At 33.5% G+C, this 72,089-nt stretch overlaps 3 protein-coding genes and 1 pseudogene across 3 annotated transcripts; 3 read left to right on the forward strand and 1 right to left on the reverse strand.

The window, feature by feature from the left end:
• The first annotated feature begins 11,796 nt into the window (after positions 1-11,796).
• LOC124848316 (transcription factor VIP1-like) lies at positions 11,797-16,228 on the forward strand. Its single transcript, XM_088114577.1, has 4 exons — positions 11,797-12,658; positions 13,325-13,457; positions 15,340-15,424; positions 15,689-16,228. Exons 1-4 carry the CDS (start codon positions 12,126-12,128, stop codon positions 15,928-15,930), a joined length of 993 nt encoding a protein of 330 aa, XP_087970703.1. The 5' UTR covers positions 11,797-12,125; the 3' UTR covers positions 15,931-16,228.
• A 1,485-nt stretch (positions 16,229-17,713) lies between these two features.
• Positions 17,714-19,773, reverse strand: LOC148199461 (polygalacturonase-like). The gene is made up of 4 exons (XM_088113922.1): positions 19,638-19,773; positions 19,234-19,545; positions 18,619-19,137; positions 17,714-18,355 (listed from the first exon to the last, which is right to left on the reverse strand). Exons 1-4 carry the CDS (start codon positions 19,764-19,766, stop codon positions 18,125-18,127), a joined length of 1,191 nt encoding a protein of 396 aa, XP_087970048.1. The 5' UTR covers positions 19,767-19,773; the 3' UTR covers positions 17,714-18,124.
• Positions 19,774-24,347: 4,574 nt separating this feature from the next.
• LOC124848182 (abscisic acid 8'-hydroxylase 3-like) lies at positions 24,348-27,088 on the forward strand. Its single transcript, XM_047325830.2, has 9 exons — positions 24,348-24,732; positions 24,979-25,297; positions 25,395-25,547; positions 25,657-25,920; positions 26,002-26,088; positions 26,176-26,254; positions 26,369-26,475; positions 26,558-26,676; positions 26,798-27,088. The coding sequence occupies exons 1-9, from the start codon at positions 24,524-24,526 to the stop codon at positions 26,886-26,888; spliced, it is 1,428 nt and encodes a 475-aa protein (XP_047181786.1). The 5' UTR covers positions 24,348-24,523; the 3' UTR covers positions 26,889-27,088.
• A 15,120-nt stretch (positions 27,089-42,208) lies between these two features.
• LOC124848310 (receptor-like protein 18) lies at positions 42,209-44,979 on the forward strand (annotated as a pseudogene).
• Positions 44,980-72,089: the final 27,110 nt, after the last annotated feature.

A 72,089-nucleotide genomic window follows, 5' to 3' on the forward strand; every position in this document is an offset into this window, starting at 1 on the left:
GGAGATTACTATACCTTTGACCGAAGCACTGCAATACTTTCCTACTTATGCAAAGCACATGAAGCAATTCCTCACAAAACAGAGATATTTAGATGAGGAGACTATGGATGAAAAGGGAGGTTGCAGTGTTATTGTGAAGAAACCACTTCCTCCAAAAGTAAAAGATTCAGGAAGTTTTACTATTCCTTGCGTTATTGGGAAGGAGAATATAAGGAAGGCCTTAATTGATTTAGGGTCAAGCATTAATTTGATGCCCTTATCTATGCTCAAAAGGATTGGTGATCTTGAAGTCAAGCCAACAAAGGTGACTTTGCTTATGGCGGATGAGTCTTCAAAGAAACCCTATGGTGTAGCGGAAGATGTTGCGGTTTGTATAGACAAACTTAAAATTCCTGGTGGACTTTGTGGTGATGGAGATGGAGGAAGATGAGAAGATCCCAATTATTCTTGGAAGGTCGTTTGTGAAAACGGCAAAAATAATCATAAATGTGGATGATGGGATGATAGTGCTTCAAGACCGAGAGGAAAAGGTGATCTTTAATGTCTTCAAAGTTGAGCAGCAAATTCAAGAGAAGGAGACTATCCATAAAGCTGCAAAGTCGATCATCAAAGGTAAGAATTGTTTCTTGTCACAGGTTAGGGAAGAAGAAAAAGGTGACAAAGGAAGGATGGTTCATGATGACTTGATGGATGCACAATTCAAACTTGGGACACCGGTGAGATTCAAGAACAAGTCTTGGGTTGTGAAAGCTTTCAAAGAGAATGAAGTGATAGAAATTGAAGCTCCATATTCAAGAAGAGTGAAGAAGGTGGACCGGAAGCAATTGATGAGTTGGTGTGATGAAAGCAAAAAGAACACCAACACTAAAGGTGGAACTTGAGCTTTATTGGGTCAAGCTAATGATGTTAAAAGAGCGCTTACTGGGAGGCACCCCAGTGATTTGAGAACATTAATTTCTTTAATTCTGTTATTGTGGTGATGTAATTTAAAAACTTTGGAACATTGATTTATTTTGTTATGAGACTTCATGGTATAGCATCTACTGATGGATGCTAGGTGATTAAGTATCTACTGAAGGATACTATGCTATCAGACACTTACTGATGGGTGTTGATGAAAAGGATTTACATCTACTAATGGATGTTAGGTGGAGGAACACTTACTGATGGGTATTGGAAGATTTTGGGTCAGGCTCGTGACGTTAAACAAGCGCTACCTAGGAGGCAACCCACTTGATTGAATTTATTTGTGTGTTTGTTTTGGTTTTGTTCTAGTTGCATTATAGGGATTGATTGTTGAATGTTTGAGTGGTGTGAGAGACTCAGTGTATTGATTAAGTGAGAGTGTATGGAGTGAGTGGAAAATATATGAGATTTGAAAAAATTGAGAGTTGAAGTTAAGAGGCATTGGTGATGGATGCTTAGGGCAAGCTAGGAAGAAGGAGATTGGGTATCGCACCTGCCGCTCAACGCCAGCTACCGTTGTAGATTTTCTATTTGGGTTTTTAAAAATGTTGGGCTTAGTGGGGTTTGGCCCATTAGGTATTTTTCTAACCCTAGGGCGCGTCTAGGTCGCCACTTTCAGCCTCCATTCTTCCCAAGCACTCTCAAGTACTCTCCAAAGGATTCTCTCCACTTTTCCCTTCATCCCTCTTCACAAAAACCCTTTCTCCACTCATTTTTACATCAAGCTTCCATCCAAGTTTGGGGTTTTGTGAGAGCATTGCTATTAGGGGTTGATTTCCTCACATTCATAGAGCATTCTTCACTCATTAAGCATCTCCACCCAAGTAAGTACATGTATTTTACATTCTAGGGTTTTGAAAGCATGATTTTGAATGAATATGGTTGTCTAAGCATGATTCTTGAGGGATTTTGATGTTTTTGCATGATTGATTGAAATTGGATCGATTAAATTGCTTGCTCTGGAACTAGGAAAAATGCATGTGGGTGGAGATTAGAGGCCAGCTAGGGCAGTTATGAAGAAAAATACTGATTGGCGCTTAACGCCATTTATCGCTGAGCGCGATTTCTGCAAAATTTTGATTTTTGTGCTTGCTTGCTATTTCCTTGCACAGGTGACGTTGAGGGGTACTGGTTTGCCCTCAACGATGATAAAAGAGTGTTAGGAAGTTGCTTGTGGTTTACTAATGCTTAACAATAATTCTTGTGGTTTTGTGAATTATGTTTGATGTAGGGATGACCTCCTCATCGGACAAAAAAATCAAGACTGTAGGAAATAAAAGGAAGGAACCAGAGCGCCCCTATTCCAACAAGTTTCTTTCCCGTAGACATGAGAACCACTTCCTCACTGTCCAAGATAGAAGACTCTTGATGGAGCGGAAGGCGGGTTGGATACCAGACTTGGCTCCACAATTTGGTGAGGAACTAAAGAGCAGAAATTGGGAGAGAATAGTCACTTACCCTGCACTAGCCAACATAGCAGTGGTCAAGGAATTCTAATCCAATGCAAGACCATTTAGTGACTCTTACACAAAGGTCTACATGAGCTATGTTAGAGGAAAAATCATTCGGTATGATCCTGACTCTATTAACAGGTTTTTGCATACTGAATGGACTAATGTATAGTGTCAGTTTGCTCTGAACATGGAAGAGGAAGCAAAGTTTGATGATATGGAGAGTGTGTTGTGTGCCTGAAGGGAATTTTCAGAGGAATAGGAATGGTGTAGTCGTGCATATTAGGAGAGCTGATATGACTGCCATGGCCAAATACTGGATGGCGTTTTCTCATGCCAATATCCAGCCTTGTTCTTATGTCTCTGATATTACTATCAACAGGACCTTTTTTCTGTATTGCGTGCTTAGAGGCATGAACATGCAAGTGAGATTCAGACTTGTGCCAGTACTATTAAAAACAAAGCACCCTTGGGACATCCATCTCTGATCACACACCTTTGTGAGTTAGCTGGGGTTAACACTTCTACACTACCGTTGGAGCGGCCTAGGAAGGCGATTGATGAGGCCTACTATAGACAGTATTGTGGGGGAGATGAGGTAGCTTAGCCAATACCACCACGACGTCCTTCTAGAAGGAGAGGACCACCACAAGCACATGCACCGCCTTATGATGTAAAGCCTTTTCAGATGAGGGACATGTATATGTCTCTGATGGAGGATATGTTGCAGTCTATTCATAGAGGGCAAGTGGCTACTGTAGAGATGATCATAGGGATGTATGATACACCCCCTAGACGACGGTGGACTATGGATGAATTCAACACTGTGGTGGCATGGCCAAAGGAGCAAGCACAAGCCAGTGGAGCTGGAGCAGCTGAAGCTCCAGCTATGGAGGAAGATGATAAGGATGATGATGATTTTGAACATGCTGAAGAAGGAGAGGAGGAAGATTCTGACGATACCATGGGTTGATGAATGCGATCAACACTAGAGCATGACTTTTCTTATCTTTTGTTTTGTATTATTGAACTTATTTGCTTATGTTTTTAGAATAGGTTGGGATGTACTCAGTTTGAAACTTTATCTGATGTGATGGTTTGATATTGAATTATGCATGATGAGGATTCCTTGATAATGCTTGGATATTGATTGATGTGGAGATTGTGCACCATATGCTGATATACAGGTGGTTGTTCACAAGCTATGTGAACAGATGCATGATGTTGTGATTGTGATTATGATGTTAAGCAGGATGTGTATCTAGAATATATGGAATGTTAAATGAGCCTATATGTGAGGTTTTGAACTCCAGAGTTTTTGTGAATGATGGCTATTACTTTGAAAGATGAATGACTTTGCCCAGGTTTCTGTGATTGAATCAATTTCTTGCATGCGCCATATGATCAAGGCCATTTGTTGTTATCCCTTTTTAGCCAAATGCATGATTTTAGCCCAATAAAAGATAGCACAATGTGTTCTATCCTTTGACCCTTTAGCTTTAAACAGGATGTGAAAACCCTTTTTGGAAAACCTTTACCTTGAGTTAAGTTGAGAATATTTGTGGTATTGATAAGTTTGAGGTTGTTGGGACATTTGAAAAGGGAAAATAAATAAGCATTGAGCTAAGTGTTGAGCAAATGAAAAGTAAAAGAAAAAGAAAAACACAATGCAAGGGAAAGTTGAGAAGAAGTAAGAATGGTTGTGAATGAATCTCTTAACTCAAGGATTTTGTGATCCAGAAAAACCAATTTTTCTTCTTAGCCCAACCACATTATAAGCCATAGAAAAGTCCTTGTGATGATGCTTGCTTGTGAGTGTGTTTGATTGTGGTTAAATGAAAGCCAAAAATGGTTCATGTGACATTGTGATAGTAGAGTGAATAAGTGACCTCTATATACACTTATGTGATTGAGTGAAACACTTTGTTTGGTGAGGAATGATTCCATGAGCACATGATTACATCTATGCTTAGTTAATTGGTCATTCATGAGAATAACATCCGTTGGATATTATGTGAGTATGTGAACACTATAATGAGTTATTTTGAATCAAGGCATGTGTTCATCTTGACTGAATTCTATTTGATGAGCTGATTTGAGTAATTACTTGTCTTAAAAGAAAGAGTTTTTGAATGTGTTGAACCATTGTATTGATTGGTGGAAGACTGAGTTACATCTTGTTTGCTTGAGGACAAACAAAGTTCTAAGTTTGGGGTTGTGATAACGGTTGAAAAACCATTATTTTTATACTTAATTTTGACATCAAAAACACCCTTTATGACTTAAAAACTAGCTTGAAATCATGCTTTTGCTTAAGTTGTGGAAATAAGAGAGTTGGATGAGTTATATGCTTGTTTTTCCTTGTTTTAACAGGAATTAAATGAATTGGATGAAGAAGTTGAAGGAGTAAGGAGTTGGATTCAGGAAAGGAAGGAAAATTACACAAAAGAAGAATCGCAGCCACCGCTCAGCGCCATTTCACAGCTAAGGGCCACGCTTGCTGTTGAAGTTCTCTGTCTGCCGCTTACGCGCCATCGCTGAGGGCTAATCCAAGTATCGCAATCACCAGTGAGCGTCATTTCTACCGCTCAACGCCAGAGACTGCTATTAAGTGCACTGTTTCACACCAAGGCGCCGTCGTTGAGCGTCATTCTGAGTGTCCACCTACCACTGAGCGCAATTCCAACGCTGAGCGTTGTTAACTTGGGCTTGGGCCAATTTTCTGTATTTTTAATGAACTATATAAGGGTTTAGTCGACCTAGGGTTGATATCTTTGGACAAAAAGAGGCGAAATTACACTCCTTTCACCCCTTGGAGGCGGATTTTCGATGCGGAAGCTCCGATCTTCAACTTTTAGGGTTCTATCTTTCATTCTTTTCATTATTTTCATCTAGTTTCACCATGTCTATGGTGAACTAAACCTCCATTGTTGTTGGGGGAAACGATGTAATCCTTTGAAACTCTCATGTATTGAATTGATTCTTGATTATATATGCTTTACTTCATTAATTGTTAGGGTTTTCCTCTATACCCTATGCATGCTTTGTTTAACTTATTCAATTGCATGATTATTGATTTTGTCACTATGGACACATATGAGAAAATCTAGAACTGGGGAAATTCTCCCGGAAGCAATATTACCTAGACATAGGAATAGGAGGATCAGTTGCCTTTAAGCTTCTGTATGAATGTAATGCATGATTAATTGTTAGGAAGACAAGACATTGTGAACTAGTAATTAGGATTAGGCTTTCTTCACCGAGACATCGGGTTTAAGGTAAATTAGAAAGTGGCATTAACATTAATGAAGAAAGATGAATTCATAAATACATGAGAGTGGATAGGATAAGTCGGAAACCCCAACAACATAATCATTCCATATTTTACATAAATCACTTTTGCATCTTTCAATCCAATTGATCAACACTTGCATTCATGTTTACTTTTCCGTAATATAAACACAACAATTTCGTTTACAAGTCTTATTTAATCAAGAAATCACATAACTGTTTAGGCCTTAAGTCTCTTGGAAAACGATACTTGGTCTTACCATTTATTATTACTTGATACGATTCGGTACATTTGCCGAAGTGTTAACAACAGGTCTCTTTTATTAAGCATAGTCCTTGCAAGTTCTTCTAGAGCCCTGTTCTTTCTTTCAACAACATCATTCTGCTACGACGTTCTAGGTGCAGAAAAATTGTGTGAAATTCCGATCTCTACACAATAGTTATCAAACAACTTATTTTAAAATTCTCTGCCATGATCACTTCGAATGGACTTGATCTTTAGCTTCTTCTCATTTTGTATTATGGTTGTAAATTTCTTAAAAACCGTGAAAGTCTCATTTTTAGTAGCAATGAAAAAAGTCCAAGTAAAACGAGAATAGTCATCCACAATTACTAGACCATACAGATTACCTCCTAGACTTTTGACTCTTGAAGGGTCAAACAAATCCATATGCAACAATTCAAGAGGTCTAGTAGTAGACATTCTTCTTTTGTTTTTAAAGGACGTTCTTATTTGTTTGCCTTTCTGACAAGCGTCACAAAGTCTATCAGAAGTATATCGTATGTTTGGAAGACCAATAACAAGATCATTTGAGACAAGTTTATTCAGTTGTGCCATGTGTATGTGAGCAAGTATTTTGTGCCAAAGCCAAACATCATCTTCTTTAGATAACAGACAGACAACAAATTTAAAAGAGGTTTTCTTATAATCAATCATATAAATGTTATTGTACCTCTTCCCTATTAAGAAAAGTTCATCTGTGGTGCCATTACTAATAAGACAATGATTTGGTTCAAAAGTTATTTTTAAGCCTTTATCACATAATTGACTTATGCTAAGAAGATTATGTTTCAGCCCTTCAACAAGCATTACATTTTCAATAATGTATGAAGAGGGTGTTTGAATTTTACAAATTCCAATGATTTTACCCTTATTGTTGTCACCATACGTGACATGACCACTTGTCTTGTGCGAGAGGCTTTTAAACTTGTTCGAATCGCCTATCATGTGCCTCGAGCATCCATTGGCCAAATACCACATGACCTGTTTCTCTTCATGCTCTAAACTTGTTCTGGTACCGTTTGACTTTGCCATCATGTTGAGATCATTTTCTTGCAGGCTTTGATCCTTACTGATCTTTTGATTACTTTTGCAGTTTGTATTTGTCTTCTTTGTGTTCAAGAACCTGGTGAACTTTTTTGTCATCAAATCAACTTCCTTTTCTTTAGTCTTCAGGACATTTATACCGATTTTTCTTTCCTCTGCATACTTCTGAATAATCCTATTTTGAAAGACTCATGAAATCCATTAGTAACAGACATCTATTTTTCATTGCAAGTAACATGCACAAGATCATGTTCAGATTCACTTTTCCTTAGTGTTGAAGAAACAAACGCCATTTCAGGATCTTAAATCGATTATACAAAAAGGTTAATCGATTTGTTTTTCAAATAATTTTTGAAAACCAGCTCTGGTGCCAATTGTTAGAATTGATGAGCTTTGTTTCTCAACACCAAGAGCGGGGGCGGGGGGGGGGGGGGGGGGGGGGGGTTGAATTGGTGTTTTATAAAAATGTGCACTTTTGATTTTTTTTTGTAAATGATATTGTTCTTGAAAACTTTCTTGTATTTTAAGCAATGTGCGTGCAATGTAACAATATGCGTAATCAATTAATAACAGTATGTAATCGATTATGTAAAGAGATAGGGAGAAGAAAATCAAACTCAGTTTTTTATACTGGTTTGGCCTCAATGGCTAAATCTAGTGTCCTTTCAATCAACCTGAGATTGAAAGCCAATTGCACTATAAATATATGAGTTTTTACAACAAGGCTTTACAACGACCAATTTGTCAAAATGTAAACCACCTCTCTAACTCACTAATCTAATATAGCTAATAACAAGACCATGCAACAAGAACAATCTTCTCCTACAATCACCCCTTTGAGACTCCTCTCAAAATACAAAGAACTTCCCGCTCTTTCTTCCTGGCCACACGCACAGGGAACCACAAATCAAAGATTGCGAATCTTCTTCTCCTGATCACACAGAAAGCACCTCAGTTGTGCAGAACGATCAGTCTCTTCAATCTAGTCAAGTTTTCCATTCAAGAATTCTTAAAGATTTGTAAACCACTTTCTTTCTTGATTCTTGGAGCTTTTTGATCACTCTATAAAACTTCTCAAACAAATATCAATCAGATATGAAAGTGTAATTCTCAATTATCTTACAGAAAATCAATCGATGCGTCAATATATAGTTTTTGTCAATCCTGACGCTATGAAATCGATTAGTCAACTTACGTAATTGATTACATTAAACATGTATAATAGAATTATAATCAATTTGGCTCCTTAATTGAATACGCAATTAATACAATCGATTTCCATTAAATGCTGGTCAAACATATTGAAAAATACGACCGTTATAACAATTATGACCATATGAAATCAATTTTCAAATCTTAACAGACTTAATTGAATACACAATTCACATAATCGAATAAGCTTTAACACTTAGAAGATTTTTGAAAACTTTTCTTTCCAAAACACATCACAACACATTTTGCAAAAGATATATGCAAACACACGAGTTTTAATCGATTCACCAACTAATGTAATCGATTCAAAACTAGTTGTTTTACCACAATTTAAAACTCAAGCTTTCTGATGACTTTAATTGATTATCATTCCACTCTAATCGATTTAGTTATGCAGATATGCTTTTGTGGTTGCGGTTTTCGTATCACCAAAACATGTATTATGCATACACAGATATATTCCCTTCATAAACACAATAGTATGCATCAATCAATAGAATATGTTCAACAAATGTGACAAAGACAATACGTGCATATTACACAATAAGCATGTACACATTCAACATATATATCACATAGTACTCACACATGTGTTTTTATTAACAATGTGTTGTCATCATCAAAAACCAACATCACAAGGATTGAGTTTAGTTAACACTATGCTCCCCCTATCAACAGAGAGTATTAGAGTTGGGTGCCTAAGGGAAGTTCTCTAAGAGTGAAAAGGAATTTATGCCATTTGAGAATACAAAAATTTTCTTAGGAAGTTCTCAAGTGATAGTGTGCTCTTGTCAAGTCTTGTGAATAGGAGAAGCTCGCACTTAGTGTGTTTAAGGTCGGAGAGGTTATCTTCAAGTTAGCTGAGTAGTTTTCTTTTGGTTAGTTTTTCGAAGGAAGGTTCTTCATTCGTTTGTCGAAGGAAAATGTTTTTTGTTCTTACTCTTTATTCTATATTATTGTAATCTATGAAACAATATTTTAGTGAAAAAGTTAATCACTATTTATAGTGATTAACGACTGGACATATAATCTTTTGATTCGAAACAGGATAAAAATTTTGTGTTGATTTTCTCCTCCTACACTCTTTAAACTTTTAGCACACCATCTGTTTGATAAAAGTTCTCTAAGAAAATAAAATTTTTAAAACAGACCATTATATCTTGTTTATTGACCGCTACACACTTTCCGCTCTTTAAATCGCTTTTTACTTTGTTGCGCGACTCGCTAATACCTATAGGCTAGTGGCAAATTGTGTCTTGACAGATGATATCAAGGTATCAAAGCAATTGATAGAGTACAGGATAGATGGGTGAACCACTACCCTGTTGCATATGACAACATCGTCAGTTGAGTAGAAACTGACTTGAGTAATATATATGACAATATTCTTATTAGGGTCAGTGTTGTCGTCAACCCGATCTAGGGTGACGATCTTCCAGTTTTTAGAGAGTGAAGTATATATAATGCTGTAAATGAAGGGGTGCCTCGACGAGCTCCTCCTGCTATGAAGAAGGCATTAGTTGCTCCTCTAGTTTTAAAAATGTTAAGATAATAAACATGATAATTAATGAGCGTAATTAATATACCTTATAGAATATTTAATTTATAATAATGTTTATACCATTTTACTGTGTACTTTTTTTAATTTAAATTCATATGCTTCTCATAACCATTCATCATTTCTATTCCTATTATTCTCGACAAATTTTTAACAAATTTTTATGTAACAATAAACATGACAAGTATAATTAGAGAAAAACTTGCTATTTAGTTTGAATAAAATTTATAATGTTGCTATTATGACAAAGACCAATATATAGATCCATTACCCTCCATTCCTTACGGATATTGAGACAACAAAGTTTATAATAGATATCACCTCCACCTTTTTGCTAGACCCGCCATCATTGAATTCATGAACTATGCATTTTTAACCTTCTTTTTCCCATGTTTTCTTTGTACATCTTCATATTTTCTACATGAGATTTGTCCCTTCAAACATTCATTTCAATCAACGTTCGATAGGAATAAGATTTCTTCTATCCCTTCGTTCAACACCAACGATCATAGATGAGAAAAAACAAAGAAAAATTTTCCGTTTTTAGTCACCAAAGTTCTTCAGACTTTTTCTTATCAGACTTGGTTCACTACCAGTGTTGATGGTAGATTTCCTCATCCACCATTGGCACCTTGAAGTTTGTTGATGAAGTTTAATGGACTTGTTTCACCAACAGTCCCCAAAATCATAAAAAATATTCTTTATAGTTGAAAATTATATTTTTTTTATATAGTTAAGGAAAATAAAATTGTTAAGTATATACCAACTTTCTGCTGCATATCTCTTAAAATATTTTTTTTTTCTTAAACAATATAAAAATATATATTTTTCTTAGTAATGTTGATATGTTTTAGTTGAATGATAAACCCGTGTGGTAGGAACACCAGTGATTTAGAGGTCCAACACTACATGAATTCAATCCGTTTAATCCAGAAAAACCAAATTTATATGGCTCAAAAAAATTGTTCCTATTAACTTTTGTATTACTTATTTTCTTTATCTTTCTACCTTTTTTACAATCGATCAATGGAATGTTATATTATTTCTCCCTGATTGTGAAGCCATGACAAGATGTTTAGACAACGAATAAAAAAAGTCAACAATTAAGGAATTTTTTTTTAAAAGAACAAAATTGTATACCATTAATAGGCTATTTCTATTCATTAAATAATCTATTCTTAATTTTTATTTATTTAATAAATATACCATGTGTTATTTAGAGGTGAAAATTTGGTTATGTACAACACCGATTTCAGAAGTGTATCAATTTGTTTAAAATTTTACTAGAATAAATTTGTTCATTAATTAACATTTTACTAATCTTTTCTCAGAATAATCTGGATTTCTGCGTATGAAATTTTCTTTTGTAATTTTCAGAGTATAACTATTTTGCATAATTTTTATATCGATAAATGTAATGATATAAATCTATGTGTGATTTTGAAATCATTTCAAGAAAAAAAAAATCAATTGAAGATTATATGTAATTTTGGAAAGTTTTGAAAATTTGATAAGGTAAAGATAAGAAATCATATTGTAAATAAATAATTTCTATCTTAAGTAAGTAAAAATAGAAGATATTACTTAAATAGCTAAAAAAAAGTATATTAAAAGGAAAAGTCTCTCTGTTAAGCTTGTTTACTTTAAAAAAATATGTTTTTATTTTTATTTCTAATTTTTACATTTAATATCAAAATTATATAAAGGGTCACTCTTGATTAGTTAGTTCAGAAAAGACAAGGAATTCTTCCACTTAACTCTTTTAGCAAGCTAATTTCCACAAATTCATTATAGTGTTTCTTAATTTTATTATCAAAACTTTGAATACCAAACACTAATATGATTGATTGAAAATAAAGCAGTAATAATTTTTTTATCATTAATTTAATAATAATTGATTGAACACTAAACACTAATAATTAATAATTAAATAATAATTAATAAGGCTATTTAATGAATATATTCCACTACTAAATTGTTGTTTCCATTAAACTCCAAATTGAAAATGGTGTCAACTCTAGTTACGCCACCAATGAACATTGCCGTCAGATATCTCTAATCCCAACACTAATGATGCTCTTTGAGACCACTGCCTTCACACAACTTCCTCAACTTTTGCTCACTAAAGTCAATTTCTTGTCTGCTTCCACTTGTTCTTCAGCAAACTCACACACAACCACAACCCAACAACCACCTGAACAACCCTCTTCTTCTTTCTCTCTCTTCACCATCACCAACACCAACAAGAACAAAAACAAATAACAATCCAAGAAAGAAAAGGAAGAAGAGAAAGAAAGATTGGATTTTTATTCTTACTTCGATGGACCCGAAGTTCACCGGAAAGCCGCCGCTGACGGTGGACCTTGAACGCATGCCGGAGCGTGGGTCCCACCACCGCCGCTCCCACTCCGACACGTCCTTCCGCTTCGCCGCGAACTTCGATGACCTGCTCCTCTTCGACGCCTCCGACCTCGACATCTCCACGCTCCCCTCGCCGCTCCCTCTGCCTTCGCCGGGGGCCTCCGGCGCGGTGCCGATAGCGGTAGATTCCGACGAGTCCGGCGGAAGGCCGAGGCCTTCAGGGGCACCCGCCGGCGGGCACCTGAGGAGTCTGTCGGTGGGCTCCGATTTCTTTGACGGGATCGGATTCGGCGGCGGCGAGGAGAGGGGCGGCGGAGGGAGGGGCGGCGGCGAGCGGAGGGTGGGGCATCACCGGCACAGCAACTCCATGGACGGGTCCTCGACGACGTCGTTTGAGGCGGACTCGGCGATGATGATAGATGGCGTGAAGAAAGCTATGGCTCCTGATAAACTAGCTGAACTCGCTCTTATTGATCCCAAAAGAGCTAAGAGGTTCGTTTTCTTTTTCTTTTTTGTGTTCTTGGTGTTTTTATGGTAATAAATTTAAGCGCAATTTCATTTATATGTTATGTATTTCTTTTATTTGATAGTTTCACATAAGTTGTTTTTTGCTGAAAATAATATGGTTCCAAATTATGTGATGTTTTATTATATTTGGGGTGTTGCAAGAAGTGTCACCAATATCCTGCACTGATGATTCGTCTTATTTAAAGGATTGAAACTTGTGGACATATGAGGTCCTACTAAAGAGTCAGAGGCTTATGGTGGTTGTGAAAACCATGTTATTATTATCATAAAGGGGTGTTTTGGATTGTGAGGAAACTGATTAAGAAATCTTGGTTAGATGAACTGATTATGGTTTTGGGATGTTTTATGTGTTTGCAGAATTTTTATTAACACGCTATCTGATTGATGATGCACTGGTGTTGTCATATTTTTTATTAAGTTGTTATGCCTGCCTTTTATTTTGTAATGCACAATTTTCTGCTGGATAATTAGGTTGTTAGGAAATAGGAATTACAGCATTCTTTATCTTCTTTTTTTCTTACTACAGTAAGAAAAATTGTGTTAAGGGGTGTATGGATTGTGGAAAACTGGGAGAAAATGATTAGTTTGATGCACTGATGGTATGGATTTGGAATGTTGTTCTGTTTGCAGGATTCTTGCTAACAGACAATCTGCTGCTAGATCAAAGGAGAGGAAGATTCGTTACACCAGTGAATTGGAGAGGAAGGTGCAGACACTTCAGACTGAAGCAACCAACCTATCTGCACAGCTTACCATGCTTCAGGTATGTCCTTTCTTTTTTCGTGTTGATGAATAAGCATGAATTTGGTAACTTGTTCTTGTCAGTGTTTGATGGAGCCCCCCAACACACTAGCATCGATGTAGGTTTACTTTATGCTGATCTTGAGTTGTGTGGTCACAAACTCAACAGTTTATGGATCCCACACATAATCAAGGGCCCTTTTTTTAAATGCAAAGTTATTACTAAAATTTTGTTATATCTTCAAAGTTTTCCTTGGTTTGGATAAAATTACTATATATGTCATCACTTTCATGTTGTTCTTATTACAGAACATCCCTCATAGATTTTATAATTTACGTGTGACACAGTAAAATCCCTTTTGACAATTATACCATGCTCATCTAGATTTTATACTTTTTTTGTCATATGGAAAGAAATCAAAGACAATGCACGCTTCAATTTTCATTTACTTTCTACTTCAAGGGATGACTGTGGCAGTTTGAGGAAATTTACCGTTGCACTTTGCTCCTAATACATAAATATCTTAAATTAGAAGGACCAAATTACCAGAGAGCAGACCTCAGTGGATATATTGCTTGTTGGTCTTCAAATGTCTTCTGAAATCATTTACATTTTTATCTTATATTTCATCAAAAAATTAGTGTTTTATCAGAGGGACTAGTAAATCATTAAACTGTGGCTGCGGGTTATATGGCAACCAAAATATAGGCTTTATTTTGATTACAATAACACAAGCATGAAATGATTCTTGGTGCATACGTTCCAATCATATGGGAAGTCATAACTGATTATTCAATACTGGGGCTATACTTGTTTAAATTATTCCGTGATAAACAAAGTAAGTTGAAAGTAAAGAAGAATTTGGTAATGAAACATATGCATAGCTGTTAGAAAAAGAATAAAGAATTGTGATGAAAACTTTTGTATCTCATTTAGGTAAAGAATTTGGGTAAAAAATAAATTGAGAACTGCAAGGCTGATGATTATGATGTTCTGGTATTTTTTTGAAAGAGTTGTGGGAAATTTTTGTTGTAGAGTTATCCTCACAGCTACTGTGGAAATGCTATGCAACTTGCATGCACGCAACAATGTTTAAAATCTGATATATCTTGATGCATATATGTTATTCGCGAAGATGTGTCTATGGTAGAATGGATGCTCATAATATAATAGAATAACAGGGCATGCAGATCAATCAAGTGTTTTGAATCAAATAGAGAACATATCGAGCATCAAAATATTGAAGAATATATTTACTTAAAGTTGCTGTAGCTTTTTTAGGCTTATAGCAGATTATGATTGTAGAAGAGGGGACATTTTTTTTTCCAGTTAACAGCTGTGTAATAATCTGCTAGGGTGACCTTAAATTCATGAGCTCTGCCAATTGCAGTCTTCCTTCACCAAACATTAACCAGGATAAGCATAACCTAGTTAACATCCTTCTCTTTGGTTCAAGTTTTCTATTGTGCTAGGTTGTTATGAAAAATTGGTATTTGATACTGCCCCAAGGCATCAGTTGATCCATTTAGCCTACCTCAGGAGGCAGTTGGATAAGGCTTAATTGTTGTAGTTGTTGTTTGTTGGAATGATGGTTTAGATGTTTCCAAGCTACTTATTCTAGATTATAGATATGGTAAATATCTGACACCGCTAGGTTTCCCTGTTTTCTTTTGTCTCAAAACTTAAATTGGTGCCTTTGCATTTGACTTTTGGATGATGAATGGTCCCGTCCACTTGAACGAATCTGACACCCCCTTTGAAGCTTAGCAAAGTTTGTCTGAATTCAATCAAACTATTTTTTACTACATACCATTACTCTCTTAGTATTTCAGTTAAATTCTATTTCGTACACAAGGGAAAGTAGAAACAAGCAGAAAACTTATCAATTTCTCATATGATGCAGAGAGACACCACAGATTTAACTGCAGAGAATAAGGAACTCAAACTGCGTCTAGAGGCTTTAGAGCAAGAAGCACAGCTTAGAGAAGGTATGCATCACTTATGTTTATCATGCCGTCAAAAATGGACATGTGCTGTCCCTGTTCATCAGTTATTTCATACCAAATTGGATAAATATACGTGACTACATTGTTGTATTAACATTATCTCATGAATTTTTATGGGTTTATTTCACACCCTTTGTTCAAGTACAGGAACAAAATTCCTTGAAATATGTCAAGTTGTAGATTTTATATTTGTTTTTTTCAAATTTAAGAAATGAATACCAACATGGCTACACTGTGTAATTGCAGATCTGAATGACGCATTGAAGGAAGAACTGCAGCGCCTTAGGGCGCAGAGTACTCGTCTGGGTGCTATTGCAGGTAACCCTTCTTTTGGTGGGATATTCAACCAGTTGGCTTCCCAGTTAGCGATGCAACAGTTGAGTAATTCTGCACCACAGCAACCACAACACCAGGCACAGGTTGGCATGCCTCCTCCTCCCTCTGGACAGAACCACCCTAACTTCATGGATTTCAATCAGCAGAAGTAGCTCACAACAGCTGTAGCAGTAAATGATTTGTTCATCACAAGTAACATCTTGTGCACATACATGTATAACCGGTGAGACTTGTGAAGGGTATATTGTGCAGTTCAGTGTTTTTAGTTCTGTGTTGCTGTTTATCTTTAGTTCTAGGATAGAACCGTTATATGTACTTTCTGCAGTTGTAGGTTAGAAGCACAGGCTTTGAAACATGTGTTGTAGCTCTTGGTTGAATGAAGGTAACAAAATATGTTATTGATTGAATATTATACTATAGATGGTGAATGAAGGCTATATGTTAGAAGTATACATAAAAGTGATTCAATTATTTGCTTAGAAGCACCAATAGAGAAGTTATTTTGCGAATTGAATGCTGGTATTTGAGAAGAAAAGTACACTGAACCGAAATTTCTGGCTAATGGGACCGAGGTGACAACAGACAGTACCATTTAATTTGAAAAAATATCTATGTTCTTGACTATTAACTAAGGTTGGACTTTAGTGCAACTTCAGTTGAATCATTAACTTTTGAATTTGTGATTTAACCAGTTTCATGAGTGGTCTTGTTTTAAAAGCATTACTTTTTTCCTTTATAAAAAACTAAAATAAAAGTGATCATAGTGCATCAAAATTTTTGCACGAATGAGATCCAAGTTCCAAAATAACTTTTCCAACAATTTAGTCAACTTTTTGACATAAATAACAGTGTTTGCTAACTCTGTTTGAATTTTAAATCTATTTTGGGATGAAAGCAAAATAAAGTTGGAAACTTTTCTATCTTTCTAATTGATGACATAGGATAAGTATTGTTTTAAAATGAGACCTTTAAAGTTCTCTTAGGTTCATTAAGAAATATTTAACTAATACAAGTTTAATATAAAATGCCATTAAATTCTCGTACTTTTTGTTGTTTTTTGTTTTCTTTTTATCAGCTCATATACTTTTTTTGTTTTCTTTTTCAATGTGAACGATTTTAATTTAGCTATATGTAGAGTATTATTAAAAAGAAGTTTAAGAAACAATGTGAATATATTTTTTTTGTTAAATTTAACTGACTTTTTTTATTTAATGTTGGACTTAAAAGACTGTTGTTTTCAATACAGTACAATATTTAGTATAGCAACCAGAGATTCTCACTCCCTGTAAAAGAAAATCATGGGGTGCAAGAACTTTTAAAAATCAAATCTCTATCTAAACAAAATCTGATAAAATAGATTGGATTTGAAATTCATATCTATTTAATTGAATCAAATTGATTTAAATATTTTGAACGTATTTAAGTTTTTTATTTAAATAAGTTTAAATTCATATTCATTTAATTTAAATAAAATTGGTAATAAAATCAATGCTATTATATATATATATATATATATATATATATATATATTAAATGAAAATTCAATTTTATTTGAATAAATTACGTTATCATATATTTTATATTAAGATTAAATTGTTAATTTTGAGAGAGAATGATTATATAAGTGACTAATTGCATAATGATTCAACACAACGATTTATAAAAATATAATTATATTTAAATATTTAACTTTTTCTACACATAAATTATATTCAACAAAAGCTTTAGAGATTCAAAAAGATTCACTGGTATTATATCATTACTCATCAACAAAAATGACAATTTCTAGAAAGAAAAGGAGAATGTGTTCTCATTCCTAAGATGTGCAAGGTACATTTTCTTTTTCCTTTTTTTCTAATTTAGTTGCTTTTGTATTCATTATGACTAGATTACCTGTTTTACTTTTTTCCTTGTAAAAATATCAATGCTAATATAAAATTTATATGTTATCTCAATACATGTATTACATTTGAAGAGATCAGACAAAATGTATTAATGTTGAACCAATAACTCATTTTTTAAAGAAGTGATTTGAGGTTTAGCTTGTAGAAGTACTTCAAATTTCAGTGAACACATTTACAGAAAAGCTTAGAGAAAATACAATTCCATATCTTAAATTAAACATAAAGTAATTTAATTTGTATGTGCTGTTTTCTAGTCCAAAAGCAATTAAGTTCTGCAATAATTTGGTAAGACTGCATAAATTATAAAATTTTGAGTGCAAAGGATTAGATTGGAGAATCAGTATGTTTCAAAGGATTAGAATCAACAATCACATTGTTACAATTAACATTTATGAGAAACTATAGCTAGTTAGGAAGAAGATGACTTCTTGGTTATTACAATTTAACCTGTGGTCGTGGAATTTAGCACTAATGATTTTCCCTGAATTATGGGTTTGACATTGGAAAGTTTTGCAGAAGCAGGAGTTCCATTGAATTTTAAATCTATGTCAGCAAGCGTCACATCTTCACATGGTACACCACTGCTACAAAGCAAAACAGCTCCTTCTGGAGTTCCTGAAGTTCCAGTGATATTTTTGAATGAAACCTTGCTTATTTTAATTTTTGATGGATTCTGCAATCACAGAAGACAGAAATGAAAAAAAGGGAAGAAAACATTTATTAGCAGATTCTTTTAACAATGAATGATATACTGTTGTTTAGCTTTTCAAGTTAGTATTTTGTTCCAAATGCATGTTTTAATAAATGAATTTTAATCCTAACTGAATGTAATAAATTCAGGTAAGATTTTCATGCATTTATATATTTTAAATTCTTTTTATTTTTAGTGATTTTCAATATTAACTTGTCTTGAAAAGGGTGATTTTAATGAAGTACCTGTTTGGTGCATTGATTCCATGGACAATATTCTTGATCTATAATGATAGGGTTCCTGACATTAATCATTTTGATGTCTTCAAAATGCATATCAGTAACTGTAATAGTTCCCGGAGTATCAGGCCAAGTCTTGATCCTCACACCATTATCTGTGTTGTTTAATACGCAGTTTTTTACTGATAAACCTTGAACAGGTTCTTCTTCTTGATATTTTCCTAAGCTTCCAACACTAATACCATGTCCAGGTCCACATTTCACATTCAAGACATTGACTTCTCTGCTACCATCACCCAATGAGATGCAATCATCACCAGTGGCAATGTTAGTGTCAGTAATGTAGACACCAGTTGATCTTCCAATGTGAATTCCATCAGTGTTGGGACTATCTCCAGGTGCAATGGCTTTGAAGTTTGTAAATGTAATGTTGTTGCATCCCAAAACGTTCACATGGAAATTTTTGCTGTCCTTTGATGTTATGTCTCGAATGATGGTGTTGTTGAGGAAACCAAATCCAAAATTCTATGAAATAATAGAAGAAATAATTTGTGAGTTGAAAAAAAGAGGGTCAAATAGTTTGAACATATTGAAATATTAAAAAATGCAGACATTATTTACCATGGAAAGCTTCTTGCAGATCTTGGTTTCTGCACAATTATTGTGGTCCCAAGCAATTGCACCTTGACCATCAAAAGTTCCACCACCAGACAAGGTAAAGGAATTAATATAGGAAAATTTAATCCATTGAGCTTCTCCATCGAACTGGTTTGGGTCTTCTGGTGCTTGAATTGTTCCATCAACTTGAACCTCAATAGGGGCCAAGCAAGGCCCTTTCAATTCTATTTGTTTTAAGTGGTATGTGCCTGTAGGAATCACAATTTTACTAGGGTTTGTTGATGCACATGCATCTTTCCAAGCATTTGTCAAAGGCTATTAGGGTTAAAATTATGAAAACCAAAATTAGATATAATCATATTTATTTGTCCAATTTTGTATAAAAGACATATATATCAAAATCTTACTTGAGTTATATCTCCATTAGGGGCTCCTCCATATTTTGATATATCAAAGACTCCAGATTGAGCTCTCGCACAAGAAGAAACTTGCAATATCAATAAGGCAAATGCGATCATTTTCAATTGCAAATCCATTTCTGTGTTCTCTGCAATTTCCTCCACATGCTTGCTTAAGGAAATATGTGTATTTATAAATCAAGAAATATTATTTAGTATAACAATGCCAAAACTTGTATATACTATATAAAGATTTTTATCTAATTATAAACTCTGATTTCGTTGGAACAATCTTTTTTAAGGAGTTTACCAACTGGCGGTTAAGATTCTACAAAAAATATGCCTTATTGTGAGTCATGATTTGTAATTTTTTTAATAGTAAATTAGTTAATTGTACCTATATATTCTAACCTTAGGACGTTGTGTACAAACTAAAAAGTTTTACCTAATATATTCACTTCAATCAACAATGAATCACTTATTTCAATGATGCTTTGCAAGTTCAACCTCCTAAACAATCAAATATCTAAGAAAAGAACTACTTTTTATATTTATATACTTTCGTTATTTTTTAATTAATTTATTGATCATTCATACAAATAAAATTTTATGCCATATTTACATTTAAAATTTCAGAAATTATGTAAATTTCTTCAAAATACAATTAACGAAAAGAAGTAGTATTCTAAATCAATAGTCTACTAACTATAGTAAATCAATAACTAATAAAATTAATGAACTTTGAATTTCAATATTGACAAAGACTTAAATACATCTGCAATATTATTCTCCAAGTTTATTTTTGCGATATTTGTCTCGCAAAACACAATGACAACTCTCACGAAATATAGTCTAGCGTCTATGTTTAGTCCTCTCGTGATAAAATCTGATGATAAATTCGATGAATGACACTTTCACTATTGTAATGTATAGTCAAATACTAATGCGCAATGTGGAGCTTTGCTATCACCCCCTTCAATCACAATGCCTCTTTCACTGCCTCATGAGTGTGATATACTTAGCCTAGGTAGTAGATTCAGTATCTGTTGTTGGATATTTCATAGAATTCTGTAATTTCTTTTTTGAAATTTGCTTTTGACGAAGGAATGGTTTGTGATTTTGTTTTCTTAAATTTGTTTAATACCCATGTTTTCTTAAATTACGTTCAATAAATACTTCTCTTTCAGTCTTCATCTTGTTCTATAGCTAAAAGTTTATCGAAAAAGTCTTGCCAGAAATTCAAATCCAGTTGTTTTATTTATGAGATTATTCGTTGTATGAAATTTTTTAATTTATAATCCAATATTTCTATTAGTTGAAGGGACTCATATGTAGTGCTGTCAAAATGGGTTGAAAATCTACAAGTTAACCTGGCTCACCAGAGGTTTGAACCGGATTGGGTTTAAAAAAAGTGTAATTTTTTTTTGCGAGTTAGTTTTCAACCCGGCTCACATAAAATCCGGCTTACCGGGTTGAATCCGTGGTGAGCCGGGTTGGCTCACCAACCAATATAATTTAATTTAATTATTTATTGTTTTGTGTTTCAATATATTATTAGTTAGAATTTTTTTTATTATATTGTAGATGGTGATAAAGAAGAACATGTTAAGAGAGAAAAATATGATAGATTTATAAATTCAAGATTCTAATATTATAAATGGTATGGACAAGTGATACAAAAATTAACAGTATTAAAAACTTATTTGTTCGCCTTTTGTACATGTTTTTGGATTGTGCTTGGATTATATGATATTTTTTATTTATTTTGAATTGTCATTGGAGTTTAACATCATTTCAGTGTGACGTTTATTTAGATTTGAAATAAAAAATTGTAATTTTTTTATTTTAAAAAAAACTTATAATTAAATGAGGGGTGTTGCTCCCTCCACCCCCACACATCTCTTCCTCCACCTCCCCTTTACTATTTTGCCCCTTCCTCCACCTTTCCTTTACTATTTTGCCCCTCAGTAAAATTTTATTTTTAAAATTGTTGTTTTTTAATTTTATTCATTTATAACATATTTCACTGATAACCTACGTAGTTTCTTGTATGAGTAAAATATTTTTCTACAAAGCTTGGTGATCGTGAAAAGAATTATCAAACAATCTTCTTCTTGTTCTCGGTGCAGTACGTGGTGCAGTGCGTTTATGGTGTAGTGTCCTTGTCGTGGTTCCTCTCCAGGTACGTAGTCATAATCCTTCCAATAATCCTAAACCCTAAATCCTTCCCATACTTCCAATAATCCTTTTAATATCCAAGCCTATAATCCTTGCATGAGCCGCAAAACGTAGTAAAATAAAAACGAAACGTAAAAGGAACACTGCCTATGGACGGATGACATCCTTCAACGGATGTCAACATCCGTTTAAGGCAAAACGGATGTCGACATCCGTTTAAGGCAAAACGGATGTCGACATCCGTTTTGCCTTCAACGGATGTTGACATCCGTTGAAGGATGTCATCCGTCCAGAGGCAGTGTTCCTTTTACGTTTCGTTTTTATTTTATTTGTTTATTTTATTTACAGTAATTTATATTTAAATTTATAATTTTAAATGTTATATATGGTTAGTTTTTAAACGTAATAATTTTGTTAAAATATGAATTTGTTAAAATATGAATTTGTTATAGGTGGAGAAGAAGCTTAACGGAAGAGAGAAAGGTAAACGAAAATGGAAGAGAGGAAGAGGTGCAGAGGGAAGTAAATCAGAAGTTTTAAATAAATTAAAATATTAAAATAATAAAAATAAAAAATTTTAACTTTTGAGGATATAATTGTCATTTTAGAAGGATATAATTGGCATTTTAGAAAATTGGGGAGGTGGAGGAAGACACGTGTGGGGGTGGAGGGAGTAACACCCTTAAATGAGTCAATGAGCCAACCCGTTTAACCCACCAACCCATGGTGGGTTGGGCCGGATTCAAATTTTTTTAGTTTGCTAATAAGTGAGGAGTGTCACCCCTCCACCACCACACACGGCTCCCTACACCTCCCCCACTTTCTTTAATTCCAAAAATACCATTATTTACTTTTACCCTTTATCTTTTTTAACTTTTTCTTATAACCCTAATTTTTTACTCTCTTATTCACTCATCCGCACACCACATCCCCACCCCCACACTCTTACTTTCTCTCTTCCTCTCTTATTCTCTTCTTTCTCTTTCCCCAATTTACCATTTCCGTCAAGGTTCTCTTCTCCTTTGCTTGGTTCGAGCTGATGCTTGGTTGGTGGTGGGTTCGTGCCATTGCTAGATTCATGATTGGTTCATGGTACTATGGAGTTTGATGTTTCCTTTGTTGTTGTTTTTTATCCAAGTTAGTGATTCTATATGCGTCTCTCTTCTGTGTTAAATGAAGAAGAGAAACGCCAAAGGCTTCAATGGATATGGGACATTCGTTGAGCTTTCAATGGATCTCGATATTCGTGGACGGATCTCGAGATCCATTGAGCCTGATGTCTCATATCCATTGAAGTCTTTCAACGTTTTGGGTGTTTTCCTTCGTTAAAGGTCCAACAGATCTCCCATATATGTTGAGGTATTAGCGTTTTGTTTTCTTGTTTTTTGACGTTATTAATTTAATTTTATTTAGGTTGTTAATTTTTGTACATTTATTTTAATATAATATTTCCTGTAGTATTATTTATTTATTAATGAAGTGTATGTAAAAAAAAGAATGGAAAGCTAAACGAATTCTTTTATTTATTTTTTACTTTTTAGTTTATTAATTTATTGATTTGTAAATTAATTTTTAGATACTTTTAAAGTTAAGTAATTATATTTTAATTATAATTATATTTTAAGTAAATTATGTATTTATAATTAAATTAATTTTTTTATTTAACGAATTAATTATTATTAATTTAATTAAAGTTAATTGATTTTGTTTTGAATTGTTTTATTTTTAAAGAAGAACAGAAGAAAAAGAAGAGAAATTTCATTTCCGTGGAAGGAGTAGAGTGTGGGGGTGCATTCATATATTGATGGGAACCATTAATGAAGTGTTTGGAAGTTGGAGAAAGTTAAACTTTTTAACCACCACATTAAATATTATGGAAGGGCAAAAGAGGAATGAGGAGGTGCACTGTGTGGTGGTGGAGGGAGTAACGCTCATAAGTGATTCGGGTTGGGTTGGTGACTAAGTGATCAACCTGTGGTGAGCCGGGTCCGGTCAAATCGAGTTACCCGTTTTGACAACTTTATATATTACATTTTCTCTCCAAACGATTCGGTGTCATGCTCTATGTTGTTTCATTCATCAAGGATTCTCTCCAAATGGTTACGTGCTCATGAGAGGACACAATGAAGGGTGCTGTCATAGCTTTGCTTGAGAATATACAAAAAGAAATACTAAAATTGATTTGACGAACGAATCCTAAAATTTTGAGCAGATAAGTATAGTCTTTTTTTCTTATTATTATAATACAACAAGAAGATACCTATGTGCTTCAAGTCAAACAATGAGTAGTCCAAGGACGGCAAGTTGATAATATTGTTTGTTTTCAACGTAGAGAATGTCTAAATGGAGTGTTTGTGTTAACCTAGCAATCAATATCATAACATCTTCAGCAAGAGCAAAGAATTCCGTGAGATTCTACCAAAGAAAAACTGTTGGATTCACCGCTTCAGAATTTGAGATTCCAAAAAAAACTTTAGGATTTACCATTTGAAAGTAACACATTGGCCTGCAGCTTAACTGATTCCAATATAGATATGAATACATGCTTCTTGGTGTGTCATGTCAAAATCCATCACTCATGTCCTAAGAACAAAGGTGTTCAAGATAGAGAGAGATACAACTAATAACTGTAGCTTATAGTATATATAAATACATATATATAGGAGCATTTTCTTTGATTTACTACTACTGCAATTTGGTGCTGGCTGTAAGTGAAAATGGAGCTGATCAATTTGCTGCTCTCACTGATCCTTTCAGTGTTGTTGTTATCAGTGCTGTTCTTGTTGTATCAAACTCGTTCTCCTAAAGCAATGGAAGGCATCCCTGGAAGCCTTGGTTGGCCAATTGTGGGAGAGAGCTTCTCATTCCTCTCTGACTTTTCAAGTCCCTCTGGGATCTTTAGCTTCATGATCAAGAGGCAAAAGAGGTAACAAATTAATAAGATCAAAACATGCAACTGATTTTAATTTTGCATCAGTATCAGTGTGAAAAGTCTGTACAAATCACCTACATAATATTGTCTACAAAAGTCAAAACCATATGGAAATTCATGATTGGATTTCAGTATAAAATACCTTTACAAGTGTGTTCCAATCAAATCAATAGTTACATGATAGGTGCTAAGGAGTTTCAAGGATGTTCCTTTTCATTGGTCACTTCTATTTTGTGACAGATATGGAATGGTTTTCAAGAGCTTTGTCTTGGGGAGGTTTACTATCTTCATGACAGGGAGGGAAGCAAGTAAGATATTGTTAACTGGCAAGGATGGTCTTGTGAGTTTGAATCTGTTTTACACTGGCCAGCAAGTTCTGGGCCCCACCAGCTTGCTGCAAACCACAGGGGAGGCTCACAAAAGGCTAAGAAGGCTGATCGGTGAACCTTTATCAATTGATGGACTGAAGAAATATTTCCATTTTATCAACACTCAGGCTATGCAGACATTAGATCAATGGGAAGGAAGGAAAGTCCTGGTTCTTGAAGAGGCTTCTACAGTTGAGTGGCACTAACTTTTCAAACAAAGAAAATTTCATATTTGGTTGTTATACATTCTTATTCCATACTAAGTATCTGAAATTTTGAATATTACAGTTTACTTTAAAAGTGATTGGACATATGATCATGAGTTTAGAGCCTTCCGGGGAGGAGCAAGAAAAGTTTAGATCAAATTTTAAGATTATTTCTTCCTCATTTGCATCGTTGCCATTTAAACTTCCAGGGACAGCTTTTCATCGTGGCATCAAGGTAACAAAGTAGTACAAAACTTTCCACAAGGAATAAATATGTGCTTTGATTCAATTATTAAGATAACTTAACTCTCTTTCACTCTTATGCTTGCTATGAATGTGTGCAGGCTCGAGATAGGATGTATGAGATGTTGGATTCTACAATTTTGAGGAGGAGAAGTGGCCAAGACTTTCAACAGGATTTCTTAGGATCCTTAGTTATGAAACACAGCAAAGAAGATGGAGAAGAAGATGAAAATAAACTCACAGATAAACAATTGAAGGATAATATATTAACTCTGCTGGTTGCAGGCCATGATACCACAACTGCTGCTCTTACTTGGCTCATTAAATTTCTTGCTGAGAATCCGATTGTTTTGGAAAAATTGAGAGTAAGTATTGAAGACCCTATTCAGTCTTCTCCTTTCTGTGTTCAAAGATTTTAAAATTTAACTTCCTGAATTTTTTTGCAGGAGGAACATAGACAAATTGTGGCCGGAAGAAAAATTGGAACAGATCTTACCTGGGCAGAAGCTAATAACATGCCCTACACATTCAAAGTGAGTAACAATAATTTTAGCTTTTAGGTAACTAATTGATCATCAAATTTCACATCTCACCAAGATTATTTGTGATTCATATTTCAGGTCATCAGTGAAACTCTTCGAAGAGCCACAATACTACCGTGGTTTTCAAGAAAGGCATCTCAGGATTTTGAAATTGATGGTATGGTATGCCAATACAAAATGGCCACATGTGTCTATATAAAGTGTTTTTCTTTGTGTTTATTCAAACTTTTGTTCTTTGAATCAGAATCATAGCTGATGTTAAATTATGCAGGTTATAAAATTAAGAAAGGTTGGTCCGTCAACCTAGATGTTGTTTCCATACACCATGACCCAGAAGTTTTCCCAGATCCTGAAAAGTTTGATCCCTCAAGATTCGATGTAAGTTTTTTCCTGACATGAGACATTGCTAATAATTTCTTCTTATAAGGACCCCAAATTTGATATTTTCATTGAATTGCAGGAACCCGTGAAGCCTTTCAGTTTTCTTGGATTTGGTAGTGGACCACGTATGTGTCCTGGAATGAACCTTGCCAAGCTTGAAATTTGTGTCTTCATCCATCACCTTGTCAACAGATACAAGTAAGATTTATCAGATTCTGAATGATCAAGAGAATCACATTGCACACAGAAAATGGACAATGCTGCATTTTACAAAACAACAATTATTACATTTTGTTATGTAACACAATTTTTGTATCAGGTGGAGACCTCTGGAGAATGAGAATTCTGTCCAACCAACGCTTGTAAGGATGCCAAAGAACAAATATCCTATTATGGTTGAGTCACTGTAACACGTTTGCTCTAGCAACACGAAACAGAAGAAGAGACAGCAAAGAAAAATCTTGTATTGGAACAGAATCACTTTCTCTTTGTTCTTACTACATGGAGAGAAATCATGCTTTATGACTTCTGAGGAAAGAAACTAATCCTCAAAGAATAATTTGCTTCTCGTTTTTAATATGTAAGCAGCAGATCTAGAACGGAAGTAACTACAAATAATTGGGATCATTTTCAAATTTACAAATTCAAGTTAACTTTGTTTCTCTCCATGCTAATCATCATTATAATAATTATTTTTCATGTTATGCTCGTGCTGTAGAGTTTGGCTAGACCAAAAATCAGGATTTATAATCTCAAGTATTCGTCTTGAAGAGTAAACAATCTTGCAATCTTTAGTTAACGTAAAGGCTTTAATTATCCATTCCGACAATATAATTAAATAGAAAAAGTTTTTTTAACAACTTTTTTTTTTATAATTTGTTTACAAAGCACGTGATGACTTGTGATAGGTCCGTTTCAAATAATTTTTTGAAAATAATTAAATTCAAGCAAACCAATAAAATGATGATAAGTGTCTTATTATCAAAAAGTTGTTAACATATCATGATCCTAATTAAAAATAACAACGGATTTTACATGTCCCACTTACCATATATCTATTTAAAAAATATTTATAATCTTTTTAAAATTGGGTTAAATATGTTTTTAGTCCCTAAACTATTGGTCGTTTCTGGTTTTCGTCCCTGTTTCAAAGTAAGGTACAATTTGGTCCTCATTTTTTTCGAAACGTTCGTTTTAGTCCTCGAAAACTAAACACTGTTTAAAAATTTGGTCCTCATTTAGCAATAAATGAGGACTAAAACCAAAATTCTGAGGACTAAAACGAACGTTTCGAAAAGAATGAGGACCAAATTGTACCTTACTTTGAAAGAGGGACGAAAACCAGAAACGACCAATAGTTTAGGGACTAAAAACATATTTAACCCTTTAAAATTTGTGGGTATAAAGAATATTCACATATATTAAAAGTAATTTAAATATTTTAAAAATAAAATTTAAACAAAATAACAAAAAAAATTATAAAATATAATGTAAACTAAATTAAATATAAATTTAATTTTAATTTTAATTAAATTTAATTCAATAAATTATAAAGTTTAAACCTTCGGATAGTTCTCATATTTGTAGAGGAATCTAAAGTGGGTCCTCTTGTTGAAAACAGTCTCAATTGGGTCCTAAATTTTGAAAAATCGTAACAATTAAGCATTTTCTGTTAAGTGTTGATAGACGACGTTAGCACATGTTGAGTTGTATTTTTTTTAGAAGACGTGTCATTGTGTATTAAATTTAGAACATGCCCACTCATCACTCTTGTCACAATAGCTGCCACGTCATCATTATATTCTCCAAACAGAAACCTTTCTCCTTCGTTGTGCCGCCACCCTTATGGCCACCGCCAACCACCGTAGAAACCACCACACCACGTCCACACCCCACCTAGCCCATGTGTCGTCGTCAACCATGGCAACCACTGCATCGAAAACCTGCACAAAACCCAAATGAAGCTAATCGCGCCATCCTTGGCACCGTGCCACAACCAACCGCTGCAGAGACCACCAGAAACCTACAAAGAGGCAAACCCAAAAAATGCACAACACCCAGACCCAAATCGCAGAGCTTCTTCACACATCCTCTCCCTTTCCGCCTCGACTACCCAGAAAATCAAAACCAGAGAAAACCTCAAATGCGCGAACTCAAATCGTGCAAATCAGTTCATCTCCTCGTTGCTGCCACGTTCCCCACAATCACCAGACTTGCAAATCCAATTTTCGCCATTAACGCACCTCCAAAAACTTGCAACTAGAAACACAAAAGCAACAAAACCCACTAAACCCCTAAATCGCGATGAACCCTAATCACGTAAGCAAGCCTCACACACCACCAACCACTGAATCGTACTTAGCCAACGTTCATCTTCAATTCCAAACCTACGAGGGAGAAAAAGCTTTATTCCCTCAACCCAGATTCATGGTCAAATTGCAAGTTCTCTTCCATCACCAACCTAATTCGCGATGCACATTCACTCCATTGCTGCCATCAACATCGTGCTTCTTCACCTTCATCTCACGAGTTTGTTTCCTCGCGACGACATCAGCAAGAAAACCCAGAAACAGTCACAACAATTCATCGCGCATCAAGATTATTACAAATCGTGAAACCCTTCTCCTTCTTCTTCGCGAATTCACACACCTGAAAAAGGAAACCCAGATTGCGAATGCAAAAGACCATCACTCCACCATGTTGGCTCGAACGGAGAAGCGACAGTAGGGGAAGGCGGTGAGGGAGGGGCAGGGTGTTAGGGTTTTGAAATTTCTAGAATCTTTCTAATTTTTTTTTACTTTACTAAATTTCATGTCATAATTTAATTATTTCCACGTAATAAAATGATCCATCTCAGCATATTTACTGTACACCATATCATCATATTTTAACATCGTCTGTCAACATTTAACAGAAAGGACTTAATTGTTACGATTTTACAAAATTAGGATCCAACTGAGACAATTTTCAATAAGAGGACCCACTTGAGATTTCTCTACAAATATGAGGACTATCCGAAGGTTTAAACCAAATTATTAATTAAATTTCAATTTTAATTTTTTAAATGTAATGGATATTTGTTGATGTGGATATACTTGAGACAAATATGAATAATATGATATCTATATTTATTTTGTTTATAAGTCAATACTAAATTATCAGTTATTCATTTGAATAACAAGTATCCTATTATTATCCATAACGAAATTTATTTAGAAAATAGATATTTTTTTCACCTCGTACACACTTCCTTTAACTTTAAGCTAAATAGAGTGCAAAGAGTTCACTATATATCCAATAAAGATGGCACATTTCCATTCCACAATTCAATTTCCTATATAATATTTATCTTTAATCCTTATGAAAAAGTTTCATCTTTTGGTTTATTCCGTAATTGTAAATTTTGGAAATATCTGGCCATAATTTGATGAGGAAATGATCTTTCCTCATGGTCTTAGCTTTGTTCATATCAAGGACAATAAAACTTGAAATTCACACGTAATTTGTTTACTTTTATAATATCGTGTTTTGTTATTATCTATAGAAGGTGGTATTTGACAATGACAACAATAAATTTAAATAATTCACTGTTATATTATGCAAAACATTGTTTTCATTTTTTTCATAAAAAATTAAGTAATGGTGCTTACTCTAGTTTTTAGTCTCAAATACGATAGAGTTTTAAACTGTAAAAGTTAAGGAATCATTTCAAGGGTATTTTATTAAACAAGTATCTTAATTTTTTTTTGATAAGGATTTAAGATTTTCTTGCAAGTTTTAGTTAGATAAAGTTTTATAAAACACATTTTATATTTTTTATTTGTATTTTAATTTTTTATAAATTAAAAATTAATTTGATTATTACATTAAAATTAAGAATAGTTTGTTTAGTTTTAAGACTTAAATTTTATTTAAGATTATCTAAATACCACATTAACATGCTTTAATAAGAGTTATTTTTTATACAAAACTTAAGTCCTAAATATAAGGTTTTAAATAATTATACACAAAATACTTTTATAATTTAGATATTTTATTGGGTAAACTCGTTGTTAATGTCCTAGATATTTGTATGTCTAAGAACAATTTTAGTAGTGATTGTTTAAGCTTGATCTAAATATCATATTTATTTATTTATAAAATATTGTAATTGTTTTTATTTGACTCAATAGACATACTAAAAAGCACGTCCAACAAGATTCTTTAAGCTTCTTCATTATGGAAGTCTAACTCTATTGGAGAAATGTCCACATATCATAGTTAATTTCCACATTTTGATATTATGATTATTATTTATATGCTCCCATATCATTATGTTATATTAACTACTCTCTTGTTATATACTTGAGGTAAGTTTTGTTATAAGGATAACATAAGTTCACAACCCATGTTGATCCTATAAATGCAATTAGTATTCTCTAAGGAATACTCACTCAATATCTCATACTCATAACCATAGATCCTAAGTGTCAGAGAGTTTTTTGGAGGTGGATTTCCCTCCTTTGAGCAACAAGGGATTCAATTCCGATCATCAAGAGTTTTCAAGCTATAACTAGGATCTTGCAACCTATTCGCAGATCCACAATCAAGATCTCGGTAAGATCATTTGACACCCATTGTACGACCAATAGTGAGGTTCTACAATGAACCATCGGTCCCTTAAGACTTCAATTGGAATGATCAGTCGTTTGTCATGGGGACTTATGTTCTTACCATACTCAATAGTTCCATATTACTTAGGAGTGGAAGTCTAAAAAGGTTTAAATACCCCTTCTTCCTTTCACCCTCTAAAGTGCTTTCTAAAGATAAAACCATGACAAACAAAGCCTCCCTTCTCACTGGTGAGTTCCTTCTTATCTCGTCATGTATCTCCATCTCTATGTTGTTTATTTTATGCTCTTTCTCCTTTTTCTTGATTAATTTTGTCCTTTTTTTCCCCAAATATGGTTAAGCTTCATTACGGTTCTAATGAAAGTCCTTAGTGTTGTATCTCTATCTACATGGTGTTGGTCTCTGATAATCTCTACTCGCCTCTATTTGAATGTCTATTTTTTTTTTCGTTTTTGACAATTAGGGTTAAACTTTATTATTGTTCCTCTATGTTGATGTATGCTCTTTCTCTATGTTTATGCATTTTTTCCATTTTTTCGCAATTAGGATTGAACTTCATTACTATGCTAATAAGTTTTTTTCATTTTTTTTTGCAACAAGAGTCTATTATGAGCCTATTTTGTGTGGCTGTTTCATCCTGCACCTTCAATCATTTCACCTTGTACCTTCAATTTTTTTTTAAATTCCAAATTGTCCTCCACAATTCAACAAACCCTACACCCCATTTTTTGTGCTTCATCGGATTTTGAAATCCGATGAAGGATTCCTCAAGGCTTTGTTGGATTTCGAAATCTGATGAAGAATTTCTCAAGGTTTATCGAATTTCAAAATCCGATGAAAGATTTTTCATTTTTTTCATCAAATTTTGAATTTCAATGAAGTCTTTGAAAAGTCCTTCATCGAATTTTGAAATTTGAGGAAGAAAAAATCCTTCATCGAATTTCGAAATTCGATGAAAAAATATTCTTTATCGAATTTCGAAATCCGATGAAAAAATGAAAAATCCTTTACGGATTACGAAATCCGATGAAGAAAAAAATCTTTCATCAAATTTCAAAATTTGATGAAGAAAAATGTAAGGTTATTTTCGGAAATTGGAGGTACAGGATGAAATAATTGGATGTGCAGGGTGAAACAACCAATTTGTGTTGCTGAGATTTTGGATAAGTTGTTGATAATCAACTGTTGGTCCATTTGGATGAAATAGGTAAAATTTTCAACTCAAATATTTTTTAATTCCAAATTCCAAATTTGAATTTTGAATCCTCAATGGATGTTTATGGTGCATATATTCCTTGTTTACTCAATCTATATCTTTAGTTATCTATATCTCTGTATATACATATACATGTGTGTACTACCATCATCCATTCTAACTTAGTTGCCAAAACAAAAATTCATTCCTTTTTCTATCATTGATACTCCTGGGTTGGAAACAGACTATTTAGTTGGTAAGTTTAAGTATTATGCTTTAACATTTTATTTATTTTATTTGGTACGTTAAGTAATGTTAACTTTAACATTTTATTGAGTCATTGTTTGATGTTTTATGCATAATGAGAATACTGAATGGAGTTGGGACTCAGATCTGAAAAAAGATGGTAAGAAGACTAACATGAATGTCATCTCAATAGAAATTGATGGCTAACATGAATTTTTTTTTTAGATTTTAAGTTATTATCTATTATTCAAATTTTTTAAATAATGTTATTTTTGTACAATAGTTTTTGAATGGAATGCACTTGGTAACTATGTTGATAAGCTAAAGCATTTTTTGCATATGGTGAGGATCAACATGTTATTGCTATATACTTTGCAAAGTCAAGGTCTTTCAAGGTATATGACTCAGCCAAGTAACTTTCCAATATCTTATTACAATTGTATTATTTATATATATATATATATATATATATATATATATATATATATATATAAATATTTTTTATTTTATACTTAATTAATGTTTATCTTCAAAATTGTATGAACTGTACCAAGATAAGGAAGCTTTTGATTTTTTTCAACCACACAAAAGTAAGATGCAGAAAGTATTCCAGATTACACCATATGTTCCCAAAACTCTTTGCTTACCATCAGTGGACTAACAGTGGACACAAGCTCCCAAATCTTTGATGAGAAAGAGCTTATGAGCCTTTTAAGTGGGTTGGATTTGTGTGATGGAACATTCATTGTTTCAAATGGTCATTAAGGAATCACATTGCTATGTTTCTACCAAACAAGCATTGAAGAAACTAGCCTCAACAAAGAAGGGCCAAGAGCACCTTCGTATGATGCTCATGCTTGTGATATTGGCGAGGCTAGAGATATGTTTTCCATGTTTGAGCAAAGATGGAAAAAGCAGTGTGATCCTTCTTTTCTAATCCCTTTTAACACCTTGGAAAATCTTAGGGGTCCAGGATAAGCTCAAACACTTCTATGGGAAGGAATTTGAAAGTTCAAATATACAGGTCAATTATCCGTATTTCAGTTTGGTAAGTTGTCTACAAAGTCCACTGCGGGAAGGAGCATATCCATGAAGCTTATAAAGCAATGAGCCGTGCTGAAACGCTTATGCACATTGAAAGCCAATATTTCATTGGGGAATGCCATTGGTGAAAGAAAGTTAGACACTGACTACACTAATCTAATTCCCATTGAAACTGCACTGAAGGTGGTAAGTAAGATTAAGGCAAAGGAGAGATTTGTAGCGTACATTGTCATACCAATGTGGTCAGAAGGAGAACCTAAAAGTGAACCTGTTCAAGATATATTGTATTGGATTAGAAAAACAATGGCATTCATGTATTGGTTGATTGGAGAAACAATACAGGAAAGTGAACAACCAGGACACCTTAGACACAACTTGAATTTCTTCTGTCTTGCACACAGGGAGCAGAAGGGATTAGAGGAGGATCTTCCAATTGATTCACCTTAACCTGAAACTCAATACTAGAATGCTCAAAAGAATAGTAGATTCTTGGTTTGTGTTCACTCCAAGTCCATCATAGGTAATATAGAACTAATCTCCATGACTTTCAACTACGTTGTGTTTGTTAGGAACCTAGAAATAAACTACAAGAAAATCATGTTGCAGATTGTATCGAATGTTGATTATCAACAAAGGAGAATTATCTTCCAAAGTTCTCCTTTTTACAAAGAAATGCTCAATTTAATAATGTTATTTTATTCTCTTTCAATCATCCTATTTTCATATATAGACTAACTCCCACCTCCATCTATGTAACTATCTGCCAAATCTTATTGAACAGAAAAATATATGTGAAAAAAATGTATATTGATTGAAAGAAAAATGTGAGATAAGAGTCTATCACAAAATTACACAAAAGCCCTTATATGAAGGGCTAGAAAAAAAAACAGAAAACATAACAAACTTAAAAAAGACCGAGACTAGTATCAGCCCAAAACAACACTAGTGTAGAAAGGGCTTTTAACATCAGTTATTTTGGCCTTTTAACGTCAGTTTCAGAACCGACGTCTTTCTGGGTGACGTTAATCAAACATCAGACTCAAAACGTCAGACGTCTTTATAAACGTCTGTTAGTGCATTACCTGACGTCTAAAGGCTGTATAGACGTCGGACATTTGCATTAACCGACGTCTAAAGGTTGTATAGACGTCAGACATTGCATTAACCGACGTCTACTACAACTCGTGTCTTTGGGTAGCATAGTGGCACCTTCTTTTTTTGTTAGTTTCGTCATAGAAAAGGTTGCGTCTTTTGCATCTCTTATGACATTTCAACCCAAAATCGAATCTGGGTCCTTGCCTAGTTCCATTAAAACTGCCAATGAAAACGAACGGTGATAATAGAACTAGGCAAGGACCGAAGTTCGGATTTGAGTTGAAATGCTATAAGACATGCAAAAGACGCAAACTTTTCTTGCGACGAAACTAGCTAAGGGAGAATGCGGTACTACGCTACCCAAAGACACGAGAAAAACTACACCAAAACACAACAAAAACTTATTTTAATCGGTTCAAATGAAAGATAATCAACCAAAGACTAATATAATCGGACTAAAAATAAGTTTAAACAGTTCAAAAGAGATAAAACACACCTGAAAATGCAATGTCGCGAAGAGAAAAGGCAAGGAGGAAGACGATGAAGTGTGCGTGACCGCGGGTTCGCGATTTCTGATTTAATAGGAATCAAGATGTCGGGGCCCTCAGTGCCCGACGTCTATTCTCAAGTAGACGTCGGGGCCCTCACTAATATGACGCCTTTCTGATTTAAAAAATAATATTCGCGGGGGCATATAGACGTCGGGTAGGAGGGTACCCGACGTCTAGGTTAACTTTTCACCTACCCTGTCATCCATATAGACGTTTGTTATAGGGGGGTCGACGTCTATAATATTATAGACGTTGGACATGGTGGGATCAGATGTCTATATAGTGGAAAAAATGACTTTTCACCTACCTTGTCAGCCATATAGACGTCTATAATGTTATAGACGTCGGACATGGCGGGATCAAACGTCTATACAGTGGGAAAAAATGACTTTTCACCTACTCTGTCAGTCATATAGACGTTTGTTACAAGGGGACCAACGTCTATAATATTATAGACTTATAGACGTCGGACATGGCAGGATCAGACGTCTATACAGTGGAAAAAAATGACTTTTCACCTACCCTGTCAACCATATAGACGTTCGTTACAGGGGGACTGACGTCTATAATATTATAGATGTCGGCCTCCCTCCTAACCGACGTCTATATGCCCACTTATTTATGAAAATGGCACCGGTTAATAATTTACGTTGGTTATTTTGTAGTCCGTCTACAGGGTGACGTAAAAGTTCAATTATGCACTAGTGAAAAAGCTCAATAAACCCCTCAACATGGGAGAAAAATGTTATCAGTTCACATATTGGAAATGATAGAGAGAAAAGGTTGTCCTGGTAATCATTTTGTTAAAACATCATCCAATTGATGATGTCTTCTGATTTGTGATGTGTGAGATTCTTTGTTCATAAAAAAATATGATAAATACTTCACGAAAGAGGAAATAACACAGGGGTTAATTGGATAAATAAGTTCATATAGTAAAAGGTAGAAAGTTTAATAATACATATAGTCTCTATTTTTTTATAAACTTTTCTTGGATAGGTCACTCATTTTTTTGTCTTTTCTATCTTTGAAATCTTGAAGCAATTAGGTTGTTACCGTTAATTTAATATTAACACGGTTAAAGATGAGGTTACTTATATTTTTATATTTTTTAATTATTTTTTTTATTTTAAACTTTTTGTGAAAAAATAAAAAAATTTGACACATGTCAAACTAACATTGTGCGATGTAGCAATAACAATGTGACATGACACCGATAATGTCATGTGTCGTTGTCAGGTCACATATCATTGCATTAGTCTCAATTTGATTCCTGTATTTTTATTTTCTCTCAATTGAATTCTTGTATTTTTTATTTTATCTCATATTAGTTCTAATTTTTTTAAAAAATATAAACAATTTTTTTTCTCTCCAAATTTGTATATAATTTTTAGAAATATTCTTATTAAAATTGATATTTTTATTAAATATTTTCAACAAAATTAAGTTTATTTATATTTATATTTAGTTAATTATATAAATGTTAATATATGAACAGTGACAATGAGAATTTTTCAAACGATGTCACTTAGTGAACAAATTTTTGATAAGAAATTTCATCTTTTTTTAAATAAAAAATTGAAGAAACCTTTCGTGGAAACAATAAATAAAATTAGTTTCTTTTTCCATGATATTTCACATTAATTAGAATTTTCATGTTTTCTAAATTTTTATTTTAAGAAAATGAAATTTCATGTTATAATTTGTTCGTTCATGTGAAAATGAAATTTCATCATTAATGAAATTTCACCTTTTATTTAAATAAAAATTTGGATTCTTTTTATGAAAACAGTAATTAAAATAGTTTCTTTTTCCATGATCTTCCACGCTAATTAGAATTTTCACCAAATTTTCTCTATTTTTTTATTTTAAGAAAATTAAATTTCATATCATTAATATTTTCACTATTTTATTAACTCTTATAAGTATTTTTAAACAAACATAATTAACATTTATGTAATTAACTAAATATAAATATAAATATAAATAAACTAAATCTTGTTAAAAATATTTAATAAAAATATCAATTTTAATAAAATTATTTGGAAAGATTTATATACAAAATTTTTTTCTTGAATTTGAAGAGAGACAAAAATGTTTAATCTAAAAAAAAATTAGGATTAAATTGAGAAAAAAGTAAAAATATAGGAAAAATGAGACTAATGTAATGATATGTTGACTAACAATGACATGCAATGCTACTTCACACTATCATTGTTACTTGATAAAATGTCAACTTGACACATGACAATATTTTCTAAATAAGAAAATAAAAAAAGTTAAAAAATATTTAAAATTTAACAAAAAAACGACGAACAAACCCGTGATACTTTTTTTATTTTAAACTTTTTTTGAAAAAATAAAAATTTTTGTCACATGTCAAACTAACATTGTGCGATGTAGCAATAACAATGTGACATGACACCGATAATGTCATGTGTCGTTGTCAGGTCACATATCATTGCATTAGTCTCAATTTGATTCATGTATTTTTATTTTCTCTCAATTGAATTCTTGTATTTTTATTTTATCTCATAATAGTTCTAATTTTTTTTAAAAATATAAACAATTTTTTTCTTTCCAAATTTGTACATAATTTTTAGAAATATTTTTATTAAAATTGATATTTTTATTAAATGTTTTCAACAAAATTAAGTTTATTTATATTTATATTTAGTTAATTATATAAATGTTAATATGTTCTTTGTCAGACCTTGGAAATTTAACCCAAAACCCCACATGTTAAATCTCATTTATTACACCCTAAACCCTGCTCAGGTGCATTAAAAACGCACTCCCAAATCTGCACACTGACGCCAGGTGTCAAGAATGGAAGGTTCGAAAATCAGTAGTGGAAGACAGGTGTCTGTATGAGAGGGTGCGTTCGTGTTACCTTGGGAAGAAAAAATGATTTCTGAAACCTCCTTTCCACTCTCTACATGCACCCTTCTTCCTCCTGAAGACTGATTTTCATTTTCTCCTCCTTCTCTCTAGAAAGTTTTCCTCTTCTCTCTACTGTAACTCACTACTTTCTTCTCCGATCACCATTCAGAAACCGTAGAAGAGTTCCCTGCGTCGTGAGCTCCATTCTGAACCGAACAGCTTCAGAATCTAAAACTGGTAAGTCGCTCATCCCTAGCTGTTGTTCGTATGAACATGCAAACCAAGCCTGGTTGCATGTACTCACTTTGTCTGAATCAATCTTGGTTCTGTCACTTGTTTTAGTTTGAAAGAGTTGAGTGATCTTGAGGGTAGAAGTTGTAGTTGGGCGAATCAAGAACAATACGTTAGGACGTTTTCACTCACGAATCCAGGTAAGGGAAGCTTATTTAATTTAATTGATATTCGTATGTTGTTTTCTGTATGAGCGTTCGTTATTGACTGAATGTATGTGGTACATGCTGGTTGTTATGTATGATGATGGTTGATATGTATGAATGTGAATATGGATAATTATTGTGGAGCATGAATTGTTAATATGAATCCTATAAAGTATGTGAATTGATAATTGATATGAAATTATAAGATATGAACTATATGATAAATGTTGAGTTAGAAACGGATGAAAAATTGAAGATGAAATTCTCTCTAAGAAAATGTACGTACGTCATCGAACGGTCCTTTACTGTTCGGTTTCTCTAGTAAACTGTTAAAATTGGAATTCTTTCATTTGGAAAGAATTCTATTTCAGGACGAACGCCCTCTTGTATTAGTACTACGTTTAAGCGTTCGGCCGAACGTAGATGCCCCGAGTGTTATGTGAGGAATTGAGAAGCTTATAACTATACCTTTGGACACTTAGTCATTTCTAAATTTTATCTTCACCATCTCGTATTACCTTTATTTCTAATCCTATTATGAGTACACATCTGCGATGGGTCTCGACCCAAAGCGTTTGTTATGAGTGGCGCTCGGTCTTGTAGTGAACGCTCGTTCTAGTATTAAATTACAAAACGGGTGGAAATAGCGTTCGTCCAAATTTCAGTAACTCCGTGTGCCGCGTTCGGTCATTGACTAGCAGTCGGTTTCTATAATTGAATTGTTCTCGGTATGATCATTTAATCGTCTTGAGGTGTCTCTATCTATTTGAATTCGGCCTAGAGCCTTTGTACCTAAATTATTATTGAGTATTGATCGGATCTTCTTAGAGTCAGTTCATTCAACTGATTCAAGTGGTAAATGACGTTCGTTAAATATTAAATGTCGGTTTTATTCTTTTCTGAAACGAGGATCTCTCGGTCTCGTTTTTAACGTTCGTCCTCATTATGAAGAGGGCTGAACGCTCGTTATTTTATGAAATTGAAATGGAAGACGAAAATGAGATTAAAGTGAAGAATTATAAGGAATGAACAGTATATGAGATGAAATAATGCTTGTGGATTTTGAACGAGCGTTCCAGGGAGGAACGACTCATGTATGGATGAATATGGAATTTTGTAAAGTATGATTGTGGGCATGCTAATGCTGGCAGTTCATCCTGATGTTCCGTGAGTACTCGTCCTCACGTAGAGGAGGGTAGGTCATGTGTGGGAACGGCAGGAGGTCCTAGTCCTTAGGGGTACTTTGGATAGGGCTAACCTCGGGTGGCAGCTGTTGAGTGTATCCCAGTTACTACATCACCCGGGTGCAAGAACGCCTGTAGCTACACAGGTTCATACAGTCCGGACGGTCCGTCTAGAGATATTTTTGTATGGTTATACATGTGAACTATAGTCTTGTGTTGTTTGGAATGTTACTTTAAATGTTGATGTATGAATTAAATTACATAAGCTTACCCAGCGTATTCCTTGTGTTGTCTTGTTTTGTACGTTCGTCCTGTCGTTGCAATGATCATCCGTGTGGATGTGAGCAGAAGGAGATGCCTTGTTGGAAGATATAATTGAAGAGGAGAATCTGGTAGATGTGGAAGTCAAGGCCGAGCCTTAGAACGTCCGATTATTTATAGATGATAGCTAGTAAATTTTGATTTTGAACGTTCGGTTATTTGGTTTTGTAAAACCGTTCGTTCCGAACTCTTGTCACTTCTGTGTTAATGTATTTAACTTTGTAATTAATGTCGTTCGGCTTTTGAACGTTGATTTTTTAGTGTAAGACTGCACTGTTTGATTTTTGCAATGTAATTAATTCTAATTTATGGTTATTACTGTATTTTGGGATGTTACATTCTTTAAAAAAAACAGTGACAATGAGAATTTTTCAAATGATGTCACTTAGTGAACAAATTTTTGATAAGAAATTTCATGTTTTTTTAAATAAAAAATTGAAGAAACCTTTCGTGGAAACAATAAATAAAATTAGTTTCTTTTTCCATGATATTTCACATTAATTAGAATTTTCACGAAATGTTTTCTAAATTTTTATTTTAAGAAAATGAAATTTCACGTTATAATTTGTTAGTTCATGTGAAAATGAAATTTCATCATTAATGAAATTTCACCTTTTATTTAAATAAAAATTTGGATTCTTTTTATGAAAATAGTAATTAAAATAGTTTCTTTTTCCATGATCTTCCACGTTAATTAGAATTTTCACCAAATTTTCTCTAATTTTTTATTTTAAGAAAATTAAATTTCATATCATTAATATTTTCACTATTTTATTAACTCTTATAAGTATTTTTAAACAAACATAATTAACATTTATGTAATTAACTAAATATAAATATAAATAAACTAAATCTTGTTAAAAATATTTAATAAAAATATCAATTTTAATAAAATTATTTGGAAAGATTTATATACAAAATTTTTTTCTTGAATTTGAAGAGAGACAAAAATGTTTAACCTAAAAAAAATTAGGATTAAATTGAGAAAAAAAGTAAAAATATAGAAACGAAAATAAGACTAATGTAATGATACGTGGACTAACAATGACATGCAATGCTACTTCACACTATCATTGTTACTTGATAAAATGTCAACTTGACACATGACAATATTTTCTAAATAAGAAAATAAAGAAAATAAAAAAAGTCAAAAAATATTTAAAATTTAAAAAAAAAACGACGAACAAACACGTGATACTTCAAGATCTAATTACTTTAATTTTTTAAAAATAAGAATCTAATTAAGACAAAATAATAATTGAATAATATATTTGAGAAAAGTCACCATAGGAAGTATCTATATTATTAAATCAAAGTAAAAAGAAAAGAAAAAGAATGAAGAGACCTTAGAGCCTAAGAATTTAAACAATAAAGAATTTATTTTATAATGTATAAATATTATTATATATAATAAAAAAATCATGCGTTGTGCATGTATATTCACTTTTTATAATAAAAAATAATAAAATTATAATTATAAAAACAAATATATTTTTTTAAATAAATTTTATTTGATTAATTCCAAAAAATGGTTAAATTTAAAACACTATTTGAAGAATAAAATTGAAATAGAATGTGAATATAAAAAAAATAAAACTTCTTGATATATATATAGTATGTATGTATGCTTTTCGCTTGACGATATGATAAAACTTTTCATGAGAAAATTAGGTATAAGTTTAAAGAAAAATCCATTATTATTATGTGAAAGGAAATTTCAAGACGCACAGTCAAACTCCGCGTTAACCACACTAATCAACCATAAAAAAAGTAAAGATAGAGGAACAAAATTCTTCACCTTTATGACCACAAAATTTTTTGTTAGGTTGAGCTCCAACACAAATTCATCCACTAAATTACTAACCCCACTATCGTGGCTAATTTACTTCAAACTTCTTTTTAATGTTATACTAATTTAATTAAATTAATCCACTCCATATGTAACTTCACTCAATGAGTTTCAAGTCAAGTTCTATAGAAGCACTCGATAGAGTCTCCATGTAGTGGGTAGTTGAAGTCTTGAAGGTGGAAGCACTGTAAGATATTACTTTTGTCACCAGTTGCATATATAGTGTTTGTGAATTGACTATAAATATGCTTCTTTATTTCCTTACCCATTCATCAGTATTGTCTCTTACACCAAACACTTTTCACGCAGTTTGAATGGACTCAAGGATAAGATGTTTCCTTCTCTTTTTACTTTTTCATTTTTCATCCTCTCATTCCTTATGCCATCCTTATGACACCTTTCTCTTGCATCACTTCAAGAATTCTTTTACTATTATTAATTCTACTTTTTATCATGATAATCATTGTTATCATCCAAAGACAGAACATGGAAAAATGGGACAGATGGTTGCTCTTGGGTTGGAGTCACCTATGGTATCTTTTGTTTACTAAATCTTCAACACCTCGATCTTTCATTTAATCTGTACCTTCAAACACACCTTCCAAAAGTTGGTTGTAGCACTACTTCTCTTAATATCTTAGATCTTTCAAATTCTGACTTCCAAGGGTCAATCCCTCCCTCCTTCTCTAACCTCTCACATCTTACTTCCTTAGATCTTTCATATAACTCTCCTGTGGATTCAATCCCATCCTCACTCCTAACCCTTCCATCTCTCTCTTTTCTCAATCTCTATCATAACTATCTCAGTGGTCAAATCCCAAATGTCTTTCCTCAGTCAAACAAATTTAAAGAATTGCATTTCAGTGATAACAATTTAGGAGGTGAGCTGCCATCAACACTTTCAAATCTTCAACATCTCACTCTCTTGGATCTTTCGAGAAATAAATTCAGTGATCAAATCCCATATATTTTCTTTTAATAAATTACAAGGTCCTTTGCCTAATAATATAACAGGATTATCATTTGATAACAACTAGCTAATGTTGGGAACAAAGGAGAGAAGAAATAAATAAACAATGCATTTGTAAACCTTACATAACCTTTCTTATATAGCAAAGTGAAGAACATTATCTCACAATACTAAGCAATGTGGGACTAAAAATATAGTACAAAAACTTAATCAAACTACACAAAAAACTAACAATTCTCTCCCTTGGAGTTTGATTACCACATAGTGTAATTGCCTTCATCATCAGTTATTCTTGAAGGGCAATTGAGGTACTGCAAAGCCTCAATTTTTTCTGTTGTGACAACCTTTGTCAACATATCCGCTGGGTTCTTATTTCCTAGTATCTTCCTCAACGTTAGTACTTCAAAAAAACTAACAGCTGAATGGGACAATTCGTTCATGGTGTTTATCTTTGCCATCTTTGACGTACTTGTCTCCATCTGAAAACAAATTCACAGAGCTTATCAGTGTAAACATATCATATTCCTTGAACTATCTAGATTTCTCCTACAACAAGCTACAAGGTATTCCAGTAACAATTTCAACCCTGTAAATCTTACTTACTTAGATCTATCATCAAACAACAAGTGGATATGTTCACTTTCCACTTTTCTCTTATCTTCAAAATTTGAATTATCTTTCCCTTTCCATGAATGATCAATTATCCCTAAATTTTGAATCCAATGTCAACTATAATTTTTCCTCATTAACAACTTTAGACTTATCTTCTACGGGTTTAACTGAATTTCCAAAGTTATGAGGAAAAGTACCAATGTTAGAATTTCTCTGTCTATCCAATAACAAAATTAAAGGAAGAGTTCCCAATTGGTTTATCTCGTTATATTCATTAGACCTCTCCCACAACCAATTGGAGCAATCACTGGACCAATTTTCATGGAACCAACAACTTGATTATCTTGATTTTAGTTTTAACAAAATCACTGGTGGCATCTCTTCCTCAATTTGTAATGCAAGTCCAATTGAGTATCTCAACTTGTCACGCAACAAGTTGACGGGCATCATTCCACAATGCCTTGCTAACTCATCATACCTTTTTGTTTTGGATCTACAACACAGCAAACTTCATGGCACTTTGCCAAGTAGCTTTTCAAAAATTTGTGGGTTCCGAACTCTGAATCTCAATGACAACCAATTAAAAGGTTCTTTGCCAGAATCTATGTCCACTTGCTTTACTCTGGAGGATTTAGATCTTGCCAACAATCAATTAGAAGGTACCTTTCCTCATTCTCTTCAAGGTCTATCAAATTTAAGAGTATTGGTTTTGCGAGCCAATAAGTTTCATGGCCCGATTGAAAATTTAAAGACCACATATGAATTTGCCAATTTAGTTATACTTGATATCTCTTCCAACAACTTCAGCGGCCCAATACCAAAGGTGTACATAAGAAAGTTTGAAGCCATTAAGAATGTTGTTCAAGATGAAAATGAGGAATACATCAGAGGTTTTACAAGTTATGATTCTGTGACTATAACAACAAAATCAATCGTTGTTACAATGGAGAAAATTCGGACAGACTTTGTAACCATTGATTTATCAAAAAACAGATTTGAAGGAGAGGTTCCAAACGTGATCGGAGAACTTCATGCTCTTAGAGCGCTCAACCTTTCTCGTAACATACTTAGTGGTCCTATTCCCCAATTCCTGGGAAATTTGACAAACTTAGAATCGCTAGATCTGTCCTCAAATATGCTTACTGGTATGATTCCTACAGAACTAACCAATTTGAACTTTCTGAAAGTTCTGAATCTTTCCAATATTCATATTGTGGGAGCAATACCTCAAGGAAAACAATTCAATACATTTTCCAACGATTCCTACAAGGGAAACTCTGGGTTATGTGGGTTTCCATTGACAAAAAAATGCAGCAAGGACATTGAACAACATTCTCCACCTTCAGTGCCCTTTAAGAGAGAGCATGGATATGGATTTGGATGGAAACCGGTTGCTATAGGATATGGATGTGGAATGATATTTGGAATCGGAATGGGATGTTGTGTGTTATTAATAGGAAAGCCTCAATGGCTTGGGAGAATGGTTGCATGAATTGGGGTTGTCTTGTTGTACACCTTATTCAAATTCAATTGTGCCTTCATTGAAAACGAAAGAAGTTAAGCAAGAATTTTATCACTTTGCACTGCATGGGAGATTTGATTCAAAGTTTATTTCCAATATATATTTAATTCCAAGTTTAGTTGTAATATGAGTGTCTTGTATCTAATTATTTCATTTTATTTAGAATATATTGTTGTATTGGTTGTATATTAATAGTTGTTGTACTTCTAAAAAGAATTATATATTGACTTAAAAAATAGAAAAATTCTAATTATGTATTTTAAAAAATGTTATATTGTTCATTCCCACAATTCTATTAAATGTATTTGGTTCTCTTATGTTTTTTTACTCATTATTCAATGAAGATTTTACTCGTATAACGTTGAAGAACTTACAAGGACTGTGTTCAAATTATGCAATATGTCATCAACCACAGACTAGTTCAGAGCATTGAATATTAGTACAAATATAAATTTTAAAAAAATTATAAATTAAATTTTAACTAATTTGTAAAGTTCTTAATTTCTTTTCGTTTAAAAAGAACATGAGTTGCATATGAAAAAGAGGATTCAACAGAGTCTCAAACTCTTTTTTCATAACATAAAACTGAAATAACTTAAACAAATCAAAGAGAATCTTAAAATGATTTATCCCAAACCTTCTATTAGATTAAGTTTTTCTTAAGCATATAAGAAATTTCACTATTAAATAAAATTTGGATTACAACAAGTAAATGATTTCCAGATTACATGATTATATAAATCTTTATAGATTACACGACTTTGAATCTCTAGTACAAATTTTCAATCTCGTCCAAAAATTAAGAAATCTTGAAATAAAAAAAATGCACTCCCAAGAGAGAATATGTTAAGCTCACGAGTGGTAAATTTACGAAGTTAAAAATAATACAAAAGGTTTCACACTCCTAAAGTTTGTACTAAGATTACTATTGGACTTTGAATGCACACAATTTATCTCTTTCTTTAATATATTTTATCTTTTTTTTTCTAACATTAAAAAAACATTATTTATCGACAGACAAAATCCATCAGAAACAACCAATTTTCCTCATAATATACTGTTTCTAATCGATTATCGATGGTCGGTAACTATTATCGACGAATATCGGTCTTTGGTAATTATCGACTGACACATCTTTCAATAATTATTCGTCGGTAATTACCGACAAACACATCTGTCGGTAATTACTGAAAGACATATACATTGATAATTACCAAAGGATATATCTGTTGGTGATTATTAAAGAATATGTCTTTCGGTCGGTAAAGTCATAACAAATTCTAATATAATATGTATTGGTTAATTATCCCAGATTCGCACAACCAAACCTCCACAAAACAATATCCAAACCACAATGACATAATCAGAGCTATGATAAACAATATGCAACCCACAATGATCCAATAAACAATATCCAACTACATGTTAGCATAAAGATAAAGTATAGAAGTTATGATGATGCCCAAATCAAGTGTCAAGTGCTCAAGTTGCAAGAAGACTCTTGAAAAGACATGTTTTTGTGTTAAAGTTTTGTTAATAAGTAGATTTAGGTATGAGGTGTTATTTGTTCTTGATTCCATGTATTGTATGCTTTAAAATTCGTTTTGGAGTCAGAAAAACTCTACAATAATCGATTAGCCCTCAAGTGTCAAGTGCTCAAGTTCAAATTATTACCACCAATCAAAGCACATTCTCAATTAGTAGAAAAAACTTGCTTAACATATGAAAGTTGTCGGAACAATCGGTACCGTTATAGAATCGCGCAACGAAATAAATTAATAAAGCGGAAAGCGTGTTCGGTCAAACTCGTAATAAGATGGTCCGTTTTAGAAATTCAATTTTCTTAGAGAAAATTTATCAAACAGTTGATGTGCATAAAACAGTAAAGAGTGTAGGGTGTAGAAAACTTGACACACTGGATTTTTATCCTGGTTCGATTCAAAAGAATCTACGTCCAGTTGTTAATAACTATAAAAAGTGATTAACGTTTTCACTAAAATCAGTTTCACAAATAACAATAAGAGTGAATAAAAACAGAGAGATAAAACCTTCCTTCAACGAACGAACCGGAAGGGTGCTTCCTTCGACCAACGAACCGAAAGCAGGTAATCTGCACTTTCCTTCGACAAACGAACTGGAACAACGCAGATTAAAAATCTTCCTTCGACAGACGAACCAGAAGATGACCACCTTGCCAACTCGAAGAGAACCGCTCCGACTATCAACACACGAAACGCGAGCTTCTCCTTTTCACGAGACCAGGCAAAGCAATTGAACTAGCTTTTTATAACTTCCTCAGATCACATTGTATTCTCAAAAGTTCAGAGTTAACCCCCTAAGGGTTTTGGAATAACCTTATATAGGCAACTGGTCCGAGTTTGAAAAGATAGATTACAACTGCCACTGATAATCGATTATTGTTAGTGGTAATCGATTATTTAAGTCTGTTACATGGTTTTTCAAAGAGTGATAATTGATTATCTGAAGGAATAATCGATTATTCCAAAGACTTTGGCAGCTTTCAAGGGGACCAGTTGATAATCGATTATTTGAAGGAATAATCGATTATTCCAAAGCGAAATGCTTTTTCAAGAGTGCTCAGGATAATCGATTATAGCTTCTCATAATCGAAATGTGTAACTTAACTAAAGGTACGAAATTTTCTAAGTTATACATATTCAAAGACTTTCCTAATACATTTATATTCTACAAAGTGCTTTTACAATAATTATAACAGCTTCTTTAAGTCTATGTTCTTGCAGCATCATCAAAATCAATTATTTTCAATTTACCAATGCTTCCTCATTGGTAACAATCTCCCCCTTTTTGATGATGATAAAAAATACTTGTTTAAAAGCAAATTTGGTTAGTCTGCAAAAAATACAGGCTAATACACAACAATAGAATTAGCAGTAACTGTACTACTTCTCCCCCTTTTTGATCAGAAGCAAAAAGATCAGTAAAAACGCTCCCCTTGAATATGATCTCCCCCTCAATTAAACAATGTATGCACTAAAACAAGAGATCATTTTATTCTATTTTGCAGTCCATTGTAATGCAGAATTGTTTACAAACCAATTCCAATGATTTTTAGCAAATCAAAAATCATCTTTCAACAGACTCAATTAATCCATGAAATCAGTAATCATTTTTCAAATAATTAAGGTATCAATGATTCAGCAACCAATTTATAAACTAAAATGCATGCAGCAGTAGCTTAAATGTATATGATCATAGCTGCTACAACTAGCACAATCAGTCAAAAACTAACTTTGACAGCACAATTTACAACTTCCCAAACAACAACTATGATTCATGCATTCTCATATCCCAATTTGGTCAACCTTATGAATTCAGTTCTGCACATCAAAACAACATATACAAAAATTAAAACAACAATATGCAATAATCAGATTTAATTTAATAAAATTGTTTATCTTGGTTCAATGATTTTATCCCCTAGCTTAATCAACTACACTCAGGCTTTTCTTGAGAAACTTGGGATATACTAATGAAAAGTTTTGAATGGAAATTCTTCTTGGTAGTTTAAGGTTGAAGAATCTTTCAAACCACCACCACCTCAGATGCTTCCAAGCACACAAACTTTTCTTTCAAATTTCAGAAACCAGAATGAAGCAAGTTCTTAAACAAGATTGGCATGGCTAAGCAATCGGATATTAGATACAAAACAAGACTGCCACAAATTGATAAATAAGAAACAAAAATGCCAATTCAATCATCAAATGACTTAATCATTCAAAAATGCCAATGGAAATTTGTCTGCCAGCTCATTCAAATGAATCTACGTCCAGTTGTTAATCACTATACAAAGTGATTAACGTTTTCACTAAAATCAGTTTCACAAATTACAATAAGAGTGAATAAAAACAGAGACATAAAACCTTCCTTCGACGAACGAACCGGAAGGAGGCTTCCTTCGACCAATGAACCAAAATTGTTGAAAATAAAATGACTTAATTTCTCACACCAAGAGGGAGGGTGAATTGGTGAAATGTAAAAACACTGTTTTCTTTAAATCTTTTTCGCAAAGTGGATGCCTTTAAAAGCTTTCTTGAAACGCAAGGAAAAAGATTTGTTTATGCAGTGGAAATTAAATCAATTTAGTATAGTAAGAAGTCGACTGAATAAAAGAGTGCAGGGATAGAAAGATCAAACGCTGTGTTTTTATACTGGTTCGGCCAAACCTATATCGAGTGTCCTTCCAACCACAAGAAACCAATGCACTATAATGATCAAGGTTTTTACAACAAGGTTTTTATAGCGATCTCACGTCAAAAATATAAAACACCTCTCTAACCGTCTAATCAAAATATAGGTAAATACAAACAGACTAGCAACAAGAATCTCCTCTCCGGTAGTCTAAACCCTTTGAGCCACCCTCAAAGTCAAGAACACAACACGCTCTTCTTCCTGTAATCACAACAGGGAACCTCAATCCAATCTTCACAAGATTGTAGCCTCTGATCTCTCAGTTACACCTAATGTGCAGATATGATCAGCCTTTGTGAGTGCAGTTAACCTACTCTTCAAGAATCCACGAGTAAATGATCACCAAGGTCACTTCTTGGTTCTTGGAGCTCTTTCTCTCTTTCTGTAAGAATACACTTTCTGCAAAAGATATCACAAACTGTTAGATTCACAAAAGTTCTTATAGAAATCAAATTCGCGTCAATTTATAGATAAACACAATTCTAACGCATTTTAATCGACTAGGCTACTAATGCAGTCGAATATAGCAATTCAGTTAAAGTAGTTAGCAACAATCAATGCAGTTAATTGAATATACAATTAATGCAGTCGAATGCCATCTAATGCTTGGTCAACATATTTAAAAATATAGTCGTTGTACCATTTAATACAAGCATTAACAGAATTTCAAAATTGTAACAGACTTAGTCGAATGCACGGTGCATGTAATCGACTATGTAACACAGTTAAACAAAGTTTTGAAAAACTTTCACTTTGAAAATCTCACAGCACACTTTGAAAATGGTTTGTGCAGAGCCACGAGTTTTAATTGACTCAGTTCATAATGAAGTCGACTTAAAACTGTTGTTTTGCCACACAATTAAAAGTTCAACATAAGTGCTTATGGTTTTCCTTTTATAAAACATCAGACATGCATTCACCAATAAAATCAATTATATAGCACAGTGAAATTCAATGCATCAACACAATCATGTTCTCAATGCTTTAAACATATTTACACAGTGATTAAAACATATAGCACATAAGCAATAGAACATGTAACACAAAAACAACACAATTATTATTAATTATATTGTCATCATAAAAAACCAGAAGCTCTGAGATTGTAGGTTCAGCTAAACTTGTGCTCCCCTATCAACAATCTCAACAAAAAAAAAATAGAAAAACACAAGGCTATAAACTGTAACCATAGAATCCTTATTTCGTTTCAGATGACTCTACAATCTTCTCATCTGCATTGTTCTTCTCGCTTTCAGAATCATCTACAGAGGTGTCACCAAATGCATTTATCCATAATGCATAATCCATCTTCCTGTTCAGCTTAGTAAAGGATTTTTGAAGCATTGACATTTTCTCATCAAGTCTTTTAAATCTTACTTCTACAAACTCCTCAAATTTTGTTTTAGGTCTGAACTCATATTTTGACTTGTCAATATTGATAAGATCAACTTTATGAGTAGCAGGGCAAAATTTGTCCTTGAAATCCAGCCTTCTTTGCTTTTTCTAAGCCCCGAGTGTTCCAAGAATAATTTTTCAATCACATTCTTTTTGTTATCACTAATGATGATCTCATTTGTGATGTCCACATTTTGTAATCTCAGAATTCTGCTAATGAAGACAACATATGGTAAGTGATATTCATTCTTCTTTGTAACCTTCATCATATAATCACTGATTAAAGATGCCCAATCTGTCTGTATATTTGTTTGAAATGCATACAATAGATATACAGCTTCTGCATTCAACAATGACTGATCTTCACTTCTAGGAAGTAAAATCCATGTTATCACATATGCACATATTATTTCTTCTTTTCTTAGATGATCAGTTCTGAAGGAGTCATATTTCCTTATCATATTCTAATCCTTCAAAAGATTGTTCCAGATATCAACTTTATTGAGCCCCGGAGCACCATGATGTGTTTTCAGTCCTCTAGGTTGGAATCCAACAACATATTTCCATATGGAATCATCAATATGAACAATCACACCCTTTACTCTGGAAATCAAAAAGTTACTTTCCCTTTTTAAGTTTGCACAGAATACTTTCACAAGATTAGGATAACAATCACCTTGGAGTTCAAGAAACTTTGTTAGACAAGACTTAACTAGCGATTCTTGAAACAAGAATGTTTGTTGGCTTTATATGCCACTTGTGTTTTGGCTTGATCTGATTGTACTTCTTGATTAAATATCAATGAAATCAAAGCTTATGATTAGCTCAATCTGTGAATGAAAAATTATATCTTTGATTAAGTGAAACAAATAATACTTAAATCAATTACACTATGATTGTATGCAAATGAATTATTGCTTACTGTTACATTCATACATTTGCATACTCATATATTATCTGTGATAATTCCTACACTATATTGATTCTAAAATGCTTGATCTAGAAAGACTATGAAAGGTTTTGTAGGAACATCAATTGCTGATAGAGATGATATGGAAAATCAACTTACAAATAGCAAGAAGTCGATTACGACTAACATTGAATTGATTGAATATCAATAGGGGTTAAACATTCCAAAACTTTGGGATATCTGTTATCTTTAAACTTTGCTTTATATTTTGTGAATGCCTATTCTGCTTATATCCTGATGCTTATACGTTGTATCTATGCTATGAGATGATTAGAGAGTAAAGTGTGTTTAATGATTGAAATTGTATCAATTATGATATGTTATTACTATCTTACATTTACCTTGATACAATGCTGGAATATGCTTTTACATGCTTTAATATATAATCTAACTACTGCATTGTCCATCTGTGTTTTCAGATTGAAACATGCATAATGACAGGGGGAACATTGCATATCATTGATCTATTTCACATGTATTCATTTAGGGGGGAAGAAGATCCTAAATAATGTGAATAACATTGTTACGGGGAGCATCATAATCTGTTTTTGATATATCTAGTGCATCTCTATGTTACTGATTATCTGTGTATCAATCATTGTTTGATTACCTTTTTTCCTAGTGCCCAAAGGGGGAGAATTATGATGATTGGTAATTGGTTGATAATTTGTAATCTGTATTGACTTGTGCAACATGGTTGTTTATTAATCATGGTTGTGCATCATCAAAAAAGGGAGAAATTGTTGATATTATTGATAGGGGGAGGAAAGGTTTAGCTTAACCCACAATCTCAGTAATATCTGAGTTTTTGATGATGACAACACATAATTAATAAAACATGTATATTCTGTGTTACATGTTCAATATTTACATGTTATATGTTTTTGATAAATGTGTTAAATCTGTTTAAGCATATATAAGAGCATGTTTGTGTTGTTCATTGCATACTGTGTTACATATGTGCTTTTATGTGTGAATGCATGACATATGATATTGAAAAGGAAAATCACAAGCACTTATCTTGAACTTTAAATGTGTGGCAAAACAACAGTTTTAAGTCGACTTCATTATGGGGTGAATCGATTAAAACTCGTATTTTTGCACAAACAAGTTCCAAATGTGCTGTGAGAGTTTTCAAGAGAAAGTGTTTCAAAACTTGCTTACAATTGTTGAATAATCGATTGCATGCATGTTGTATTTGATTAAGTTAGTTATTGTTTTGAAATACTATTAATGCTTGACATAACTATCGAACGGTCATATTTTTTATTGTGTTGACCAAACATTAAATGTTAGTCGACTGAATTATCTGTGCATTTAATTAATTCTCGTGATTGTTGTTAACTTTTATAACAGAATTATTGTATTCGAATGCATTAGTAGCTAAGTCGATTAAAATGCGTTTGAGATGAGTTATTCTATAAATTGACGCAAATTTGATTTCTGTAACAACTTTTGTGATTCTAACATTTTCATATCTTTTACAAAAAGTTATGATCTTACAGAAAGTAAAGAAAAGCTCCAAGAAAAAAGAGTGACCGTGGTGATCATCTACTTGTGATTTCTTGAAGACCAAGATTGTTGTGTTTTTCAAAGACCAATCAACTTGCACATTTGGGTGTCATTGAGAGATCAGATTCTACAATCTTTTGAAGTTTTGTTTGAAGTTCCCTGTGATTATAGGAATAAGAGCGTGCGGCGTTTTTTGAATTTGAGAGTGTCTCAAAGGGTTTAGACAACAGAAGAGGGAATTCTTGTTGTTGATCTTGTTGTGTAATGCCTATATTTTAATTAGAGGGTTAGAGTAGTGTTTTATATTTTTGACGCGTGGTCGTTGTAAAAGCCTTATTGTAAAAACCTTGATAATTATAGTGTGTTGGCTTCCTGTGGTTGGAAGGATACTGGATGTAGGCTTGGCCGAACCAGTATAAACACAGTGTTTGAATTTTCTCATCCCTACTTTCTGTATTCAATCGATTACGTTCTGCATTCATTCGATTAAATTTCCATTGCATTGAAAATATTTTAGTTTTGGAAAATCAGGATGCAAATTTTCCTTGAACTATACTTTTCAAAAGCTAATTTTTATACTGGTTCGACCAACTTGCCTACATCTAGTGTCCTTCCAACCACGGGAAGCAAATGCACTATAAAGATCAAGGTTTTTAGAACACGGTTTTTACAGAGACCTCACGTCAAAAGTGTAAAACACCTCTCTAACCCTCTAATCTAAATAAAGGTGTTAAAATAGAATGACTCAATTTCTCACACCAAGAAGGGGGGGGGGGTGAATTGGTTAAATGTAAACATAAAATCTTTTTCACAAAAATGATGCCTTGATACTTTTCTTGAATTCCATGGTAAAAGATTTTTAATGCAGCAGAAATTTAATTGAACGAATGCAGAACATAATCGATTGAGTAAAGAGAGTAGGGATGAGAAAATTCAAACACTATGTTTTTGTACTAGTTCGGCCAAGCATACATCCAGTGTCCTCCCAACCACAGGAAGCCAATGCACTATAATTATCAAGGTTTGTACAACAAGGCTTTTATAGCGACCACATGTCAAAAATATAAAACACCCTTCTTACCCTCTAATCAAAATGTAGGCATTACACAACAAGACCAACAACAAGTATCCCCTCTTCTGCTGTCTAAACCCTTTGAGACACTCTCAAAGTCAAGAATGTTGCACGCTCTTCTCCTTGCAATCACAACAGGGAACTTCAAACCAATCTTCAAAAGATTGTAGAATCTGATCTCTCAATGACACCCAAATGTGCATGTTGTTTGGCCTTTGAAAAACACAAATATCTTGGTCTTCAAGAAATCACAAGTAGATGATCACCACAACCACTCATGTTTCTTGGAGCTCTTCTTTACTTTCTGTAAGATCACAACTTTCTGCAAAAGATATGAAAGTGTTAGAATCACAAAAGTTCTTACAGAAATCAAATTTGCGTCAATTTATAGAATAACTCATCTGAGAAGCATTTTAATCGACTTAGATACTAATGCATTCAAATACAACAATTCTATTATAATAGTTAAGAGCAATCACGACAATTAATTGAATGCGGAATTAATGCAGTCGACTAACATTTAATGCTTGGTCAACACAATAAAAAATATGACCATTAGACAGTTATGTCAAGAATAATATTTCAAACAATAACTAACTTAATCGAATACATCACGCAATCGATTATGCAATAGTGTTAAGCATAGTTTTGAAAAACTTTCTCTTTAAAAACTGTCACAACACATTTGAAAATAGTTTGTGCAAAGACACGAGTTTTAATCGATTCACCCCATAAGGTTCAACAAAAGTGCTTGTGGTTTTCCTTTTCAACATCATATGTCATGCATTCACACATAAAAAGACATATGTAACACAATGATATGCAATGAACAACACAAACATGCTCTCATAAATGCTTAAACAGATTTAACGCATTTATCAAAAACATATAACATGTAACACAAAATATACATGTGCTATTAATTATGTGTTGTCATCATCAAAAGCTCAGATATTACTTAGATTGTGGGTTAAGCTAAACCTTTTCTCCCCCTATCAACAATCTCAACAAAGGCAACAAACAAACAAGACCAGCAACAAGAACACCCTCTTTTGCTGTCTATCCCTTTAAGGCACCCTTAAAGTCAAGAACATCATTCTTCTTCCCGCAAATATCGTAGGGAATCCAAGCCAATCTTCAAAGATTGCAAATCTTGATTGCGCAGAATACACCCAGTTGTGTAGATTGATCAGACGTTTAAATCAGCAAGCAATGCTTCTCAAGAAACCTCAAGTCTTTGATCACCACGATCAATCTTGGTTCTTGATAATTTTCCTTCCCTGCTTCCCTTTATTGACTTTTGATTTAGGGAAGAACTTATTCAGAAACTTGGCAACCACATCATCCCAGACTGTCAGACTATTCTTTAGAAAAGAATTCAACCACATCTTTACATTACCAGCCAGTGAGAATGGAAATAAGTTGAGTCAGATTGCTTCATCTGGAACTTGATGAATCCTTACTATATTACAGATCTCCATGAAAGTAGCCAAGTGAGTGTATGGATTCTCGTGGGACAATCCATGAAACTGATTGTTTTGCACTAGATGAATAAGAGCTGGTTCCATCTCCATATTCGCAACATTAACCATCGGTCTTGAAATACTATTAAAGTGTAGACGCCTTGAGAAAGTGTTGTAATCTGCAAGAGTACGTCTTCCTTGTCCAAACCCTTCTCCATTGTGAGTACCTTCCATTGTTTCCTTTTCTTGATCACATGATGAGTCAAAAATTTCTTCAGAAATAACAGAGGCTTCTCTGGCTTCTCAACTTTGTGTCCTCCTTCTATTGTTATTCCTTCAAGCAGTTCTTTCATTTTCCGGATCAAAAAGTAGATTTTCAACCTGTTCCCTACTTCTCATACAAAACACAAACTAGCAAAACACAATTTCTATAGACAACGATAATTATGCACAAAAATTCAAATACAATCACAATGAACAAGTAAACAAAAGATGACTAAAATCAACTAAATCAAATAAACAACACACAATCTGCAAAAACAATACAAATCCCCAGCAACGACACCAAAAACTTGTATAGACCTCGGCAAGTGTACTGAATCGTTCAAATAATAAACCGGGAAGTCCAAATATCATTTCCCAAGAGATCTGTTTGGTTTGCTAATTATGAAAGTTTATTAATTTAGCGTCGGCTTAAATGCTTACTTGGTCCCTATGTTCAGTGGTAATTTTTAGTTTAGTACCTGGTTTTAAAAGTGTAGACATTGGGTCCCTATGTTATAAAAGTTGTTTAACTTCAGTCCAATCCGTTTAACGGTATTAAAATTTATAACGTGTGGATGGGAGCTGTGCAAGAAATGTTGACGTTGCATGTAGTTGACCTAAATTCAATTGACGTGGCAGGCAGAGTTTATGTTACGTGTATATATAAAGTTTAGGGTTTTTAATTGGTAAATAAATCCACATTCTCTCGTACTCATCCTCTGTAGTAGTGCGACATTGTCGCTTCTTCACCTCCTCTACCTTCCTCTCAGCCTTTGCCTGCTCCTTTTCCTGTCGTCGCCTCAGCTCCACCTTCGTCACCTTTGGCACGGGTATCGACACCCAGTTCACCTTTTTTGTCCATCTTTTTCATCGCCTTCTCCAGCTCCTTCCCTCCCCAACAACCTCCATTCTTGGCTTCGCCTTCACTAAATCTCGACTCCATCACAAATCCAAGCCAATGACAATCTCTTGCATCATGTTTGTCATCAGTCCATCGATTGATTTTGACATCGCACCTCATTCTTCATATTAAAAATAGAATGACTCAAAAATGATGCCTTTATACTTTTGAAATCTTTTTCACACAAATGATGCCTTTATACTTTTCTTGAATTTCAAGGTAAAAGACTTTTAATGCAGCGGAAACTTAAACGAAAGAATGTAGAATGTAATCGATTTAATAGAGTGTAGGGATGAGAAAATTTAAACATCGTGTTTTTATACTAGTTCGGCCAAGCCTACATCCAGTGTCCTTCCAACCACAGGAAGCCAATGCACTATAATGATCAAGGTTTTTACAATAAGGTTTTTACAACAAGGCTTTTATAGCGATCACACGTCAAAAATATAAAACACTTCTCTAACCCTCTAATCAAAATATAGGCAGTACACAAACTAGACCAACAAAACGAATCCCATCTCCTGTTGTCTAAACCCTTTGATACACTCTTAAAGTCATGAACGCCACACGCTCTTCTTCCTGTAATCACAACAGGGAACCTCAAATCAATCTTCAAAATATTGCAGAATCTGATCGCTCAATGACATCCAAATGTGAAAGTTGATCAGCCTTTGAAAAACACAGCAGTCATGCTCTTCCAGAAATCACAAGAAGTTGATCACCACGGTCACTCTTGTTTCTTGGAGCTTTTCTTCTCTTTATATAAAATCACAACTTTTTGAAAAAGATTTGAAAATGTCAGAATCACAAAAGTTTCTTACAGAAATCAAATCTGCGTCAATTTATAGTATAACACATATCAGACGCATTTTAATCGACTTAGCTCCTAATGCATTTGAATACAACAATTCTGTTATAACAGTTAGCAGCAATTAATGCAGTCGACTATCATTTAATGCTTGGTCAACACAATTAAAAATATGACCATTAGACATTTATGTCAAGCATTAATAGAATTTCAAAACAATAACAGACTTAATCAAAATATAGCACGCATGCAATCGACTAATTAATAAAATTAAGCACAATTTTGAAAAACTTTCTCTTTGAAAAAATCTCACAACACACTAGAAAATAGTTTATGCGAAGACACGAGTTTTAATCGATTCATCCCATAATGAAATTGACTTAAAACTCTTATTTTGCCACACATTTAAAGTTCAACATAAGTGCTTGTGGTTTTTCTTTTCAACATCATATGTCATGCATTCACATATTAAAACACATATGTAACATAGTGATGTGCAATGAACAACACAATCATGTTGTCATATATGCTTAAACAGATTTAACACGTTGGTCAAAAGCATATAACATGTAAATATAGAACATGTAACTCAGAATACACATGTATTATTAATTATGTGTTGTCATCACCAAAAACACATATATCACTGAGATTGTGGGTTAAGTTGAACCTTTGCTCCCCTGATCAAGAATCTCAACAATCTCCCCCTTTTTTGATGATGCACAGGCACGATTATCAATATAGATTATTAATCAATTATAGAACCATCATAATTCTCCTCCTTTGGGCATTAACAAAAAAGGTAAGTATACAATAATTGATACACAGATAATCAATCACATAGAGATGTATCAGATATATCAAAAATAGATTAAGATACTCCCCCTAATAGTGGTATTCACATGATTTAGGATTTTCTTCCCCTTAAATGAATACGTGTGAAAAAGATCAATGATATGCAATGCTCCCCCTGTCATTATGCATGTTTCAATCTCAAAACACAGATGCACAATGCAGTAATCAGATTATGTATCAGAGCATGTAAAAGCATATTCCAGCATTGTATCAGAGTAAATGTATAGCAGTAATAATAGAGCATAATTGATAGAATTTCAATCATCAAACACAGATTATTCTCTTATCATCTCAGAGCATACAACTGATAAGTATATAGATATAAGCAGACTAAACATTCACAGAATATAAAGCAAGGTTTAAAGATAACAGATATCCCAATTTGGAATCTTTAAACAAATTTTGAAACTCAATTGATTTGATCACAATCATAATCGACTTCTTGCTGTAGCATATTGTAGGCTTTCCCGTTTCATCTAGCCAGCAAGTAAAGTTCCTACAAAACCTTTCATGGTTTTTCTAGATCAAGCATTTTAGAATCAATATAGTTCAGGAACTATCACAGATAATATATGAGTATGCAAATGTATGAATGTAATAGTACACAATATTTCATTTGCATACAATCAGAGTGAAATCGTTTCAGATCTGATTAACTTGATATACACAGTAAGTCATTCAAATATAGATTGAAAACCAACCATAAATCTGATTTCATTGATATTCCAACATGGATTACAATCAGATTGACCAAAACTTAAATGGCATATAAAGCCAATTAAAAAAAAACCAACAATCAAAGTAAAACAGAGAAACAAAGCTCTAAACTGTAACTACAGAATCCTTATTCTGTTTCAGATGACTCTACAATTTTCTCATCTGCACTATTCTTATCGCTTTCAGAATCATCTATAGAGGTGTCACCAAATGCATTTATCCTTAATGCATAATCCATCTTCATGTGCAGCTTAGTAAAGGATTTTTGAAGCATTGACATTTCCTCATCAAGTCTTTTAAATCTTAATTCACTAATCTCCTCAAATCTTGTTTGAGGTCTGAACTCATATCTTGACTTGTCAATATTGATAGGATCAACTTTATCAGTAACAGGGCAAAATTCGTCCCTAAAAATCCTGCTTTCTTTGCTTTTTCTAAGCCTCAAGTGTTCGAAGAATAATTTTTCAATCACATTCTTTTTGTTACCAACAATGGTGATCTCATTTGTTCTGTCCACGTTTTGTAGTCTCAGAATTCTACTAACGAAGACAACATATGGTAAGTGATATTCATTCTTCTTTGCAACCTTCATCATATAATTACCGATTACAGATGCCCAATCTGTTTGTATGCTTGTTTGCAATGCATACAGTAGCTACACATCTTCTACATTCAATAATGACTAATCTTCACTTCTAGGAAGTAAAATCCATGTGATCACATATGCGCATATTCTTTCTTCTTTGCTTAGATAATCAGTACTGAAGGAGTTATATTTCCCTATCATATTTGGATCCTTCAAAAGATTGTTATAGATATCGACTTTATTGAGCCCTGATACACCATGATGTGCTTTCAGTCCTCCACCATGATGTGCTTTCAGTCCTCCAGGTTGGAATCAAGCAACATATTTCTATATTGAATCATCAATACGAATAGTCACGCCCTTTACTTTAGAAATCAAATAGTTCCTCTCCCTTTTTAAGTTTGCATAGAATACTTTCACAAGATTAGGATAACAATCTCCTTGGAGTTCAGGAAAGTTTGTTAGACCAAAATTAATTAGCCATCCTTGAAACAAGAATCCTTCTGAGTGAAAGAACAAGATGTTTTAGCACTTATGTCTGATCACTTCTTTGAACCCCCACTGACAAATGAAGTCAGTTCTTTGTTCGTCATCACTAAACCAGCCAAAAGGGTTAGCTTCCCTAATTAAAGATGTGAGACACTTTCTTGGATGTGAAGATGAAGCAGCCATGGCAAATATTTAAGAATTCGTAGAGACTTCTTGATTCAGATAAGGGTTTTGAGTGTCAAAGTTTTGAGACATTTTTTAAAGTACATGAACTCTTATAAGGGCGCGAACAACCATCACATACAATCAGGCCCATTTAAGTTTTCATAAATTAATAAGCTTAAAACAGAGATTATTAACAAGTTTCATTAAAGACAAAGTTAACTGGTATAAGACAGAGTGTTACCAAAACAGAGAAACACATTCACAAAGTATAATCGATCAGTTCATAACATAATCGATTAAAATTCGTGCAACTTTATTTTCATAGAATTCAGTTAATCAAATAACACAAAGCAAACATGCATAGAATAGTCATTCATCCAAATATTTATGGTGCATGATGCATGAAAAAAAATTGTTCCAGTTACCACATTCAGAGACTCAAGAGCTTAGGAATTGAGTTCTACACTACTTTAGTTGCAACTACTTTCTTGCAAAAGAATTAAATAATTCAGACGTTGGTACCCATTTGAACTTGGGTCCTGTCTTGTAATTCATTTTCCAAGATCAATCGATTAAATAGAAATAGTAATCGATTAGTTTTTCAAATATTTTATGAAAACCAGTTCTGGTGTCAATTGTTAAAAATAGAATGGCTTAATTTCTCACACCAAGACGGGGGGTAAATTGGTGAAATGTAAAAAAAATAAAATATTTTGAAATATTTTTCACAAAAATGATGCCTTTATACTTTTCTTGAATTTCAAGGTAAAAAAGACTTTTAATGCAGTGAAAACTTAATCGAATGAATGCAGAACGTAATCGATTTAATAAAGAGTGTAGGGATGAGAAATTTCAAACACTGTGTTTTTATACTGGTTCGGTCAAGTCTACATCCAGTGTCCTTCCAAGCATAGGAAGCCAATGCACTATAATGATCAAGGTTTTTACAACAAGGCTTTTATAACGACCACACGTCAAAAATATGAAACACCTCTCTAACCCTCTAATCAAAATATAGGCAGTACACAAACTAGACCAACAACAAGAATCCTGTCTCCTGTTGTCTAAACCCTTTCAGCCACTCTCAAAGTCAAGAACGCCACACACTCTTCTTCCTGTAATCACAATAGGGAACTTAAAATCAATCTTCAAAAGATTGTAGAATCGGATCGCTCAATGACACCCAAATGTGCAAGTTGATCAACCTTTGAAAAACACAACAATCTTGCTCTTCAAGAAATCACAAGAAGTTGATCACCACGGTCACTCTTGTTTCTTGGAGCTTTTCTTTTCTTTCTGTAAAATCACAACTTTCTGCAAAAGATATGAAAATGTCAGAATCACAAAAGTTACTTATAGAAAACAAATTTTCGTCAATTTATAGTATAACACATATTAGACGCATTTTAATCGACTTAGCTACTAATGCATTTGAATACAACAATTCTATTATAATAGTTAGCAACAATTATGACAATTAATTAAATGCGCAATTAATGAAATCGACTATCATTTAATGCTTGGTCAACACAATTAAAAATATGATCGTTAGACATTTATGTCAAGCATTAACACAATTTCAAAACAATTACAGACTTAATCGAATACAACACTATAGCAATCGACTAAGTAATAAAGTTAAGCAGAGTTTTGAAAAACTTTCTCTTTGAAAAAATCTCACAACACACTTGAAAATAGTTTGTACGAAGACACGAGTTTTAATCGGTTCATCCTATAATGAAATCGATTGAAAACTCTAATTTTGCCACACATTTAAAGTTCAACATAAGTGCTTGTGGTTTTTCTTTTCAACATCATATGCCATGCATTCACATATAAAAACACAAATGTAACATAGTGATATGCAATGAACAACACAATCATGTTCTCATATATGCTTAAACAGATTTAACACATTGATCAAAAGCATATAGCATGTAAATATAGAACATGTAACTCAGAATACAAATGTATTATTAATTATGTGTTGTCATCATCGAAAACACATATATCAGTGAGATTGTGGGTTAAGCTGAACGTTTTCTTCCCTATCAACAATCTCAACACTTCCCTTGAATCTCATTTACATTCCATTTCACCGATTGAAATCGGATTATAGCCCCTTCCACCGTTTAAATCTTCCTTCGCTCCGTTTAAAAGGATTTCCCTTGTTGAGATTGTTGATAGGAAGGCACTGGTTTAGTTGAACCTACAATCTCAAAGCTTCTGGTTTTTTATGATGACAACATAATTAATAACACATGTTATGTTTATGTGTTACATGTTCTATTGCTTACATGTTATATGTTTTAATCAATGTGTAAATCTATTTAAAAGCATTGAGAACATGATTGTGTTGATACATTGCATTTCACTATGCTATATAATTAATTTTATTGGTGAATGCATGTCTGATGTTTTATAGAAAGAAAACCACAAGCACTTATGTTGAACTTTTAATTGTATGGCAAAACAACAGTTTTAAGTCGACTTCATTATGGGGTGAGTCAATTAAAACTCATGACTTTGCACAAACCTATTTCAAAGTGTGCTGTGAAGATTTTCAAAGAGGAATTTTTTCAAAACTTTGTTTAACTGTGTTACATAGTCGATTATATGCAACTTGCATTTGACTAAGTCTGTTATAGTTTTGAAATTCTGTTAATGCTTGTGTTAAATGTTACAACGACTATATTTTTAAATATGTTGACCAAGCATTTATTGTGATTCGACTGCCTTAATTGTACATTCAATTAACTGCATTGATTGTTGCTAACTGCTTTGACTGAATTATTACATTTGACTGCATTAGTAGCTTAGTCGATTAAAATGCGTCAGAATTATGTTTATCTATAAATTGACGTGGACTTGATTTCTATAAGAACTTTTGTGATTCTAACAGTTTGTGATATATTTTGCAGAAAGTGCATTTACTATTTAACCCTCGGCAAGTGTAACCGAATCGTATCAAGTAATAAACCTGGTAAGACCAAGTATAGTTCTCCCAAAGGACTCACGACCTAGATTGTTATTTGATTATTTGATTAGCTAAGACTTTTACAAACAATTACGTGAGATTTCAATGCAATTACTCAAAAGTAAATATGAATGCATGTATTGATCAATGGTAAGAAGAAACAAAACACGTGAATTGAAATATATGAATGATTATGTTGTTGGGGTTTATCAATTTCATCCTATCCACTATCATGTATTCATGAATTCATCTTTCTTCATTAATGTTAATGACACTTTCTAAATTACCTTAAACCCGATGTCTCGGCAAAGAAAGCCTAATCCTAATCACTAGTTTACAATGTCTTGTCTCCCTAGCAATATTTCATGCATTACACAGTACAAAAGCTTAAAGGCAACCAACCATCATATCCCTATGTCTAGGCAATACTACTATTAGGAGAGATTCCCCATATCAAGATTTCCCCGTATGTGTCCATATCGACAAAATCAATAATCATGACATCGAATGAGTTAAACAATGCATGCTTTGAGCAAAGAGGAAAAACCCTAACAATTAATGAAAGAAAGCATGTATCTTATAAAAGATCTTGAAGAACAAATTCCATACATGAGAGTTTCAAAGGATTACATTGATTCCCCAACAACAAAATAAGTTTAGTTCACCATATTCATGGTGAAACTAGATGAAATACAATGAAAGAGTGAAAGATATATAAAACCCTAGAAAGGTGAGAAAGGAGTTGTAGCATCCAAAATCCTCCTCCAAGGGGTGAAAAAATGTGTTTCTGCTTCGTCCCATCCAAAGATACAAACCCTAGAACATCTTATACCTTATATACTATTTTAAAAGTTACAGAAAAGTAAGCCCAAGCCCATAAAATTGCCGCTTAGCGATAAATACCGCTCAGCGGTAAGTGCGCGTCTTCTACTCTGCTCCTCAGCTGCAGGTTTGCCCCTCAGCGGTGACTACGGGACCTTAAAAGCACCGCTCAGCGGTAAATACCGTTGAGCGCCATTCGCGTCTTCACTTTTCACTTGCTTTTCTGATTTCAACTCCTAGCTACTTCACTTCTTTTACCAATTCAACTTAAAACCTGCAAAAACAAGGAAAACCAAGCCTAAAACCCATCCAACTCTCTTATTTCAAAAACATAAGCAAAAGCATGATTCCAAGCTAGTTTCTAAGTCATAAAGGTTGTATTTAAGGTAAATTTTAACTATAAAACTAACAGTTTTTCAATTGTTATCACTTAAAAGGCTTATCAAATCTGTACATTGGTTGTTACTAAAAGATCAGAGGCTACAATGTTATAAAGATTGGATTGAGGTTTCCCTATTGTGACTATAGGAAGAAGAGCGTGCTGCGTTCTTGACTTTGAGGGTGGCTCAAAGGGTTGGACTGCAGGAGAGGGGATTCTTGCTGCTAGTCTGTTTTGTATATGCCTATATTTTTAAATATGTTGACCAAGCATTTACTGTGATTCGACTGCCTTAATTGTGCATTCAATTAACTGCATTGATTGTTGATAACTGCTTTGACTGAATTGTTACATTCGACTGCATTAGTAGCTTAGTCGATTAAAATGCGTTAGAATTGTGTTTATCTATAAATTGACGTGGACTTGATTTCTGTAAGAACTTTTGTGATTCTATCAGTTTGTGATATATTTGCAGAAAGTGTATTCTTACAGAAAGAGAAAAAGATCTCAAAGAAACAAGAAGTGACCTTGGTGATCATTTACTTGTGGATTCTTAAAGAGTAAGTTAATTATACTCACAACGGCTGATCATATCTGCATATTGACCGAACCAGTATAAAAACTCAGCATTTAATCTTTCTATCCCTGCACTTTTTATTCAGTCAACTGCATATTGTATTGAATCGATTATATTTTCGCTGCATAAACATATCTTTTTCCTTGCATTTCAAGAAAACTTTTAAAGTCATCCACTTTGCGAAAAAGATTTAAAGGAAACTTTGTTTTTACATTTCACCAATTCACTTCCCTCTTGGTGTGAGAAATTAAGACATTCTATGTTCAACACCTCTAATCAATCCCTCCTTCCCATCATTTAATCGATCCATTTTATGGTCTTTGCTTCATTTAGGATTTGGCACCTATTAAAACATCCCAAATCCTCAACCCTAGAAACTACACCAAACAAACCTTCAATCTAGGGTTCACCGTTAGTTTTCTCTGTCTTCCACTAAGCATTTCATGGTTCCTCGTCGATCTGCCTCGACCTGGACCTACTAGTGGAACTGTGTAATCAGAAAACGTGAGAAAGGTCCAGCAACAGGTGGGGAATTAGAAGGAGGAGGAGGCATTGAGGGGCCGTTAAACTGGCTCGGTGGCGTAGATAATGAAAATGGTGTGGATGCCAAGGGAGGAGCAGGAGGAGTGAGTGTTGAAAAAGGAGGCTCTTACTCAACCATGGTAGCAGTTGAAGAAAAAGATGCCATACTTTGTACTGAATCAAGGAAATTATAGTGGAATTAAAATAAAATTAATAATTAAATTGGTTAAGGTAAATAAATAAAAGAATTTAAATTTTTCCATGTTGGATATGTATTTTGCCTCATCAATTAACATTTAACGTCGTTCCTACCAACTTAATGGACATGACTTCAGTTATACAATTTTCAAAACTTAGGGACTCAATGTATGCACTTTTAAAACTGGGTACTAAACTGAAAAAAAACCCATTTAACATAGGGACCAAGTAAGCATTTAAGCCTTTAGCGTCAAATATGATTATCAAATGTATTTTTCTACACAATACAACTTAAAATTCAAACTTATAAAGTGGTAAAAAAATTCCAGTTTAGGTTTATTGCGGTTGAATTTCATGTTAAAAACTCAGTGTTCTTTACTATCAAATACAATTCCTCAAGAATCATGCATCAACATCATAAGTAGACAAGTCTCCAATTCCTCAGATGACAAGCTCTAAATCTTTTTACAAAAACTCTAATCCCTTAGAATTCATATTTGCATTAAGATCGATGTTATTGATGCCCAAAAGTTCTCAATCTATGTCTAGAATTAAGTTTTATTGGTTGTTCTACCTAGGTCCATGACCCTAGCATTTCCCAATGATTCAAATCACTCTGATGGCTCAGATTTCCATCATTAACCATGAATAGCAAGGATAGAACAAAAAATTCATCAAATATTAACATAAAACAACAAAGTTTACATAGAGTTTTGATACATTACTTTCAACCCCAATGAAATGGAGTTTTAGCTACTCCTAGACATCATGGAATCACGATGGAAGAAAATGGATTGATTGGATGGTAAGAAATGGTTTTCTTGCGCCCTTGAATCCTCCAAACTCGAGCTGGGAGAGGCCTATAGTGTTCCCCCCGTTCACAACTCACTGGGTGAGCTGCACGAGGCGTTGGGCGAGCTGTACGAGTCGTCGGGCGACCTGCATGAGCCGTTGGGCGAGTGGCAAAAAGTCACCACTCGCTAGGCGAGAAGCTCCCACTCGCTATGTGAGTGGCTCGCTTGGCTTGTTTAGGTGTGTTTTGTTTGTAAAAATTTGGTCTTGACATGCACAGATAGGTGCATTGCCTATTGTATTCATGTTTTAGATTCATGCATTTGATTTAGTTCATGGTTAATTCTTGGTGTTTTTTAATGAGTAGAAACATGAATATCTAGTTGTAATTGTGTTTGAGTGCATAACAATTGTCAAAAATCCAAGACTAAAAGCCCAAATTGTAGTAAAAACAAACACTGGCAGACTACCGCTCAGCTACACTTGCGCGCCACACCAGTAGAGGATTTTCTTTTCATTTTTATGATATAGCGCTCAACTGCACAAAAACTATGCAACCCAACTATGGCGCACCAGGAAAACACTCTTATTTTCTCTGTAATTTAATTTTGTTATAAGTGGGGCTTGCTGCTAGCCTTTTGTTTTACATGTTATATCAAGCTATATGATTCTATACCACTAGTTATGTGTTAATTTTTGGTTCCAAACTTGTTTTTCAAACACCAACCATGTGTTTGATGAGTTTTTCACTTGGCCTGAAGACTTGACTAATTTTGTAGTGGGAGGTGGAGCAGTAGCTGGTGTAGATAATGCAGATGATAAGAAGGATTTTGATATGAGCGATGATAACATTTCATGAGTAGAGTTGGAAAATCCTCATTTCACTCACAGGACCTTTTATTTTAATTTTTTATGTTTTGATGCATGTTTTAAAATTTGGGTAAGACTTTTACTTTTTAGTTTGTGTGAAGATGTTTAAGTTATTTAGCCTGATAGACTGTGTTGATCCATGATGTTTATGCTTGAATATGAAATTATTCTTGAGATGGTTCAATTTAGTTCAAATTGTGGTTGCTTTCTTCATGAAAATTATGAGAATTCTTTTTGTTTCACTATAATCAATACTCAGGGCAGTTGCCTAATGATGTTTGTGGAACCTTAAGTTAATCTTAAGATGTAATGCCTTAGATTTTTCTTGTGAATGTTATCATGTTAGATCACAGTTGACTTTGCCTGAGTTTTTGTGTTTGAATCATTTGCTTGCTTGTTACATATGATCAAGGTCATCTTATTCTTCCACCTCTTCTACATGTTTTGAGCCAAATAAGCCAAAACAAACCTTGTAAACTTGAATCAAAGATATCCTCCCTCTTTGAACCTTAAGCCTAAAAGAAAATTTCCTGATTTTCCTACCTTGAGCTGAGTAGAGCATTCATTTTACTACAAGATAATGGTTTAAGTTTGAGGGAGTTCATTTTATAAAGGAGTATTAAGAAAAACAAAATGACAGAAAAAGGAAGAAAATGAAGAAAGAAATAAGATAAAGAAAAAGAGTTCAATGAAAGAAAGTTGGGAGATAAGCTAGAAATTGGTTGTGATTTAAGTGAAGCAAAAGAGAAACTTGTGTATTATGATTTGAATTGTTTAATCTCTTAGCTCAAGGTGGTTAAAAAACCATGTTTCTTTCTTAGCCTAACCACAATATAAGCCAATGAAAGTCCTTGTGATGCTAAGTTGTTTGTGAATGTATTTAATTTGATTGAAACGGAAGGGAAGGTTGATTTGTGTGATTTGTAATGGTAAAGTGATTGACACACATCCTTATACACTAGTGCATTAGAGTGAAACAATATATTGAGTGAGGAGTGGTTCTACATATTTCAATAAAGCATTCGACCTTGATTGTTGATCTCTTATAAACTATGGCATTTGATTGATTGAACGTGTTGTGAGCACCATCGTGGAAGACTAAGATGTTACTCATTTCTAGTTGTTTCAATGAAGTAAGGGGTATAATGTTGAATGTTACCTATATTTCTATTATGAATAAGTAAATAAAATCAACTCTTTCTTAGCTTTCTACCTTCGTTATGACTCAATTGTTGTGTTTCTAAGTAGTTACATCTTGAGATGTATTGATTAAATTTCATCACTAATCTCAACTTTTTACTATGTTTAGATCATTCACATGAAGCTTGTGTGTCAATCCAAAGACTCAAAGAACCAGAGAACCAAGAAGAACTGTGAAAAGAAGAACATTGAACATGACACTTGTAGCTAGGGTGCAACTGAGCCCCATTTGTCTCGGCTTGCTATAGATAGGGTGCAATTGGCGTGTAGTTGAGCGCCTGCTCTCTGGAATTCTACCACTAGGGTGCAGCTAGCAGCAACTAACGTGCAGCTAAGCGCTCTATTATCAGAAATGTTGTCGTTGGGCTGTAGCTGGGGTGCAGATGAGCGGTGGTGACGCTGATGTGACAAAATTTGTCTATTTACGGCCGAAACTCGAAGGGATTTGGATCTTTGGGCACCCAAACACGATTTCTCTCTGCTAGAGCACTTTGAGGCAAGCTAAGAGTTGTGGGAACAGTCCTTCTTCTTCCTTAGGTGCTCTCCCTTCATCCATTTCCACCATTGTTGTAAGCTTAAGCTCTCCATTCATGGAGAACTAGTTTCATTTATTGTAGGGGATTGATGTAACCACAGATCTCTTATGTAAACTATAATGTTTTGAATGATTATATGTCTCTTTCATTGATTGTTAGTGTTTATTTCCTTTACTTAAAGCTTGTTATGAGTTAATCAACCATGACATGATTTTAGGGTTTGCTTATTATTAGGAATATTGTGTGAATCTGGAACTGGATTAAACACCTAAAGGAAATTGTATCTAGGAATAGAACTAGGATCTTTGGTTGTCGTTAATCTCAAGTCTTAATGCGAAAATAATTGTTAGGTTTTTCAAGGAATTGGAATCTAATAAGGAAGTCTAGGCTCTCTCTACCAAGGGATTGGGTTTGAGTAAATTTGTATATTAACATTGGCTTATTAATGAAGAAGAAGTGAATTGTCATGCATAAGAATGAAGTAGGTGAAATCTTACCCTCAAAAATAGCTTTTCATATCATATCTAATATTTTCATTGCTAAGTGTTTGAGTTACCAAAGTTCACTTTTACTATTCTTGTCTTATATTTACCTTAACTACATTAAAACCCAAATTTTGGAATCATTCTTTAGTCTAAGTCAGTTCGAAATTATATGATTGTTTGGTGACACAAGTCTCTTGGGAAACGATATATGGTCTTGACAGTTTATTACTTGATACGATTTGGTACACTTGTCGATGTCTCAACAAGGGGGTAGGTTGGTAAACCAGTCTACGGTCAGTTTTTTAAAGGTGGTAGGAAAGGCGTTGCATATAACAACATCATTAGTCGAATATAGTCTTACTTGAGTGACATTCACAAAAACATGTTCATTTAAATCAATGTTACTATCGATCCAGTGGAAGAGTCTTCCATTGCTTAAGTAGCAGGGTATTAGTGATACCATCAACGCAAGGATGTTAGCAATTTCCTCCTACCATTGAGGAGTTACTCATTGCTCCTCCAATTTTAGGGCTAGTGGTAGTCACTTCTTTCCTCAATGTCGTTAAAAACTCTAAGATGAGAAGTAGATTTCTGCACTCACCTTATGTTCTCAAGGATTTCCTTATCCTTCACCTTGTCGGTTATCCCTTCGGCTTTAACCCTCATTCTTAACTTGGAATTTTCTTGCCTTTAAGCACCCATATCCTCAACACTTCTCTTTTTGAACTCAGCAAACTACCCTTACATCTATGCCTACACTTCAAGGATATCAGCTATGTCATTTGAGGAGGGTCCATGATGATTTCGCTTCTTTTGATCCTATATCATGCTCCTTGTAGACACCCTGTAACACTTCTTCAATAAATATATGTCGACCTCATGGTGAATGCCAACTATTCTTACAAAATCGAATATATTCTGTCAAGACTCTAACTCCAAGCACTTTAAGCTCCAACTCCAAGGGTACTCATCTTCCACAAGGGTATTCATCCTACACAAATCAAATGGGAGTTGTATCTATAGAAGACACTCTAATGTTCAAGTTAGACAAGTGCGTGAAAAGGTAATAATTGTTGTAATAATGGAAGTGATTAATTTATCTCGTATATTGTTCTATTTATACTATGTTTATGGACCTTTTACCATGATATACATGATCTATGTGGTTAACCATCCTAATTAGTTTTTAGTTATTCAAACTAATTGTACCTTAATCATCATGTTAAATCCACTCGGTCAATATTTTTTCATATAATAATTGATCGACATGTATTTGACCAAGTCGTGTTAATGTTTTGGATCATACCATAAAAGCCACATACATATAGAGATAAGTGACTAAGATTTACTCATACATTTATCTTACAGTGAATAAAAAGGTTTTTCCTAAACCGCAATGGTTTGAAGACACTTATTTAACATAGGTTTTAACTTTTAAATATCTAAAATGAAAAAGAGGAAGTTATTTATATGCATATTTATTGGATTCTCACGGTTTCTGCCTGAGGATGGAGAAGAAAGTCATCACTAAGTTAACTTAAAACCCTTTTAAATGATATATATGTTAAACAAATTAGGAAAAAAAATTGATCATGTTCAATTTAAGTTATACTTCTTTTGTCTAACCAGAATATTTTGTATATTCTTTTATAAAATTTATATTATCTATGATCATAAATCATGTTAAATATTATTAGATTGTGTAAGAAAAATAAAAGGACCGCGAGTGACAACGTAGTTTTAACAACAATTTGACAACGTATACGTGTCAAAAGACTATTGGATCATTTAAATATTATTCTTTTTGTTAAAGTTGGCAGGTAAGGGTTAATGAATTTGGCTTCCAAAAATGCCCTTCTCATTTTCATTTTCATTCTCCCTCCACTATTCATTTCGGTTTTCATTTTGTGTGTGTGCTTTCTCTCCTTTCTCCCTTTCTCTCTCACGAAGCAAGCTTCATTTTCTTCACCGCTAGCGAGACTCCGGTGAAGCAATGGAAAGCTCCAGTAAAAAGGTATTTTCTTTCCCCTATCCATTTTTCGTTTCCCATTTTCCATTTCCCCTTTTTTCCTTTCCCCTTACTCCATTTTCATTTGTTTTTTATGTACCCATTTCCATTTTGAGTTCGGTCGTTGGTTATTGTTTTATTTTTCATGCAGTTGAATGTGCACCATTTATTCAAAACCAAATTTGATGGAAGTATCCCTTATGAAGCAACCAACATCAACACTATGTTTGAAGGCGAGGGAGGCATTCCCATGAACCAAAACAATATGTCCATGCAAATGAAGGAAGCTGGAAGCAGA

This window comes from Vigna umbellata, chromosome 4 (genome assembly GCF_029865625.1).
Source record: "Vigna umbellata cultivar VRB3 chromosome 4, Vumbellata_1.0, whole genome shotgun sequence".
Classification (NCBI taxonomy): Eukaryota; Viridiplantae; Streptophyta; class Magnoliopsida; order Fabales; family Fabaceae; genus Vigna; species Vigna umbellata.

Coding starts and splice junctions, on each gene's coding strand:
- LOC124848316 (XM_088114577.1), top strand. CDS start 12,126: ATGGACCCGAAGTTCACCGGAAAGCCGCCGCTGACGGTGGACCTTGAA. Junction 12,659..13,324: donor GATCCCAAAAGAGCTAAGAG/GTTCGTTTTCTT, acceptor TTCTGTTTGCAG/GATTCTTGCTAACAGACAAT. Junction 15,425..15,688: donor AGAAGCACAGCTTAGAGAAG/GTATGCATCACT, acceptor GTGTAATTGCAG/ATCTGAATGACGCATTGAAG.
- LOC148199461 (XM_088113922.1), bottom strand. CDS start 19,766: ATGGATTTGCAATTGAAAATGATCGCATTTGCCTTATTGATATTGCAA. Junction 19,546..19,637: donor CTAATGGAGATATAACTCAA/GTAAGATTTTGA, acceptor TAACCCTAATAG/CCTTTGACAAATGCTTGGAA. Junction 19,138..19,233: donor TCTGCAAGAAGCTTTCCATG/GTAAATAATGTC, acceptor ATTATTTCATAG/AATTTTGGATTTGGTTTCCT.
- LOC124848182 (XM_047325830.2), top strand. CDS start 24,524: ATGGAGCTGATCAATTTGCTGCTCTCACTGATCCTTTCAGTGTTGTTG. Junction 24,733..24,978: donor ATGATCAAGAGGCAAAAGAG/GTAACAAATTAA, acceptor ATTTTGTGACAG/ATATGGAATGGTTTTCAAGA. Junction 26,089..26,175: donor ACATGCCCTACACATTCAAA/GTGAGTAACAAT, acceptor TTCATATTTCAG/GTCATCAGTGAAACTCTTCG.